Raw genomic sequence first — 72,089 nt, forward strand, 5'->3', positions numbered from 1 at the left:
ATGGACCACTTCCTGCTTCGTTGTCCCTTTAACACAGAGGTGTACAACAGGGTGGGCGCCTCCATTGGCTGGCCCCGGCTGGCCGGTCTCTCTTATGCGGAATGGGCCTATGGAGCATTCGGGGACCTGGGTGGTCGGGACCGCTGCACCTTATTTCTAGTTAGCGCAGTGGTTAGGTATCACACGTGGAACGCACGGTGCTTAGTATCGACGCAGCGGAAAATCCTCCCAGTGGACGATGTGTTTAGGACCATACTCCGTGACCTGGTGAAGGTGCGTTCTCTGGAGTATGAGAGACTGGGTACACGGAGGGCCGCTCTCCTCTGGAGGGGCTTTTCTTTTAGTGTGCCCTAGTCTGGTCTTCTCCTCTCCTGGTGGGGGGCTGCTGCTGACACCATAGATTTTTGTTTTATTGATCAGTAGACAGTGATGTAGGGCTGCAGGCGCCGAACTTGGGCTTTGTCAGTTGTGGTTATTGTATTGTTTGTTTCTGTATATATTGTGTATATGGGTTTGGGTGGAGGTGTTAGGTTGGGTGGAGGGAAAAGGGGGGAGGTGGGTTCATCTTGTGGGACACTGGTTATTTGGGTGAAAAACTGGCACTGCCTGATCTGGCCTATGGACGATGGACTGAGGCATGAGGCGCAGGAGCAGCTCTCAGGTCAGTGCCGGGGAGGGACTGGTGGGCTCGAGTGTGGGGGGTTTTGTTTTGTCTTGTATATATTTGTATAGTTAGCATTTATTTTATTTATTAAAAAAAAAAAAAAAAAAAGAATGTATATATTAGTTTGTATATAATTTGTCGGTTATTGTTTATTATATTGTTATTTTTTAGTTTGGTAACCGGACCAGATGTCACAGTGTAGGTAGTTATTATTGTGTATATATGTATAATATGTGTGTGAGGAGAGAGGGAGCGGCTGGACCAGCAGAATAGTGAGTGCAGCTCTGGAGTATAATACAGGAGGTAACTCAGGATCAGTAATGTAATGTATGTACACAGTGACTGCACCAGCAGAATAGTGAGTGCAGCTCTGGAGTATAATACAGGAGGTAACTCAGGATCAGTAATGTAATGTATGTATACAGTGACTGCACCAGCAGAATAGTGAGTGCAGCTCTGGAGTATAATACAGGATGTAACTCAGGATCAGTAATGTAATGTATGTACACAGTGACTGCACCAGCAGAATAGTGAGCGCAGCTCTGGGGTATAATACAGGATATAACTCAGGATCAGTAATGTAATGTATGTACACAGTGACTGCATCAGCAGAATAGTGAGTGCAGCTCTGGAGTATAATACAGGATGTTTCTCAGGATCAGTAATGTAATGTATGTACACAGTGACTGTGACGCGCCCCCTGGGCCATATTCTTTTAGGGGAATACCCGGAGCCGGATCAGATGGGGGTTGTAGTCTCCGAGTGGCTGTGACCCGGTCCGTGCCCAGGGTGTCAAGCTCAGAGTATGTGGCAGTCCTACAGATGTTACAAAGTTCTTTATGTCGACTACGCCACCCGTTGGATTGCGGTCACTACGGCCGCCGCTGCAGCAGGGTCCGCTGAGGCTGATGATGTTGGTGCAGCTTTAGATGGTATAACCCCCAACGGGAGGGGTATGGCCTCAGGGGGTCAGGTGCAGAGGATGGGGGTTGTGGTGGTGCAGCGTAGATATAATTAAAGACAGAGTCGGGTTGTGCAGTTCAGGGTGTTTACTTACTGCAGATGTTCCGGTCACTCCGGCCTTCAGTGACCACCCGAGCCGTGCTGCGTCCACCAGGTCCTGGATTCAGCCAACCCCCAAGCAAGTCCGGAGCGTGTCCCTGAGCCCTCCTTCTTGTCCTTTCTTCTGGCCGTCCCCACCAGGGATCCACCTAGGTCCAGCTCCCTCGGGCCTTCTGTTGGGAGACCCTTGGCCTTGGGTTCCCTGACCCTACACGTGGTTTGCCTTCAGGGTGGATGTGGTGGGTGGCCGTGGCAGATCCTGCCCACGGCCTCCGGTCTCTGGCTGAGGTATGCTTTAGCCCCCACCAGTTTGGGATCCGGTACCCTATTGCCAACTCTTCACCCTGGGGTTGTACTTGGGTTCTCAGAGTTCCTTTCTGTCTCCCCCTCTGGGTCTTTCTCGCTCCTCTCTCACTCTCTCTGGGCCTGGGGCTGCTCTGCTCCTCTTCCTCTGGCTTCTCACAGACTGACTGACCCTGATCTTAGATGGTGCCCACCTTAAATACTCCCTCTATGTGTGAGCTCAGGTGACCAGCACCCAATGAGCTCCTAACTTTACCCAGGCTGCTCCCCCTATCTGCCCCTACACTACTGGGATGTACCACCCCCCTCCCACTCCAGCCAGGAACAGACTCGGTCGTACCTGCACATTTCTAAGTGGGAGTACCGTTGGTCTGCTCCTCGGAAATGGGATGTGTGTAGTGCATGCAGCTTTCTGAGCTCAGTTCCACACTCCATCCTTACCCGGGAGTCGAATATCACACCTCTGGCTGAGGTGCAATACCCCTGTAGCAGCCGAATCCTCAGGGTGCTACATTCCCCCCTGGTAAATCACAGCACGTCCTCGGGCTGTAAGATATAAAACACCAAACATACAATTTTTTTTTTCATATAAACATAATAAAACATATAAAACGACATATATTAGCAGCATCATTAAACTTTTCATATAAAACATTCTCGTAGTCGTTTCTTGCTTCTAACTCCTCCTCCGGACACTGTGCAACGTGTGCCCGGGAAAAGTGCAACAGTTTCTCTAGAAAATTGGTCTTCCTATAAAACCGGTAGGGGGCGCTTTAGGAAGCGCAACTATTTACAAGGAGATATGGCCGCTCTCAGTCCTCGGCCAGGTATTTAGGAAGGGGATGACCGCTCTCAGTCCTCGGTCAGTGGGATTAAGGGAAATACGGGTAACAGTTCAATTTGCTGGTCCCAACGGGGACTATAATAGCAGCAGTAACAGTTCACTGTGCCCCGACGGGCAACTATATACAGCTTCTACTCCGCTGTACTCAACGACGACGTCCTCCTGCTCTTTCTTTGTGGTTACCTTTAACTTCAGACCCGTCCGGGTCCTCTTGCTCCTCCTCACACCGCAGCTCCTCCTCCGTCAGGCGATGTACATGGAGGGCGTAGGGTCCTTTGGCACACTTGTGCCGGGTGAAGGTGACCTCGTCCCCTATATACAGGTCACGTCCTCTGTGTCCCTCCGGTAGGTGGGACTCAACGTCTCTTCTTGTCACGAAGACGTCGCCTGGGGTGCGGTGATCTCGGATGAAGCCCCACCCGTGCTGCATATTGAACTTGATCACAGTCCCGGTGGAAGGGGGACCATGAGCTGCACGGGGACTCCTCCTGGCCCGGCTCTTCTGCTCCGCGCTCCTTATCTGGGCTTGTTGTTCCCGGACCCGCCTCTCTCTCCGCTCCCTCTCAAAGACCTCGAGCTGCTGCCGGCAGCACTCTGCACGCTCCGCTGCGGCTGCCCGGGTCTCCTGAGTGAACCCCATGAGGTCTTCTCCAGTGGGGTCCCACTCAAACTGCGCTTCTGCTAGCGGGGGCGAGATCCTCTTTACGGGCTTTGGAGCCGGGATCAGGGGTTCATCTAGGGGTCTCCCTTTCCGGAGTCGGGGATGGTGAAACTCCGGTGGCCATATAAAGGGCTGCCCATCCGGGCACGTATGTTGGGCGAACAGATCTTCTCCCAGATGCGGCACTCTTGGTTTTATGGGCGCGGTGGTGGTGGCGCCCGGGTTGCCCAGGCCTTGCGGCCAGGCCTGGGGCACCTGGAAAGTGAAGGGCACCGTAAGGACGGCGGCGCCCTGTGTTACTTGGCCCTGCGACCAGGCCGGTGGCTCCGCGGAGGTAGGGGGCGCTGTTGGTATTGCGGCGCCCGGGGGTACTAGGCCTTGCGACCAGGCTGGTGGTACTTCCTGCTTGGTCACGCTCGGGGTCGAGGCGTGTGACGTCACAGGGGTCGCGGCTGCGGCTTCCGGTTGAGGCCTAGTCTGTGGCGGTGACGTTGCGGTTACGGGCACGGCAGGGGGTACTTCGGGCTCTGCGACGGGGAGCTGGGGCAGGTACGCGGTTTCCCGGTTTGGGGTAGAGACGTCCCCTTTACCTGCCTCCTTTCGTTCGGCTCCCTTCTCGGCGCCGTCTCCGGCCTTCAGTCCTCCTGCGCCATCCTCAGAGGCGGTCTGTCTCCTCGTCTCGGGTGGCGTGCTCCGCTGACGAGTTCTTGTCTGCTGGGCCATCTCTCGGCTCCACTCCGCCAACGTCTCTCGCTGCACCCGGGCCATCCTCCGTGCGAGGCCCTCCAGCGCGGTCTGTGCACACTCCCGATCTCGGGGGAGCTGTGCCAAGACCTCCACTAAGCCTAGTGGGGTCGTTGCTTCTAGCAGGCTCCTGACCAACGGGTCGGTGCTGCTCTGCTCTCCTTCCGTTGTCTCCAGCAGGCTCCTGGCCAGCGGGCCGGTGCTGCTCTGCTCTTCTCCCATCTCCGGGTAAGCTTCTTCTGGACTCAGCTCTAGGCTTCTTGTCTCCGGGTGCGCTCTCTCCAGACTGCTCCAGGCGACACCCATCTTTGCTCTCTTGTTCTCAGTCCTCCCACTTCGAGGGCGGTCCCGGGGCCACTTGGTGATTGTCAGCTCCAGGGGCAGTTCTTTCACGCTGACAGACACCTCTAGCATCACAGTCTCTGTTGGTGGGGGCGGTTTCCACTTTTGGCGCCATTTTCGGTCCTGGCCCACGATGGGAGGCGGCCTCTCACCACCCTCTGGCACGCCCATAATGGCGTCCGCTCTTCCAAGGCGGGAAACCTTTGGAAATGGCGGGAATCGCTTCCCAGTGGCGGGAAACTCTGCAAATGGCGGGAAAAAGCTGTTAATGGCGGACAACCGGCGGGAATCGATCTGTGATGAGGTCCGATGGCGGGGACCCTCCGGAACCGGCAGGAGACTTCTTTTTGAGGTAAACTTGTTCTTTTCTTCAGGCACGCAGTACCCGGGTGTTGCGGGCACGTAATCCTGCCGACTACGCCAAAGTTGACGCGCCCCCTGGGCCATATTCTTTTAGGGGAATACCCGGAGCCGGATCAGATGGGGGTTGTAGTCTCCGAGTGGCTGTGACCCGGTCCGTGCCCAGGGTGTCAAGCTCAGAGTATGTGGCAGTCCTACAGATGTTACAAAGTTCTTTATGTCGACTACGCCACCCGTTGGATTGCGGTCACTACGGCCGCCGCAGCAGCAGGGTCCGCTGAGGCTGATGATGTTGGTGCAGCTTTAGATGGTATAACCCCCAACGGGAGGGGTATGGCCTCAGGGGGTCAGGTGCAGAGGATGGGGGTTGTGGTGGTGCAGCGTAGATATAATTAAAGACAGAGTCGGGTTGTGCAGTTCAGGGTGTTTACTTACTGCAGATGTTCCGGTCACTCCGGCCTTCAGTGACCACCCGAGCCGTGCTGCGTCCACCAGGTCCTGGATTCAGCCAACCCCCAAGCAAGTCCGGAGCGTGTCCCTGAGCCCTCCTTCTTGTCCTTTCTTCTGGCCGTCCCCACCAGGGATCCACCTAGGTCCAGCTCCCTCGGGCCTTCTGTTGGGAGACCCTTGGCCTTGGGTTCCCTGACCCTACACGTGGTTTGCCTTCAGGGTGGATGTGGTGGGTGGCCGTGGCAGATCCTGCCCACGGCCTCCGGTCTCTGGCTGAGGTATGCTTTAGCCCCCACCAGTTTGGGATCCGGTACCCTATTGCCAACTCTTCACCCTGGGGTTGTACTTGGGTTCTCAGAGTTCCTTTCTGTCTCCCCCTCTGGGTCTTTCTCGCTCCTCTCTCACTCTCTCTGGGCCTGGGGCTGCTCTGCTCCTCTTCCTCTGGCTTCTCACAGACTGACTGACCCTGATCTTAGATGGTGCCCACCTTAAATACTCCCTCTATGTGTGAGCTCAGGTGACCAGCACCCAATGAGCTCCTAACTTTACCCAGGCTGCTCCCCCTATCTGCCCCTACACTACTGGGATGTACCACCCCCCTCCCACTCCAGCCAGGAACAGACTCGGTCGTACCTGCACATTTCTAAGTGGGAGTACCGTTGGTCTGCTCCTCGGAAATGGGATGTGTGTAGTGCATGCAGCTTTCTGAGCTCAGTTCCACACTCCATCCTTACCCGGGAGTGGAATATCACACCTCTGGCTGAGGTGCAATACCCCTGTAGCAGCCGAATCCTCAGGGTGCTACAACTGCACCAGCAGAATAGTGAGTGCAGCTCTGGAGTATAATACAGGATGTAACTCAGGATCAGTAATGTAATGTATGTACACAGTGACTGCACCAGCAGAATAGTGAGTGCAGCTCTGGAGTATAATACAGGATGTAACTCAGGATCAGTAATGTAATGTATGTACACTGTGACTGCACCAGCAGAATAGTGAGAGCAGCTCTGGAGTATAATACAGGATGTAACTCAGGATCAGTAATGTAATGTATGTACACAGTGACTGCACCAGCAGAATAGTGAGTGCAGCTCTGGAGTATAATACAGGATGTAACTCAGGATCAGTAATGTAATGTATGTATACAGTGACTGCACCAGCAGAATAGTGAGAGCAGCTCTGGAGTATAATACAGGATGTAACTCAGGATCAGTAATGTAATGTATGTACACAGTGACTGCATCAGCAGAATAGTGAGTGCAGCTCTGGAGTATAATACAGGATGTTTCTCAGGATCAGTAATGTAATGTATGTACACAGTGTCTGCACCAGCAGAATAGTGAGTGCAGCTCTGGAGTATAATACAGGATGTAACTCAGGATCAGTAATGTAATGTATGTACACAGTGACTGCACCAGCAGAATAGTGAGTGCAGCTCTGGAGTATAATACAGGATGTAACTCAGGATCAGTAATGTAATGTATGTACACAGTGACTGCACCAGCAGAATAGTGAGTGCAGCTCTGGAGTATAATACAGGATGTAACTCAGGATCAGTAATGTAATGTATGTACACAGTGACTGCACCAGCAGAATAGTGAGTGCAGCTCTGGAGTATAATACAGGATGTAACTCAGGATCAGTAATGTAATGTATGTACACAGTGACTGCACCAGCAGAATAGTGAGTGCAGCTCTGGAGTATAATACAGGATGTAACTCAGGATCAGTAATGTAATGTATGTACACAGTGACTGCACCAGCAGAATAGTGAGTGCAGCTCTGGAGTATAATACAGGATGTAACTCAGGATCAGTAATGTAATGTATGTACACAGTGACTGCACCAGCAGAATAGTGAGTGCAGCTCTGGAGTATAATACAGGATGTAACTCAGGGTCATTAATGTAATGTATGTACACAGTGACTGCACCAGCAGAATAGTGAGTGCAGCTCTGGAGTATAATACAGGATGTAACTCAGGATCAGTAATGTAATGTATGTACACAGTGACTGCACCAGCAGAATAGTGAGTGCAGCTCTGGAGTATAATACAGGATGTAACTCAGGGTCATTAATGTAATGTATGTACACAGTGACTGCACCAGCAGAATAGTGAGTGCAGCTCTGGAGTATAATACAGGATGTAACTCAGGATCAGTAATGTAATGTATGTACACAGTGACTGCACCAGCAGAATAGTGAGCGCAGCTCTGGGGTATAATACAGGAGGTAACTCAGGATCAGTAATGTAATGTATGTACACAGTGACTGCACCAGCAGAATAGTGAGCGCAGCTCTGGGGTATAATACAGGAGGTAACTCAGGATCAGTAATGTAATGTATGTACACAGTGACTGCACCAGCAGAATAGTGAGGGCAGCTCTGGAGTATAATACAGGATGTAACTCAGGATCTGGATAGTTTGTGTATTTTTTCCATAATCCGGTCATACACAGGTTATAGCATTGTAATTTTTATAAATCCGCTGGGGGTTTGTTGGGGGAATACGTTGATAAATCTTCCGCTCACAGATCTTTGCCGTTCTCTTATATCTGACCCTTGACTGTGTGTAATCAGTAGAACAGACAGAGAATCACCACTATATTCGATAATGGAGCTGGTTTCTCGCTGGTCTCGGCTCCTGGTCTCTCTCCGACTTCTATACATCCAGACAACTTATAACAGAAATGATGAAACAATGTATCATCCTCCAGGATCAATATCTGCAGCAGCCGCTCCTCGCTCTCCTTCAGCCGTAGTGACCTCGGCTTCATTACTGAGATAATAGCTCAGAGTCAAGGCCCCAATACAATGGGCAAAACCCATGAATTCATGTTCACACTTTGTATGATAGATACAAAACAGACAGGATCCAATCATGGCAGTCAAAAAAATGTAACAAGATCCATCATACAGCAAATGATTCATTAAGAAACTAAGGTTTTTCCCAGCACAGAGATTTCCAGTAATATTGTATCAGATCAATGATCAGACCATCAGCGATCAGTAAAATAAGTTGTAATTCTGGGAATACCTCTTTAAGAAGAGATAGGGATTCCACCGCTATGATCGGAGAGTGAGTAAAGCATCACCCCTTTATCAAAGCACTGCCCAATCTAGACTTTCCCGAAAAGATGGAGTTGACCCCTGTAAAGTTCCGGGGTCCTTAGATTGTGCATAAATGAACTGTCAGGCATCCTCATTCCAGTCTCACTTTAAGGGAAGAGTTAGACGGCCGTATAACTCGGACGAGGATCGCAACGCAATGCTCAGACTAAAATGCATGCCGTGACGCTCAGGTCGGGAGAGCCGCTGGCCAGTCCTAGCATTGTGCTGTGACCCTCCTCCGAGTTATGACGTCTGACTCTTCCCTAAAGCTGATGGTCTTGGCTTTAAAAACAAGCCCTAGATGACGGCTCAGGCTTAAATCCGGGCTGAGATACAGTCCCGCTCAGGGTTATCGGCCCCATGAAGTGTAAGGACAGAATGCGGAATCTCCTGAAATAAATGAATCCAGTGAAACAGTTTCTTGTATAGAGACTGGTGGTAAATACAAAAGAGCAAATGATAAACCATAATTTATAACAAAAACAATGGGAAAATCCTAAAGTTGCTTTGTCACTGGTAAATCACATAAGAGATTCTCATGTGATTAATTGTCGGTGCCCATGTGACATGAATTAGCCAATGAATGATGACTTCAGTGTTTTAAGAAGCCACATGGTAGGCCCTGTTCCTTTGTCATAATGGTGAAGACAAAGGAGCTGTCTGAGGACATCAGAACTGCTATTAGCAAACACAAGACTTCCAAAAGTTATAAGGCCACCTCCAAAGACCTTGGTATCCCAGTTTCAACACTGCACGATGTTATTAAGAAGTTTGCCAAGAATGGAACCGTCAAGAACCTCCCTGTACGTGGAGGAAAATTTACAAGAGATGTCTTCAAAGGTTGGTGCGAATGGTGGAAAAAACACCACGTCAAACATCCAGAGACCTGGAGGCCAACCTGGAACAGTCTGGGGTCATGGTTTCAACAAGTACCATATGCCGCACACTAAACCAAGCAGAGCTTTATGGGTGAAGGCCAAGGAAGAAACCATTGCTGGAGAAAAGACATAAAAATGAACGACTGATCTTTGCCAAAGAGTACCTTGACAAACCACAATCCTGCTGGGAAAATGTTCTGTAGACAGATGAAACAAAAATAGAGCTTTTTGGCAATGCAAAGCAACAGTTTGTTTACAGACGGCGCAATGAAGCTTATAAGGAAAAGAACACCTTACCAACAGTTAAGCATGATGGAGGATCCATAATGCTGTGGGGTTGCTTTGCTGCACCTGGTACTGGAGGCCCTGACCGTATCACAGGAATCATGAAATCAGAGAATTATCAAGAGATTTTACAGCGAAATGTCCTGTAAGAAAACTTGGTTTGAGTCGAAGATCATAGGTCCTCAAGCAAGACAATGACCCAAAGCACACATCCAAAAGTACACAGGAATGGTTGAAAAAGAAAAAAATGGACTGTTTTAAAATGGCCAGCAATGAGTCCTGACCTCAATCCCATTGGAAATCTTTGGGGTGAAATCTGCCATTGGGAAAAAGAACCTGCAAACATTCAAGAGCTCGAACAAACTGCAAAGGATGATGGGAGAAAACTCCAGCCGAGAAGAGCAAGAAGCTTATAGATGGCTACAAGAAACGTCTGGAGGCCGTCAGCAATGCCAAAGGATGTGCAACCAAGTATTAATTAGGGGGGCAACCAAGGATTAATTAGGAGGGCAACCAAGGATTAATTAGGGGGGCAACCAAGGATTAATTAGGAGGGCAACCAAGGATTAATTAGGGGGGCAACCAAGGATTAATTAGGGTATGTGCAAACGATGCATCCTGTCAGCGCTTTGAACGCAGTACACTTTATACTTGATGCTGCGGCCAAAGCGCTGCACGCAGGAGAATCCGCATGTGTTCATTGCACCATTCACCGCACCCTATACATTGCACTGGTAGAATTTTCTCTTGCGGTCACCAGCGTCTCCGCCAGAGAAATTAACATGATGGGTTCTGTGAAAGACGCGACGCATGTCCATCTCCGCGGGTGAGCCGCAGGTGCATGGAAACGCATAGTGGGCATGGGATTTGTACTGATCCCATCCTCTATGCTGTAACATCTGGCTGCTGAGGATTGCACACAGTGCAAGTGCACGGCGTCCAATCCGCAGCGTTTACTGACCATGTGCATGCACCATTAGGGGGTCTTTATTGCTGCACATGCTGGTTATTCTGTTTCTTCTTTGAAATTGCAACATGGAAGTTGGAAAACAATGTTTTATTGTTGTATTACTTTGGACACTAATTAAAAAATCCTGAGGATATAACTTTGGTACATTTCCATTTATTTCTGAAGATATTGTACAGTCTATGAAAAAAAAATGAAGGGGTGCCCATAATGGTGAGCAGCACTGTACAGCCTGACAACCTTGGCCCTGCCCAGGACGTTTCTCACACATTCTTGCAGGAGGGCAACTCAGTAGCCAAGGATGTGTGAGAAATGTCTTGGCTACTTTTTTTAACTTTTGGGTTTAGTATTTAGTACTTTCCTCTTTGCCCCTACAGACAGGTAGCGTGAGAGCGGCTCGTGTGTCACCAGGGGCCACATAGTAGGACATTGAGGGCTGTAGTCCGGGAATAGACCCCAATGGTGGGAGCATTGGTGCGTGAGGCCTGAGGCAGCTGGACCCTTACCCCAGGGGGCCCATAGCCCACCCATGATAGTAAGTGGCCAGAGCAATGCTGCATCTACACATAGGAAGGTGATTGGGGGCTAATTAGGGCCCCAGGAGAGAATTCTGCACAGGGGCCCAGACATCCAATCTACGGCTCTGACCAGACACATTTCAGATTGTGAGCTCCTGCTCTGGATGTGGGTGCGGACCCCTATAGATCTCAGGTACTATACAGGGCACGGCTCCTGGCGGCCGCGCGCTAGATTGTGAGCTCCTGCTCTGGATGTGGGTGCGGACCCCTATAGATCTCAGGTATTATACAGGGCACGGCTCCTGGCGGCCGCGCGCTAGATTGTGAGCTCCTGCTCTGGATGTGGGTGCGGACCCCTATAGATCTCAGGTACTATTCAGGGCACGGCTCCTGGCGGCCGCGCACTAGATTGTGAGCTCCTGCTCTGGATGTGGGTGCGGACCCCTATAGATCTCAGGTATTATACAGGGCGCAGCTCCTGGCGGCCGCGCGCTAGATTGTGAGCTCCTGCTCTGGATGTGGGTGCGGACCCCTATAGATCTCAGGTACTCTACAGGGCGCGGCTCCTGGCGGCCGCGCGCTAGATTGTGAGCTCCTGCTCTGGATGTGGGTGCGGACCCCTATAGATCTCAGGTATTATACAGGACACGGCTCCTGGCGGCCGCGCGCTAGATTGTGAGCTCCTGCTCTGGATGTGGGTGCGGACCCCTATAGATCTCAGGTATTATACAGGGCGCAGCTCCTGGCGGCCGCGCGCTAGATTGTGAGCTCCTGCTCTGGATGTGGGTGCGGACCCCTATAGATCTCAGGTACTCTACAGGGCGCGGCTCCTGGCGGCCGCGCGCTAGATTGTGAGCTCCTGCTCTGGATGTGGGTGCGGACCCCTATAGATCTCAGGTATTATACAGGGCACGGCTCCTGGCGGCCGCGCGCTAGATTGTGAGCTCCTGCTCTGGATGTGGGTGCGGACCCCTATAGATCTCAGGTATTATACAGGGCACGGCTCCTGGCGGCCGCGCGCTAGATTGTGAGCTCCTGCTCTGGATGTGGGTGCGGACCCCTATAGATCTCAGGTATTATACAGGGCACGGCTCCTGGCGGCCGCGCGCTAGATTGTGAGCTCCTGCTCTGGATGTGGGTGCGGACCCCTATAGATCTCAGGTATTATACAGGGCACGGCTCCTGGCGGCCGCGCGCTAGATTGTGAGCTCCTGCTCTGGATGTGGGTGCGGACCCCTATAGATCTCAGGTATTATACAGGGCGCGGCTCCTGGCGGCCGCGCGCTAGATTGTGAGCTCCTGCTCTGGATGTGGGTGCGGACCCCTATAGATCTCAGGTATTATACAGGGCGCGGCTCCTGGCGGCCGCGCGCTAGATTGTGAGCTCCTGCTCTGGATGTGGGTGCGGACCCCTATAGATCTCAGGTATTATACAGGGCGCGGCTCCTGGCGGCCGCGCGCTAGATTGTGAGCTCCTGCTCTGGATGTGGGTGCGGACCCCTATAGATCTCAGGTACTATACAGGGCACGGCTCCTGGCGGCCGCGCGCTCTGGTTCTTATCCTCAGGGATTTGGCTCCTGGGTCTGTACGAGGAGCGGTCACTCTAAGGCTATGTTCCCACACGTTGTATTTTGCTGCAGATTTTTATGCAAATTTTCAGCTGCGTTTTGCAGCCCCAGAAAAGTCTATGAGAAACCAGAATCCTCTCTTCACACATCATGGGTTTTTTTTTTTTGCTGCGTATTTTGTGCCTTGGTTGGGTTTTTGGAAAATAGAGCGCGTCACTTCTTTCTGTGTTTTTTTTCACCCATAGGAAGTAATGGGTGGTGAAAAAAAACCCCGAAAAAAACGCAGCAAGAAACGCAGGTAAACTTTTCAGCATTTTTTTCAGCGTTTTTTGATGGCAAAATAGAATGGGGTTCTTTTTCTTCACAGAACTTTATGTACATGCATAAATAGAGACAGAAGGAAAGTGAAATAAACGCTGAAAAAAACGCTGCAAAACCTGCAGATGGACGCAGCTGATTTCCTGCCAGAGATCAGTTTTGCTGCAGATTTCTGACTGAAAAAAAAACCCACAACATGTGGGAACATGGCCTAAGTCTATGTGATAAGGGGTCCTGGTGGTGGAGGACACAGCGGACCTGGTACCGGGGTCAGTACCGGGGTCAGTACCGGGAGCAGAGGCTGCAATCCTCCACCATGGGCTGACACAATGACGCGTGAGGACACTTCTCAGCCTCCTCGGTGTATGGATGTAATTCATGGGCGCTCTGCAGAGATGGAGCCACACTGACACCGGGAAGGCGCAGCGGACGGGGGGTCATTTCCTAGGCAGCTGCCCGTGAAATCACACAGAGAAAGATGCTGCCCGCAGGGATCGGATCATCGGAGGCCGCACGCCAATGACACTTGCTTTTATGCCGTCCTCAGAAAGAGATTTAGGATTTGATTCACTGTAATGCGGCCTCGGCAGCACAGGTAATTGTCTGCCCTCCCTGCAGGATCAGAGAAAATGCTGCATCCACCTGCTGGTGTCACAGCCCAGGCCACAACCAGGTAATTGTCTGCCCTCCCTGAAGAATCAGAAGAGATACTGCATCCACCTGCTGGTGTCACAGCCCGGGCCACATCCAGGTAATTGTCTGCCCTCCCTGCAGAATCAGAGGAGATGCTGCATCCACCTGCTGGCACCATAGACCGGGCCACATCCAGGTAATTGTCTACCCTCCCTGCAGAATCAGAGGAGATGCTGCATCCACCTGCTGGCACCATAGACCGGGCCACATCCAGGTAATTGTCTGCCCTCCCTGCAGAATCAGAGGAGATGCTGCTTCCACCTGCTGGCACCATAGACCGGGCCACATCCAGGTAATTGTCTGCCCTCCCTGCAGAATCAGAAGAGATGCTGCATCCACCTGCTGGCACCATAGACCGGGCCACATCCAGGTAATTGTCTGCCCTCCCTGCAGAATCAGAGGAGATGCTGCTTCCACCTGCTGGCACCATAGACCGGGCCACATCCAGGTAATTGTCTGCCCTCCCTGCAGAATCAGAGGAGATGCTGCATCCACCTGCTGGCACCATAGACCGGGCCACATCCAGGTAATTGTCTGCCCTCCCTGCAGAATCAAAGGAGATGCTGCATCCACCTGCTGGCACCATAGACCGGGCCACATCCAGGTAATTGTCTGCCCTCCCTGCAGAATCAGAGGAGATGCTGCATCCACCTGCTGGCACCATAGACCGGGCCACATCCAGGTAATTGTCTGCCCTCCCTGCAGATTCAGAGGAGATGCTGCATCCACCTGCTGGCACCATAGACCGGGCCACATCCAGGTAATTGTCTGCCCTCTCTGCAGAATCAGAGGAGATGCTGCATCCACCTGCTGGCACCATAGACCGGGCCACATCCAGGTAATTGTCTACCCTCCCTGCAGAATCAGAGGAGATGCTGCATCCACCTGCTGGCACCATAGACCGGGCCACATCCAGGTAATTGTCTGCCCTCCCTGCAGAATCAGAGGAGATGCTGCATCCACCTGCTGGCACCATAGACCGGGCCACATCCAGGTAATTGTCTGCCCTCCCTGCAGAATCAGAGGAGATGCTGCTTCCACCTGCTGGCACCATAGACCGGGCCACATCCAGGTAATTGTCTGCCCTCCCTGCAGAATCAGAGGAGATGCTGCATCCACCTGCTGGCACCATAGACCGGGCCACATCCAGGTAATTGTCTGCCCTCCCTGCAGAATCAGAGGAGATGCTGCATCCACCTGCTGGCACCATAGACCGGGCCACATCCAGGTAATTGTCTGCCCTCCCTGCAGAATCAGAGGAGATGCTGCATCCACCTGCTGGCACCATAGACCGGGCCACATCCAGGTAATTGTCTGCCCTCCCTGCAGAATCAGAGGAGATGCTGCATTCACCTGCTGGCACCATAGACCGGGCCACATCCAGGTAATTGTCTACCCTCCCTGCAGAATCAGAGGAGATGCTGCATCCACCTGCTGGCACCATAGACCGGGCCACATCCAGGTAATTGTCTGCCCTCCCTGCAGAATCAGAGGAGATGCTGCATCCACCTGCTGGCACCATAGACCGGGCCACATCCAGGTAATTGTCTGCCCTCCCTGCAGAATCAGAGGAGATGCTGCATCCACCTGCTGGCACTAGGGATTTTGGACAGATTTACATCTCAGGGGTCTGGAAAAGGTGAATAAAGCCACATGTGGAATCAGTGATGGCACCTGGACCTGGAGGGACTCAGCTTTCCTGGATACAGATACAATTATGAAATAGCTAAACAGAAGACAGCAAGATAAGGACTGAACTGTCCAGGATTTTTGACATATTGATGACTTATCCTTAAGATATGGAAACAATATCAGATCAGAGGGGGGTCGGACACCCGCACACCCCTAATCATCGGCAGTGATTGAGTGTGAACAGCTCGAAACACTGTATAGTGGCCGTTCCAAGGTCCAAGATCAGATGCTATAGAAGTGAATGTAATCTGAGCTGCAGTACTGAGAACGGCCACTACACGGAGTACAGAGCTGTGAGGAGCTGCAGTACTGAGAACGGCCACTACACGGTGTACGTAGCTGTGAGGAGCTGCAGTACTGAGAACGGCCACTACACGGTGTACGTAGCTGTGAGGAGCTGCAGTACTGAGAACGGCCACTACACGGTGTATGGAGCTGTGAGGAGCTGCAGTACTGAGAACGTCCACTACACGGTGTACAGAGCTGTGAGGAGCTGCAGTACCGAGAATGGCCACTACACGGTGTATGGAGCTGTGAGGAGCTGCAGTACTGAGAACGTCCACTACACGGTGTACAGAGCTGTGAGGAGCTGCAGTACCGAGAATGGCCACTACACGGTGTATGGAGCTGTGAGGAGCTGCAGTACTGAGAACATCCACTACATGGTGTACGGAGCTGTGAGGAGCTGCAGTACTGAGAACATCCACTACATGGTGTATGGAGCTGTGAGGAGCTGCAGTACTGAGAACGGCCACTACATGGTGTATGGAGCTGTGAGGAGCTGCAGTACCGAGAATGGCCACTACACGGTGTATGGAGCTGTGAGGAGCTGCAGTACTGAGAATGGCCACTACACGGAGTACAGAGCTGTGAGGAGCTGCAGTACTGAGAACGTCCACTACACGGTGTATGGAGCTGTGAGGAACTGCAGTACTGAGAGCGGCCACTAAATGGTGTATGGAGCTGTGAGGAGCTGCAGTACTGAGAACGGCCACTACACGGAGTACAGAGCTGTGAGGAGCTGCAGTACTGAGAACGTCCACTACATGGAGTATAGAGCTGTGAGGAGCTGCAGTACCGAGAACGTCCACTACATGGTGTACGGAGCTGTGAGGAGCTGCAGTATTCAGAACGGCCACTACATGGTGTATGCAGCTGTGAGGAGCTGCAGTACTGAGAATGGCCACTACACGGTGTACGTAGCTGTGAGGAGCTGCAGTACTGAGAACGTCCACTACATGGTGTATGGAGCTGTGAGGAGCAGCAGTACTGAGAACGGCCACTACACTGTATATGGAGCTGTGAGGAGCTGCAGTACTGAGAACGGCCACTACACGATGTACAGAGCTGTGAGGAGCTGCAGTACTGAGAACGGCCACTACACGGTGTACAGAGCTGTGAGGAGCTGCAGTACTGAGAACATCCACTACACGGTGTATGGAGCTGTGAGGAGCTGCAGTACTGAGAACGGCCACTACATGGTGTACGGAGCTGTGAGGAGCTGCAGTACTGAGAACGGCCACTACATGGTGTACGGAGCTGTGAGGAGCTGCAGTATTCAGAACGGCCACTACATGGTGTATGCAGCTGTGAGGAGCTGCAGTACTGAGAACGGCCACTACATGGTGTATGCAGCTGTGAGGAGTTGCAGTACTGAGAACGGCCACTACACGGTGTACGGAGCTGTGAGGAGCTGCAGTACTGAGAACGGCCACTGCACAGTGTACAGAGCTGTGAGGAGCTGCAGTACCGAGAATGGCCGCTACACGGAGGACAGAGCTGTGAGGAGCTGCAGTACCGAGAATGGCCACTACACGGTGTATGGAGCTGTGAGGAGCTGCAGTACTGAGAACGTCCACTACACGGAGTACAGAGCTGTGAGGAGCTGCAGTACCGAGAATGGCCGCTACACGGTGTATGGAGCTGTGAGGAGCTGCAGTACTGAGAATGGCCACTACACGGTGTACAGAGCTGTGAGGAGCTGCAGTACTGAGAATGGCCACTACACGGAGTACAGAGCTGTGAGGAGCAGCAGTACTGAGAACGGCCATTACACAGTGTACAGAGCTGTGAGGAGCTGCAGTACCGAGAACGTCCACTACATGGAGTACAGAGCTGTGAGGAGCTGCTGTACCGAGAATGTCCACTACACGGTGTACAGAGTTGTGAAGAGCTGCAGTACTGAGAACGGCCACTACACGGTGTATGGAGCTGTGAGGAGCTGCAGTGCCGAGAATGGCAGCTACACGGTGTATGGAGCTGTGAGGAGCTGCAGTACTGAGAACGGCCACTACACGGTGTATGGAGCTGTGAGGAGCTGCAGTACTGAGAACGACCACTACACGGAGTACAGAGTTGTGAAGAGCTGCAGTACTGAGAACGGCCACTACACGGTGTACATAGCTGTGAGGAGCTGCAGTACTGAGAACGGCCACTACACGGTGTATGGAGCTGTGAGGAGCTGCAGTGCCGAGAATGGCAGCTACATGGTGTATGGAGCTGTGAGGAGCTGCAGTACTGAGAACGGCCACTACACGGTGTATGGAGCTGTGAGGATCTGCAGTACTGAGAACGGCCACTACACGGAGTACAGAGTTGTGAAGAGCTGCAGTACTGAGAACGGCCACTACACGGTGTACAGAGCTGTGAGGAGCTGCAGTACTGAGAACGGCCACTACACGGAGTACAGAGTTGTGAAGAGCTGCAGTACTGAGAACGTCCACTACATGGTGTACGGAGCTGTGAGGAGCTGCAGTACTGAGAACGGCCACTACACGGAGTACAGAGCTGTAAGGAGCTGCAGTACTGAGAACGGCCACTACACGGTGTACGGAGCTGTGAGGAGCTGGAGTACTGAGAACGGCCACTACACTGTGTATGGAGCTGTGAGGAGCAGCAGTACTGAGAACGACCACTACACGGTGTACAGAGCTGTGAGGAGCAGCAGTACTGAGAACGGCCACTACACGGTGTATGGAGCTGTGAGGAGCTGCAGTACTGAGAACGGCCACTACACGGTGTACAGAGCTGTGAGGAGCTGCAGTACTGAGAACGGCCACTACACGGTGTACGGAGCTGAGGAGCTGCAGTACTGAGAACGGCCACTACACGGTGTACGGAGCTGAGGAGCTGCAGTACTGAGAACGGCCACTACACGGTGTACGGAGCTGTGCGGAGCTGCAATACTGAGAACGGCCACTACACGGTGTACGGAGCTGAGGAGCTGCAGTACTGAGAATGGCCACTACACGGTGTACAGAGCTGTGAGGAGCTGCAGTACTGAGAATGGCCACTACACGGAGTACAGAGCTGTGAGGAGCAGCAGTACTGAGAACGGCCATTACACGGTGTACAGAGCTGTGAGGAGCTGCAGTACCGAGAACGTCCACTACATGGAGTACAGAGCTGTGAGGAGCTGCTGTACCGAGAATGTCCACTACACGGTGTACAGAGTTGTAAAGAGCTGCAGTACTGAGAACGGCCACTACACGGTGTATGGAGCTGTGAGGAGCTGCAGTGCCGAGAATGGCAGCTACACGGTGTATGGAGCTGAGAGGAGCTGCAGTACTGAGAACGGCCACTACACGGTGTATGGAGCTGTGAGGAGCTGCAGTACTGAGAACGACCACTACACGGAGTACAGAGTTGTGAAGAGCTGCAGTACTGAGAACGGCCACTACACGGTGTACATAGCTGTGAGGAGCTGCAGTACTGAGAACGGCCACTACACGGTGTATGGAGCTGTGAGGAGCTGCAGTGCCGAGAATGGCAGCTACATGGTGTATGGAGCTGTGAGGAGCTGCAGTACTGAGAACGGCCACTACACGGTGTATGGAGCTGTGAGGATCTGCAGTACTGAGAACGGCCACTACACGGAGTACAGAGTTGTGAAGAGCTGCAGTACTGAGAACGGCCACTACACGGTGTACAGAGCTGTGAGGAGCTGCAGTACTGAGAACGGCCACTACACGGAGTACAGAGTTGTGAAGAGCTGCAGTACTGAGAACGTCCACTACATGGTGTACGGAGCTGTGAGGAGCTGCAGTACTGAGAACGGCCACTACACGGAGTACAGAGCTGTAAGGAGCTGCAGTACTGAGAACGGCCACTACACGGTGTACGGAGCTGTGAGGAGCTGGAGTACTGAGAACGGCCACTACACTGTGTATGGAGCTGTGAGGAGCAGCAGTACTGAGAACGACCACTACACGGTGTACAGAGCTGTGAGGAGCAGCAGTACTGAGAACGGCCACTACACGGTGTATGGAGCTGTGAGGAGCTGCAGTACTGAGAACGGCCACTACACGGTGTACAGAGCTGTGAGGAGCTGCAGTACTGAGAACGGCCACTACACGGTGTACGGAGCTGAGGAGCTGCAGTACTGAGAACGGCCACTACACGGTGTACGGAGCTGAGGAGCTGCAGTACTGAGAACGGCCACTACACGGTGTACGGAGCTGTGCGGAGCTGCAATACTGAGAACGGCCACTACACGGTGTACAGAGCTGTGAGGAGCTGCAGTACTGAGAACGGCCACTATACGGTGTATGGAGCTGTGAGGAGCTGCAGTACTGAGAACGGCCACTGCACGGTGTACAGAGCTGTGAGGAGCTGCAGTACCGAGAGCGACCACTACACTGTGTACGGAGCTGTGAGGAGCTGCAGTACTGAGAACGTCCACTACATGGTGTATGAAGCTATGAGGAGCTGCAGTACTGAGAACGGCCACTTCATGGTGTATGGAGCTGTAAGGAGCTGCAGTACTGAGAATGTCCACTACATGGTGTATGGAGCTATGAGGAGCTGCAGTACTGAGAACGGCCACAGCATGGTGTATGGAGCTATGAGGAGCTGCAGTACTGAGAACGGCCACTACATGGTGTATGGAGCTGTAAGGAGCTGCAGTACTGAGAATGTCCACTACATGGTGTATGGAGCTATGAGAAGCTGCAGTACTGAGAACGGCCACAGCATGGTGTACGGAGCTGTGAGGAGCTGCAGTACTGAGAACAGCCACTACACTGTGTATGGAGCTGTGAGGGGCTGTAGTACTGAGAACGGAAACTACATGGTGTACGGAGCTCTGAGGAGCTGCTGTACTGAGAACGGCCAATACACGGTGTACAGAGTTGTGAGGAGCTGCAGTACTGAGAACGGCCACTACATGGTGTATGGAGCTGTAAGGAGCTGCAGTACTGAGAATGTCCACTACATGGTGTATGGAGCTAAGAGAAGCTGCAGTACTGAGAACGGCCACAGCATGGTGTACGGAGCTGTGAGGAGCTGCAGTACTGAGAACAGCCACTACACTGTGTATGGAGCTGTGAGGGGCTGTAGTACTGAGAACGGAAACTACATGGTGTACGGGGCTCTGAGGAGCTGCTGTACTGAGAACGGCCACTACACGGTGTATTGAGTTGTGAGGAGCTGCAGTACTGAGAACGGCCACTACATAGTGTTGGAGCTGTGAGGAGCTGCAGTACTGAGAACGGCCACTGCACGATGTATGGAGCTGTGAGTAGCTGCAGTACTGAGAACGGCCACTGCACGGTGTACAGAGCTGTGAGGAGCTGCAGTACCGAGAACGACCACTACACGGTGTACGGAGCTGTAAGGAGCTGCAGTACTGAGAACGTCCACTACATGGTGTATGGAGCTATGAGGATCTGCAGTACTGAGAACGGCCACTTCATGGTGTATGGAGCTGTGAGGAGCTACAGTACCGAGAACGACCACTACACGGTGTACCGAGCTGTAAGGATCTGCAGTACTGAGAACTTCCACTACATGGTGTATGGAGCTATGAGGAGTACAGTACTGAGAACGGCCACTACATGGTGTATGGAGCTGTAAGGAGCTGCAGTACTGAGAACGTCCACTACATGGTGTATGGTGCTGTGAGGAGCTGCAGTACTGAGAACGGCCACTACACCGTGTACGGAGCTGTGAGGAGCTGCATTATTCAGAACGGCCACTACATGGTGTATACAGCTGTGAGGAGCTGCAGTACTGAGAACGGCCACTACACAGAGTACAGAGTTGTGAAGAGCTGCAGTACTGAGAATGTCCACTACATGGTGCATGGAGCTGTGAGGAGCTGCAGTACTGAGAACGTCCACTACATGGTGTGTGGTGCTGTGAGGAGCTGCTGTACTGAGAACGGCCACTACATGGTGTATGGAGCTGTGAGGAGCTGCAGTATTCAGAACGGCCACTACATGGTGTATACAGCTGTGAGGAGCTGCAGTACTGAGAACGGCCACTACACGGTGTACAGAGCTGTGAGGAGCTGCAGTACCGAGAACGGCCACTACACGGTGTACGGAGCTGTAAGGAGATGCAGTACTGAGAACGTCCACTACATGGTGTATGGAGCTATGAGGAGCTGCAGTACTGAGAACGGCCACTACATGGTGTATGGAGCTGTGAGGAGCTGCAGTACTGAGAACGGCCACTACACGGTGTACGGAGCTGTGAAGAGCTGCAGTACTGAGAACGGCCACTACACGGTGTACGGAGCTGTGAGGAGCTGCAGTACTGAGAACAGCCACTGCACGGATTATGGAGCTATGAGGAGCTGCAGTACTGAGAATGGCCACTACACTGTGTATGGAGCTGTGAGGGGCTGTAGTACTGAGAACGTCCACTACACGGTGTACAGAGCTGTGTGGAGGTGCAGTACTGAGAACGGCCACTACATGGTTACGGAGCTCTGAGGAGCTGCAGTACTGAGAACGGCCACTACACGGTGTATGTGTTATGTTCTGCTACCAGAGCTAAGGAAAGAGAGGAGATCTGTCCCTACAATAGAACTCAGCTGAATCCCTACGATGTAACAGGGGACCTGATCCTGCGATCAGACCTGCTAAAGTCCTAAGCTAGTCTGTACGAAGACCTATAGATGTGGGGAGGGAATCCCTACAAGTACTAAGGACTGGGAGGAATATGGGACACCTCCTAACAGAAATAGTAGCAGACAGACGAACAAACAAAATATATAGAACATAGAGGTCAGTAGACCAAGCAAACTAACAGAGCAAGACACAGAGCACAGGCTAGCTAGAAAGTAGATATACAATGAAGTCCAGCAAAGCCAGAAGGGCGGAGCAGGATTAAATAGGCCAACAAGGTCATGTGACCAGCAAAGGAAAAAAAACCTAACAGCAAGGTTCTAACAGTACCCCCCCTTCTAAGAGGATCCTCCGGATCCCCTAGGACCAGGCTTATCAGGAAATCTCCTGTGAAACGCTCTGATAAGTCTGGACGCGGAAACATCATCTGACCTCACCCAAGAGTTATCCTCGGGTCCGAAACCTTTCCAGGCCACAAGATACTGCAAACTACCTCTATACCGTCTAGAGTCAAGGATGCGAGAAATTTCATATTCCCCGTCCTCCACCACCGGAGGAACAGAGGCAGAGGCGTCACCATCCGACACAACAGCTTTTTTTAACAGAGAGACATGAAAGACCGGATTAATTCTCCAGGAGGTAGGAACCTCCAACCTAACAGCAGATTGGTTGACAACCTGAAGCACCTTAAAGGGCCCTACAAACTTGGGACCCAATTTCTTAGAAGGAATCCTCAACCGCAGATTCCTAGAGGACAACCAAACCATGTCACCAACAGCGAACAAAACCTCCTGTCGTTTCCTATCAAAGTAGTCTTTAGATTTTCTGTTGGCCTCCTGAAGATTACCACGCACATCCGTCCAAACTCTTTCCAAATCACCGGAAAAATTCTCCTCCTCAGGCACGGCAGATCCCAACTTGGAGAACGACCCAAACGACGGATGTCTCCCAGAACAACAAAAAAAAGGCGAACAACCAGCAGAAGAAGATGTATGATTGTTCAGAGCAAATTCGGCAAGTGGCAGAAACTCAGACCACCCCTCTTGATTGTCTGCCACAAAACAACGCAAGAACTGCTCAACATCCTGGTTTTTCCTTTCTGTCTGGCCATTAGATTCAGGATGATATCCGGACGAAAACGACAAATGAATTCCCAACCTGTCACAAAAGGCACGCCAAAAACGAGCCACGAACTGAGGACCCCTATCAGAAACAATGTCAGTAGGAACGCCATGAAGTCTGACAATTTCCTTGACAAAGGCCTTAGCGAGAGTTTTAGCGCAGGGCAGTTTGACGAAGGGAACCAAGTGACACATCTTGCTAAAACGGTCCACGACCACCCAGATGACAGTAAAACCCTCAGAGGGGGGAAGGTCAGTTATAAAGTCCATAGCCAAATGTGTCCAAGGAGCACTGGGGACCTCCAAAGGACAAAGCAACCCCGCAGCAGGAGTATGTGAGGACTTAGATCTAGCACATACAGTACATTGGCGCACCCACTTAATGACTTCCTTCTGCCATCCAGGCCACCAAAAACTGCGACCCACCAGTCTCTTGGTCTCAGAGATTCCGGGATGACCTGCTAACCGAGATTCGTGACACTCAACAAACAAATCTCTCCTAAAGGTCCCAGGCACAAACAACCTCCCATGAGGAGTGTTAGAAGGGGCATTCTCCTGAGCTTTAAGAATCTCATCTTCCAAAACGGAGTCTAAAGCAGCTATCACAACATCTTCTTGTAAAATGTTTTCCTCTTTCTCAGCACCGACTATGGGAGAAAAACTGCGAGACAAGGCATCCGCCTTAACATTCTTAGTACCAGGGATGTAAGTAACGGAGAAATTAAACCGCGAGAAAAACAGTGCCCACCTAGCCTGACGGGCATTCAGGCGCTTGGCAGCATCAAGATATATCAGATTTTTATGATCCGTAAGAACCTGAACGGGAAATTCCGCACCTTCCAAGAAGTGGCGCCAGTGTTCAAATGCGAGTTTAATAGCCAATAATTCCCGATTACCAATATCGTAATTCAATTCAGTCTCCGAAAATTTTTTTGAAAAAAAGGCACAGGGATGTAATCCATCCCCGTTATCCTGAGACAATACTGCGCCAACCCCCACAGAGGAAGCATCAACCTCAACCAAAAACGGCTTAGTCACATCAGGCTGCATAAGGATGGGAGCAGAGGTGAACCTCTCCTTGAGATACACAAAAGCTTCAATGGCCTCAGAAGACCACTGAACCGCATCAGCACCTTTCCTGGTGAGATCAGTCAGAGGTTTGACAATACTAGAAAAATTTTTTATGAATTTTCTATAGTAATTGGCGAAACCCAAAAACCTCTGTATCGATTTCAAACCAATAGGCCTAGGCCATTCCTGCACAGCCTGAACCTTAACCGGATCCATCTCAAAACCTTTGCTGGAGATAATGTAGCCCAAAAAACTAATTCTCTGTACAGCGAACTCACATTTCTCCAGCTTAGCAAAAAGCGAATTGTCCATTAATAACTGTAATACCTCACGCACGCTCCGCCAATGAGACTCCAGATCCGGCGAATAAATCAAAATGTCATCCAAATACACAACCACATTTTTACCGATCAAAGGTCTAAGGATGTCATTAATCAGATTCTGAAAAAATGCAGGAGCATTAGTAAGACCAAAAGGCATAACCAGATTCTCAAAATGACCCACAGGAGTGTTAAAAGCAGTCTTCCATTCATCACCCTCCTTCATGCGCAACAGATTGTATGCCCCCTTAAGGTCAATTTTAGAGAACCACTTGGCCCCCAATAACTGGTTAAACAGATCAGGAATCAATGGCAGTGGGTAAGGATTGCGTACCGTAATTTTGTTAATCTCACGAAAATCCAGACAAGGACGTAAACCGCCGTCCTTTTTTTTTACAAAAAAAAATCCAACCGCCACAGGAGACTTAGAGGGCCTAATGTGACCGGCGGCCAAACTTGTCTGTATGTATTCCTCCAAAGCCTTCCTCTCAGGAATAGTAAGATTAAATAAACGACTTTTAGGAAGAGTCGCTCCAGGGACAAATTCAATAGAACAATCATAGTCTCTATGGGGAGGCAAAACCTGCGATTCCTTCTCAGAAAAAACTCTCCAAAAATCCTGAATAGGAACAGGCAATTCTCCCCTATCCAAAGCTGCAATACGCCCGTTACAACACTTGTCATAACATTTATGGCTCCAGGATTTAATTTCACTGGTAGACCAATCCAGTACAGGATTGTGAAATTTTAACCAGGGCAAACCCAATATTACTGGAGAAGGCAAGTTATTCAACACTACCAAATCCAATTTCTCATGGTGAACACCATTAATAGTGAGAGGAAATTCACTGACCTTGAGAGTAATATTCTTCAAAGGGGAGCCATCCACAGAAACCACAGCAATGGGGGATGATAAAGGTTCAGGTTTTAAATTGAGTTTTTCCACGAATCCCCCATCAATTACATTCAGTGTAGACCCGCAATCAACAAACACCCGAAATTCCATAAATTTTTCCTGAGCAATCGTGGAAGCAGCTAAAAATATACCCTTGGAATTTAAACAGGCAATACGGGCGTGACTGACCATTTTTTTTTCTTTCTTCATACGAAGCTCACAGCCTTTAATCAAATGACCAGATTTTCCGCAATAGAAGCACAAGCCTTCCGAAAAACGACGGTTTTTTTCTTGAGAGCGAGGTGCCACCGATCCAATCTCCATCGGTTCACCACTGTTAGTACACACATTATCATAACCAGAAACTGACATAGCAGAGGATTTGCTCTCATTAACCCTTGCACGCAGTCTCCTATCCACCCGTATAGCTAATTGCATAGCCTGTTGCAAATCTTCAGGTGTAGGATAAGCAATTAGCAGGTCTTTAACCCTTTCACTGAGCCCAGCAAGAAATAGACTTTTCAGAGCAGAATCGTTCCACCCTGTTTGAGTGGACCAACGACGAAAATGTGTACAATATTTTTCGACATTACCTGATCCTTGTTTTAAACGTCTCAACTCAGTCTCAGCTGATGCGACACGGTCAGGATCATCATATAATAGTCCCAAAGCAGAAAAAAAACTATCCACTGATCTGAAGCATGTATCACTAGGTTGCAAAGAAAAGGCCCACTCCTGAGGCTCTTTGCGCAAAAGTGACATTATGAACCCTACGCGCTGGGATTCATCCCCAGAGGACTTGGGTCTCAAACGAAAATACAATAAGCAAGCATTTTTGAATGAAAAAAATTCTCGATGTTCACCAAAAAATAAATCCGGCAAACATACCTTAGGCTCCAAGAAATGTGCTCCAGGACAGTTACTCACGTGCTGACGGAGCTCGGCCACCTCCAGAGAGAGTCCCTGCAGGCGATGAACCAAATCCTGAACCGACACCATGATGGAACAGAAAAATCTTTCCTTAGAGAATTTGCGGGCTGGACTTACTGTTATGTTCTGCTACCAGAGCTAAGGAAAGAGAGGAGATCTGTCCCTACAATAGAACTCAGCTGAATCCCTACGATGTAACAGGGGACCTGATCCTGCGATCAGACCTGCTAAAGTCCTAAGCTAGTCTGTACGAAGACCTATAGATGTGGGGAGGGAATCCCTACAAGTACTAAGGACTGGGAGGAATATGGGACACCTCCTAACAGAAATAGTAGCAGACAGACGAACAAACAAAATATATAGAACATAGAGGTCAGTAGACCAAGCAAACTAACAGAGCTAGATACAGAGCACAGGCTAGCTAGAAAGTAGATATACAATGAAGTCCAGCAAAGCCAGAAGGGCGGAGCAGGATTAAATAGGCCAACAAGGTCATGTGACCAGCAAAGGAAAAAAAACCTAACAGCAAGGTTCTAACAGTATGGAGTTGTGAGGAGCTGCAGTACTGAGAACGGCCACTACATGGTGTATGGAGCTGTGAGGAGCTGCAGTACTGAGAACGGCCACTACACGGTGTACGGAGCTGTGAGGAGCTGCAGTACTGAGAACGGCCACAACACGGTATACGGAGCTGTGAGGAGCTGCAGTACTGAGAACGACCACTACATGGTGTACAGAGCTGTGAGAAGCTGCAGTACTGAGAACGACCACTACATGGTGTACGTAGCTGTGAGGAGCTGCAGTACTGAGAACGGCCACTACACGGTGTATGGAGCTGTGAGGAGCAGCAGTACTGAGAACGTCCACTACACGGTGTACGGAGGTATAAGGAGCTGCAGTACTGAGAACCACCACTACATGGTGTACAGAGCTGTGTATGGAGCTGTGAGGAGCTGCAGTACTGAGAACGGCCAATACACGGAATACAGAGTTGTGAAGAGCTGCAGTACTGAGAATGGCCACTACACGGTGTACGTAGCTGTGAGGAGCTGCAGTACTGAGAACGGCCACTACACGGTGTATGGAGCTGTGAGGAGCTGCAGTACTGAGAACGGCCACTACACAGAGTACAGAGTTGTGAAGAGCTGCAGTACTGAGAATGTCCACTAAATGATGTGTGGTGCTGTGAGGAGCTGCAGTACTGAGAACGGCCACTACATGGTGTACGGAGCTGTGAGGAGCTGCAGTATTCAGAACGGCCACTACATGGTGTATACAGCTGTGAGGAGCTGCAGTACTGAGAACGGCCACTACACGGTGTACGGACCTGTGAGGAGCTGCAGTACTGAGAGCGGCCACTACACGGTGTACAGAGCTGTGAGGAGCTGCAGTACTGAGAACGACCACTACACGGTGTACGGAGCTGTGAGGAGCTGCAGTACTGAGAACGGCCACTACATGGTGTACGGAGGTGTAAGGAGCTTCAGTATTGAGAACAGCCACTACACGGTGTACAGAGCTGTGAGGAGCTGCAGTACCGAGAACGGCCACTACATGGTGTACGGAGCTGTGAGGAGCTGCAGTACTGAGAACGTCCACTACATGGTGTATGGAGCTATGAGAAGCTGCAGTACTGAGAATGGCCACTACACGGTGTATGGAGCTGTGAGAAGCTGCAGTACTGAGAACGGCCACTACATGGTGTACGGAGCTGTGAGGAGCTGCAGTATTCAGAACGGCCACTACACGGTGTATGGAGCTGTGAGGAGCTGCAGTACTGAGAACGGCCACTACACGGTGTACAGAGCTGTGAGGAGCTGCAGTACCGAGAACGTACACTACACGGTGTATGGAGCTGTGAGGAGCTGCAGTACTGAGAACGTCCACTACATGGTGTATGGAGCTATGAGGAGCTGCAGTACTGAGAACGGCCACTACATGGTGTATGGAGCTGTAAGGAGCTGCAGTACGGAGAATGTCCACTACATGGTGTATGGAGCCATGAGGAGCAGCAGTACTGAGAACAGCCACTACACGGTGTATGGAGCTGTGAGGAGCTGCAGTACTGAGAACGGCCACTACACGGTGTACGGAGCTGTGAGGAGCAGCAGTACTGAGAACAGCCACTGCACGGATTATGGAGCTATGAGGAGCTGCAGTACTGAGAATGGCCACAGCATGGTGTATGACGTTGTGAGGAGCAGCAGTACTGAGAACAGCCACTACACGGTGTATGGAGCTGTGAGGAGCTGCAGTACTGAGAACGGCCACTACACTGTGTACATAGCTGTGTATGGAGCTGTGAGGAGCTGTAGTACTGAGAACGGCCACTACACTGTGTATGGAGCTGTGAGAAGCTGCAGTACTGAGAACGGCCACTAAATTGTGTATGGAGCTGTGAGAAGCTGCAGTACTGAGAACGGCCACTACACGGTGTATTGAGCTGTGAAGAGCTGCAGTACTGAGAATGGCCACTACATGGTGTACGTAGCTGTGAGGAGCTGCAGTACTGAGAACGGCCACTACACTGTGTATGGAGCTGTGAGGAGCTGCAGTACTGAGAACGTCCACTACATGGTGTATGGAGCTATGAGGAGCTGCAGTACTGAGAACGGCCACTACATGGTGTATGGAGCTGTGAGGAGCTGCAGTAGTGAGAACGGCCACTACACAGTGTACGGAGCTGTGAGGAGCTGCAGTACTGAGAACGGCCACTACACGGTGTACGGATCTGTGAGGAGCTGCAGTACTGAGAATGGCCACTACACGGTGTATGGAGCTCTGAGGAGCTGCAGTACTGAGAACGGCCACTACACGGTGTATGGAGCTGTGAGGAGCTGCAGTACTGAGAACGTCCACTACATGGTGTATGGAGCTATGAGGAGCTGCAGTACTGAGAACAACCACTACACGGTGTATTGAGCTGTGAGGAGCTGCAGTATTCAGAACGGCCACTACACGGTGTATGGAGCTGTGAGAAGCTGTAGTTCTGAGAACGGCCACTACACGGTGTATTGAGCTGTCAGGAGCTGCAGTATTCAGAACGGCCACTACACGGTGTATGGAGCTGTGAGAAGCTGTAGTACTGAGAACGGCCACTACATGGTGTACGGGGCTGTGAGGAGCTGCAGTACTGAGAACGGCCACTACATGGTGTATGGAGCTATGAGGAGCTGCAGTACTGAGAACGGCCACTACACAGTGTACGGAGCTGTGAGGAGCTGCAGTACTGAGAACGGCCACTACACGGTGTACAGAGCTGTGAGGAGCTGCAGTACCGAGAACGGCCACTACACGGAGTACAGAGCTGTGAGGAGCTGCAGTACTGAGAACGGCCACTACACGGTGTACGGAGCTGTGAGGAGCTGCAATACTGAGAACGTCCACTACATGGTGTATGGAGCTATGAGGAGCTGCAGTACTGAGAACGGCCACTACATGGTGTATGGAGCTGTAAGGAGCTGCAGTACTGAGAATGTCCACTACATGGTGTATGGAGCTCTGAGGAGCTGCAGTACTGAGAACGGCCACTACACGGTGTATGGAGCTGTGAGGAGCTGCAGTACTGAGAACGTCCACTACATGGTGTATGGAGCTATGAGGAGCTGCAGTACTGAGAACGGCCACTACATGGTGTACGGGGCTGTGAGGAGCTGCAGTACTGAGAACGGCCACTACATGGTGTATGGAGCTATGAGGAGCTGCAGTACTGAGAACGGCCACTACACAGTGTACGGAGCTGTGAGGAGCTGCAGTACTGAGAACGGCCACTACACGGTGTACAGAGCTGTGAGGAGCTGCAGTACCGAGAACGGCCACTACACGGAGTACAGAGCTGTGAGGAGCTGCAGTACTGAGAACGGCCACTACACGGTGTACGGAGCTGTGAGGAGCTGCAATACTGAGAACGTTCACTACATGGTGTATGGAGCTATGAGGAGCTGCAGTACTGAGAACGGCCACTACATGGTGTATGGAGCTGTAAGGAGCTGCAGTACTGAGAATGTCCACTACATGGTGTATGGAGCTATGAGGATCTGCAGTACTGAGAACGGCCACTACATGGTGTATGGAGCTGTGAGGAGCTGCAGTACTGAGAACGGCCACTACTCGGTGTACGGAGCTGTGAGGAGCTGCAGTCCTGAGAACAGCCAGTACACGGATTATGGAGCTATGAGGAGCTGCAGTACTGAGAATAGCCACTGCACGGATTATGGAGCTATGAGGAGCTGCAGTACTGAGAATGGCCACTACACTCTGTATGGAGCTGTGAGGGGCTGTAGTACTGAGAATGTCCACTACACGGTGTACAGAGCTGTGTGGAGGTGCAGTACTGAGAACGGCCACTACATGGTTACGGAGCTCTGAGGAGCTGCAGTACTGAGAACGGCCACTACACGGTGTATGGAGTTGTGAGGAGCTGCAGTACTGAGAACGGCCACTACATGGTGTATGGAGCTGTGAGGAGCTGCAGTACTGAGAACGGCCACTACACGGTGTACGGAGCTGTGAGGAGCTGCAGTACTGAGAACGGCCACAACACGGTGTACGGCGCTGTGAGGAGCAGCAGTACTGTGAACAGCCACTGCACGGATTATGGAGCTATGAGGAGCTGCAGTACTGAGAATGGCCACTACACGGTGTACGGAGGTATAAGGAGCTGCAGTACTGAGAACCACCACTACATGGTGTACAGAGCTGTGTATGGAGCTGTGAGGAGCTGCAGTACTGAGAACGGCCACTACACGGTGTACGTAGCTGTGAGGAGCTGCAGTATTGAGAACGGCCACTACACAGAGTACAGAGTTGTGAAGAGCTGCAGTACTGAGAATGTCCACTACATGGTGTGTGGTGCTGTGAGGAGCTGCAGTACTGAGAACGGCCACTACATGGTGTATACAGCTGTGAGGAGCTGCAGTACTGAGAACGGCCACTACACGGTGAACGGACCTGTGAGGAGTTGCAGTACTGAGAGCGGCCACTACACGGTGTACAGAGCTGTGAGGAGCTGCAGTACTGAGAACGACCACTACACGGTGTACGGAGCTGTGAGGAGCTGAAGTACTGAGAACGGCCACTACATGGTGTATGGAGCTGTGAGAAGCTGCAGTACTGAGAACGGCCACTACATGGTGTACGGAGCTGTGAGGAGCTGCAGTACTGAGAACGTCCACTACATGGTGTATGGAGCTATGAGAAGTTGCAGTCCTGAGAATGGCCACTACACGGTGTACGGAGCTGTGAGGAGCTGCAGTACTGAGAACGTCCACTACATGGTGTATGGAGCTGTGAGAAGCTGCAGTACTGAGAACGGCCACTACATGGTGTACGGAGCTGTGAGGAGCTGCAGTATTCAGAACGGCCACTACACGATGTATGGAGCTGTGAGGAGCTGCAGTACTGAGAACGGCCACTACACGGTGTACAGAGCTGTGAGGAGCTGCAGTACCGAGAACGGCCACTACACGGTGTATGGAGCTGTGAGGAGCTGCAGTACTGAGAACGTCCACTATAAGGTGTATGGAGCTATGAGGAGCTGCAGTACTGAGAACGGCCACTACATGGTGTATGGAGCTGTAAGGAGCTGCAGTACGGAGAATGTCCACTACATGGTGTATGGCGCCATGAGGAGCAGCAGTACTGAGAACAGCCACTACACGGTGTATGGAGCTGTGAGGAGCTGCAGTACTGAGAACGGCCACTACACGGTGTACGGAGCTGTGAGGAGCAGCAGTAGTGAGAACAGCCACTGCACGGATTATGGAGCTATGAGGAGCTGCAGTACTGAGAATGGCCACAGCATGGTGTATGAAGTTGTGAGGAGCAGCAGTACTGAGAACAGCTACTACACGGTGTATGGAGCTGTGAGGAGCTGCAGTACTGAGAACGGCCACTACACTGTGTATGGAGCTGTGAGGGGCTGTAGTACTGAGAACGTCCACTACACGATGTACAGAGCTGTGTGGAGGTGCAGTACTGAGAACGGCCACTACAGTGTGTATGGAGCTGTGAGGGGCTGTAGTACTGAGAACGTCCACTACACATTGTACAGAGCTGTGTGGAGGTGCTGTACTGAGAACGGCCACTACATGGTTACGGAGCTCTGAGGAGCTGCAGTACTGAGAACGGCCACTACACGGTGTATGGAGTTGTGAGGAGCTGCAGTCCTGAGAACGGCCACTACATGGTGTATGGAGCTGTGAGGAGCAGCAGTACTGAGAACAGCCACTACATGGATTATGGAGCTATGAGGAGCTGCAGTACTGAGAATGGCCACAGCATGGTGTACGGAGCTGTGAGGAGCTGCAGTACTGAGAACGGCCACTACACTGTGTATGGAGCTGTTGAGGGGCTGTAGTACTGAGAACGGCCACTGCACGGTGTACAGAGCTGTGTGGAGGTGCAGTACTGAGAACGGCCACTACATGGTTACGGAGCTCTGAGGAGCTGCAGTACTGAGAACGACCACTACACGGTGTATGGAGTTGTGAGGAGCTGCAGTTCTGAGAACGGCCACTACATGGTGTATGGAGCTGTGAGGAGCTGCAGTGCTGAGAACGGCCACTACACGGTGTACGGAGCTGTGAGGAGCTGCAGTACTGAGAACGGCCACTACACGGTGTACGGAGCTGTGAGGAGCTGCAGTACTGAGAACGACCACTACAAGGTGTTCAGAGCTGTGAGAAGCTGCAGTACTGAGAACGACCACTACATGGTGTACGTAGCTGTGAGGAGATGCAGTACTGAGAACGGCCACTACACGGTGTATGGAGCTGTGAGGAGCAGCAGTACTGAGAACGTCCACTACACTGTGTATGGAGGTATAAGGAGCTGCAGTACTGAGAACCACCACTACATGGTGTACATAGCTGTGTATGGAGCTGTGAGGAGCTGTAGTACTGAGAACGGCCACTACACTGTGTATGGAGCTGTGAGAAGCTGCAGTACTGAGAACGGCCACTACACTGTGTATGGAGCTGTGAGAAGCTGCAGTACTGAGAACGGCCACTACACTGTGTATGGAGCTGTGAGGAGATGCAGTACTGAGAACGTCCACTACATGGAGTACGGAGCTGTGAGGAGTTGCAGTACTGGGAACGGCCACTACACCGTGTACAGAGCTGTGAGGAGCTGCAGTAGTGAGAACGGCCACTACACGGTGTACGGAGCTGTGAGGAGCTGCAGTACTGAGAATGGCCACTACACGGTGTATGGAGCTGTGAGGAGCTGTAGTACTGAGAATGGCCACTACACGGTGTATGGAGCTCTGAGGAGCTGCAGTACTGAGAACGGCCACTACACGTGTACGTAGCTGTGAGGAGCTGCAGTACTGAGAAAGGCCACTACACGGAGTACAGAGTTGTGAAGAGCTGCAGTACTGAGAACGTCCACTACATGGTGTACGGAGCTGTGAGGAGCTGCAGTACTGAGAACGGCCACTACACGGTGTACGGAGCTGTAAGGAGCTGCAGTACTGAGAACGGCCACTACACGGTGTATGGAGTTGTGAGGAGCTGCAGTACTGAGAACGACCACTAAATGTTGTACAGAGCTGTGAGGAGCTGCAATACTGAGAACGGCCATTACACGGTGTACAGAGCTGTGAGGAGCAGCAGTACTGAGAACGGCCACTACACGGTGTATGGAGCTGTGAGGAGCTGCAGTACTGAGAACGGCCACTACAAGGTGTACAGAGCTGTGAGGAGCTGCAGTACTGAGAACGGCCACTACACGGTGTATGGAGCTGTGAGAAGCTGCAGTACTGAGAACGACCACTACATGGTGTACGGAGCTGAGGAGCTGCAGTACTGAGAACGGCCACTACATGGTGTACGGAGCTGTGAGGAGCTGCAATACTGAGAACGGCCACTACACGGTGTACAGAGCTGTGAGGAGCTGCAGTACTGAGAACGGCCACTACACGGTGTACGGAGCTGTGAGGAGCTGCAGTACCGAGAACGGCCACTACACGGTGTACGGAGCTGTGACGAGCTGCAGTACTGAGAACGTTCACTATATGGTGTACGGAGCTGTGAGGAGCTGCAGTACTGAGAACGGCCACTACACGGTGTATGGAGCTGTGAGAAGCTGCAGTACTGAGAACGTCCACTACATGGTGTATGGAGCTATGAGGAGCTGCAGTACTGAGAACGACCACTACACGGTGTATTGAGCTGTGAGGAGCTGCAGTATTCAGAACGGCCACTACACGGTGTATGGAGCTGTGAGAAGCTGTAGTACTGAGAACGGCCACTACACGGTGTATGGAGCTGTGAGGAGCTGCAGTACTGAGAACGGCCACTACACGGTGTATTGAGCTGTGAGGAGCTGCAGTATTCAGAACGGCCACTACACGGTGTATGGAGCTGTGAGAAGCTGTAGTACTGAGAACGGCCACTACACGGTGTATGGAGCTGTGAGGAGCACCAGTACTGAGAACGTCCACTACACTGTGTATGGAGGTATAAGGAGCTGCAGTACTGAGAACCACCACTACATGGTGTACAGAGCTGTGTATGGAGCTGTGAGGAGCTGCAGTACTGAGAACGACCACTACATGGTGTACATAGCTGTGTATGGAGCTGTGAGGAGCTGTAGTACTGAGAACGGCCACTACACTGTGTATGGAGCTGTGAGAAGCTGCAGTACTGAGAACGGCCACTACACTGTGTATGGAGCTGTGAGAAGCTGCAGTACTGAGAACGGCCACTACACTGTGTATGGAGCTGTGAGGAGCTGCAGTACTGAGAACGTCCACTACATGGAGTACGGAGCTGTGAGGAGCTGCAGTACTGGGAACGGCCACTACATGGTGTATGGAGCTATGAGGAGCTGCAGTACTGAGAACGACCACTACACGGTGTATTGAGCTGTGAGGAGCTGCAGTATTCAGAACGGCCACTACACGGTGTATGGAGCTGTGAGAAGCTGTAGTACTGAGAACGGCCACTACACGGTGTATGGAGCTGTGAGGAGCTGCAGTACTGAGAACGGCCACTACACGGTGTATTGAGCTGTGAGGAGCTGCAGTATTCAGAACGGCCACTACACGGTGTATGGAGCTGTGAGAAGCTGTAGTACTGAGAACGGCCACTACACGGTGTATGGAGCTGTGAAGAGCAGCAGTACTGAGAACGTCCACTACACTGTGTATGGAGGTATAAGGAGCTGCAGTACTGAGAACCACCACTACATGGTGTACAGAGCTGTGTATGGAGCTGTGAGGAGCTGCAGTACTGAGAACGACCACTACATGGTGTACATAGCTGTGTATGGAGCTGTGAGGAGCTGTAGTACTGAGAACGGCCACTACACTGTGTATGGAGCTGTGAGAAGTTGCAGTACTGAGAACGGCCACTACACTGTGTATGGAGCTGTGAGAAGCTGCAGTACTGAGAACGGCCACTACACTGTGTATGGAGCTGTGAGGAGCTGCAGTACTGAGAACGTCCACTACATGGAGTACGGAGCTGTGAGGAGCTGCAGTACTGGGTACGGCCACTACACCGTGTACAGAGCTGTGAGGAGCTGCAGTAGTGAGAACGGCCACTACACGGTGTACGGAGCTGTGAGGAGCTGCAGTACTGAGAATGGCCACTACACGGTGTATGGAGCTGTGAGGAGCTGTAGTACTGAAAATGGCCACTACACGGTGTATGGAGCTCTGAGGAGCTGCAGTACTGAGAACAGCCACTACACGGTGTACGGAGCTGTGAGGAGCTGCAGTACTGAGAATGGCCACTACACGGTGTATGGAGCTCTGAGGAGCTGCAGTACTGAGAACGGCCACTACACGGTGTACGGAGCTGTGAGGAGCTGCAGTACTGAGAACGTCCACTACATGGTGTATGAAGCTGTGAGAAGCTGCAGTACTGAGAACGGCCACTACATGGTGTATGGAGCTGTGAGGAGCTGCAGTATTCAGAACGGCCACTACACGGTGTATGGAGCTGTGAGGAGCTGCAGTACTGAGAACGTCCACTACATGGTGTATGGAGCTATGAGGAGCTGCAGTACTGAGAACGACCACTACACGGTGTATTGAGCTGTGAGGAGCTGCAGTATTCAGAACGGCCACTACACGGTGTATGGATCTGTGAGAAGCTGTAGTACTGAGAATGGCCACTACACGGTGTATGGAGCTGTGAGGAGCTGCAGTACTGAGAACGGCCACTACACGGTGTATTGAGCTGTGAGGAGCTGCAGTATTCAGAACGGCCACTACACGGTGTATGGAGCTGTGAGAAGCTGTAGTACTGAGAACGGCCACTACATGGTGTACGGGGCTGTGAGGAGCTGCAGTACTGAGAACGGCCACTACATGGTGTATGGAGCTATGAGGAGCTGCAGTACTGAGAACGGCCACTACACAGTGTACGGAGCTGTGAGGAGCTGCAGTACTGAGAACGGCCACTACACGGTGTACAGAGCTGTGAGGAGCTGCAGTACCGAGAACGGCCACTACACGGAGTACAGAGCTGTGAGGAGCTGCAGTACTGAGAACGACCACTGCACGGTGTACGGAGCTGTGAGGAGCTGCAATACTGAGAACGTCCACTACATGGTGTATGGAGCTATGAGGAGCTGCAGTACTGAGAACGGCCACTACATGGTGTATGGAGCTGTAAGGAGCTGCAGTACTGAGAATGTCCACTACATGGTGTATGGAGCTATGAGGATCTGCAGTACTGAGAACGGCCACTACATGGTGTATGGAGCTGTGAGGAGCTGCAGTACTGAGAACGGCCACTACTCGGTGTACGGAGCTGTGAGGAGCAGCAGTCCTGAGAACAGCCAGTACACGGATTATGGAGCTATGAGGAGCTGCAGTACTGAGAACAGCCACTGCACGGATTATGGAGCTATGAGGAGCTGCAGTACTGAGAATGGCCACTACACTGTGTATGGAGCTGTGAGGGGCTGTAGTACTGAGAACGTCCACTACACGGTGTACAGAGCTGTGTGGAGGTGCAGTACTGAGAACGGCCACTACATGGTTACGGAGCTCTGAGGAGCTGCAGTACTGAGAACGGCCACTACACGGTGTATGGAGTTGTGAGGAGCTGCAGTGCTGAGAACGGCCACTACATGGTGTATGGAGCTGTGAGGAGCTGCAGTACTGAGAACGGCCACTACATGGTGTATGGAGCTGTGAGGAGCTTCAGTACTGAGAACGGCCACTACACTGTGTACGGAGCTGTGAGGAGCTGCAGTACTGAGAACGGCCACAACCCGGTATACGGAGCTGTGAGGAGCTGCAGTACTGAGAACGACCACTACATGGTGTACAGAGCTGTGAGAAGCTGCAGTACTGAGAACGACCACTACATGGTGTACGTAGCTGTGAGGAGCTGCAGTACTGAGAACGGCCACTACACGGTGTATGGAGCTGTGAGGAGCAGCAGTACTGAGAACGTCCACTACACGGTGTACGGAGGTATAAGGAGCTGCAGTACTGAGAACCACCACTACATGGTGTACAGAGCTGTGTATGGAGCTGTGAGGAGCTGCAGTACTGAGAACGGCCACTACACGGAATACAGAGTTGTGAAGAGCTGCAGTACTGAGAACGGCCACTACACGGTGTACGTAGCTGTGAGGAGCTGCAGTATTGAGAACGGCCACTACACGGTGTATGGAGCTGTGAGGAGCTGCAGTACTGAGAACGGCCACTACACAGAGTACAGAGTTGTGAAGAGCTGCAGTTCTGAGAATGTCCACTACATGGTGTGTGGTGCTGTGAGGAGCTGCAGTACTGAGAACGGCCACTACATGGTGTACGGAGCTGTGAGGAGCTGCAGTATTCAGAACGGCCACTACATGGTGTATACAGCTGTGAGGAGCTGCAGTACTGAGAACGGCCACTACACGGTGTACGGACCTGTTAGGAGCTGCAGTACTGAGAGCGGCCACTACACGGTGTACAGAGCTGTGAGGAGCTGCAGTACTGAGAACGACCACTACACGGTGTACAGAGCTGTGAGGAGCTGCAGTACTGAGAACGACCACTACACGGTGTACAGAGCTGTGAGGAGCTGAAGTACTGAGAACGGCCACTCCATGGTGTATACAGCTGTGAGGAGCTGCAGTACTGAGAACGGCCACTACACGGTGTACAGAGCTGTGCGGAGCTGCAGTACTGAGAACGACCACTACATGGTGTATACAGCTGTGAGGAGCTGCAGTACTGAGAACGGCCACTACACGGTGTACAGAGCTGTGAGGAGCTGCAGTACCGAGAACGGCCACTACATGGTGTATACAGCTGTGAGGAGCTGCAGTACTGAGAACGGCCACTACACGGTGTACAGAGCTGTGCGGAGCTGCAGTACTGAGAACGACCACTACACGGTGTACGGAGCTGTGAGGAGCTGAAGTACTGAGAACGGCCACTACATGGTGTTCGGAGGTGTAAGGAGCTTCAGTATTGAGAACAGCCACTACACGGTGTACAGAGCTGTGAGGAGCTGCAGTACCGAGAACGGCCACTACATGGTGTACGGAGCTGTGAGGAGCTGCAGTACTGAGAACGTCCACTACATGGTGTATGGAGCTATGAGAAGCTGCAGTACTGAGAATGGCCACTACACGGTGTACGGAGCTGTGAGGAGCTGCAGTACTGAGAACGGCCACTACACGGTGTACGGAGCTGTGAGGAGCAGCAGTACTGAGAACAGCCACTGCACGGATTATGGAGCTATGAGGAGATGCAGTACTGAGAATGGCCACAGCATGGTGTATGAAGTTGTGAGGAGCAGCAGTACTGAGAACAGCCACTACACGGTGCATGGAGCTGTGAGGAGCTGCAGTACTGAGAACGGCCACTACACTGTGTATGGAGCTGTGAGGGGCTGTAGTACTGAGAACGTCCACTACACGGTGTACAGAGCTGTGTGGAGGTGCTGTACTGAGAACGGCCACTACATGGTTACGGAGCTCTGAGGAGCTGCAGTACTGAGAACGGCCACTACACGGTGTATGGAGTTGTGAGGCGCTGCAGTACTGAGAACGGCCACTACATGGTGTATGGAGCTGTGAGGAGCAGCAGTACTGAGAACAGCCACTACATGGATTATGGAGCTATGAGGAGCTGCAGTACTGAGAATGGCCACAGCATGGTGTACGGAGCTGTGAGGAGCTGCAGTACTGAGAACGGCCACTACACGGAATACAGAGTTTTGAAGAGCTGCAGTACTGAGAACGGCCACTACACGGTGTACGTAGCTGTGAGGAGCTGCAGTATTGAGAACGGCCACTACACGGTGTATGGAGCTGTGAGGAGCTGCAGTACTGAGAACGGCCACTACACAGAGTACAGAGTTGTGAAGAGCTGCAGTTCTGAGAATGTCCACTACATGGTGTGTGGTGCTGTGAGGAGCTGCAGTACTGAGAACGGCCACTACATGGTGTACGGAGCTGTGAGGAGCTGCAGTACTGAGAGCGGCCACTACACGGTGTACAGAGCTGTGAGGAGCTGCAGTACTGAGAACGGCCACTACACGGTGTACGGACCTGTGAGGAGCTGCAGTACTGAGAGCGGCCACTACACGGTGTACAGAGCTGTGAGGAGCTGCAGTACTGAGAACGACCACTACACGGTGTACGGAGCTGTGAGGAGCTGAAGTACTGAGAACGGCCACTACATGGTGTACGGAGGTGTAAGGAGCTTCAGTATTGAGAACAGCCACTACACGGTGTACAGAGCTGTGAGGAGCTGCAGTACCGAGAACGGCCACTACATGGTGTACGGAGCTGTGAGGAGCTGCAGTACTGAGAACGTCCACTACATGGTGTATGGAGCTGTGAGAAGCTGCAGTACTGAGAACGGCCACTACATGGTGTACGGAGCTGTGAGGAGCTGCAGTATTCAGAACGGCCACTACACGGTGTATGGAGCTGTGAGGAGCTGCAGTACTGAGAACGGCCACTACACGGTGTACAGAGCTGTGAGGAGCTGCAGTACCGAGAACGGCCACTACACGGTGTATGGAGCTGTGAGGAGCTGCAGTACTGAGAACGTCCACTACATGGTGTATGGAGCTATGAGGAGCTGCAGTACTGAGAACGGCCACTACATGGTGTATGGAGCTGTAAGGAGCTGCAGTACGGAGAATGTCCACTACATGGTGTATGGAGCCATGAGGAGCAGCAGTACTGAGAACAGCCACTACACGGTGTATGGAGCTGTGAGGAGCTGCAGTACTGAGAACGGCCACTACACGGTGTACGGAGCTGTGAGGAGCAGCAGTACTGAGAACAGCCACTGCACGGATTATGGAGCTATGAGGAGCTGCAGTACTGAGAATGGCCACAGCATGGTGTATGAAGTTGTGAGGAGCAGCAGTACTGAGAACAGCCACTACACGGTGTATGGAGATGTGAGGAGCTGCAGTACTGAGAACGGCCACTACACTGTGTATGGAGCTGTGAGGGGCTGTAGTACTGAGAACGTCCACTACACGGTGTACAGAGCTGTGTGGAGGTGTAGTACTGAGAACAGCCACTACATGGATTATGGAGCTATGAGGAGCTGCAGTACTGAGAACGGCCACTACATGGTTACGGAGCTCTGAGGAGCTGCAGTACTGAGAACGGCCACTACACGGTGTATGGAGTTGTGAGGAGCTGCAGTTCTGAGAACGGCCACTACATGGTGTATGGAGCTGTGAGGAGCTGCAGTGCTGAGAACGGCCACTACACGGTGTACGGAGCTGTGAGGAGCTGCAGTACTGAGAACGGCCACTACACGGTGTACGGAGCTGTGAGGAGCTGCAGTACTGAGAACGACCACTACAAGGTGTACAGAGCTGTGAGAAGCTGCAGTACTGAGAACGACCACTACATGGTGTACGTAGCTGTGAGGAGATGCAGTACTGAGAACGGCCACTACACGGTGTATGGAGCTGTGAGGAGCAGCAGTACTGAGAACGTCCACTACACTGTGCATGGAGGTATAAGGAGCTGCAGTACTGAGAACCACCACTACATGGTGTACAGAGCTGTGTATGGAGCTGTGAGGAGCTGCAGTACTGAGAACGACCACTACATGGTGTACATAGCTGTGTATGGAGCTGTGAGGAGCTGTATTACTGAGAACGGCCACTACACTGTGTATGGAGCTGTGAGAAGCTGCAGTACTGAGAACGGCCACTACACTGTGTATGGAGCTGTGAGAAGCTGCAGTACTGAGAACGGCCACTACACTGTGTATGGAGCTGTGAGGAGCTGCAGTACTGAGAACGTCCACTACATGGAGTACGGAGCTGTGAGGAGCTGCAGTACTGGGAACGGCCACTACACCGTGTACAGAGCTGTGAGGAGCTGCAGTAGTGAGAACGGCCACTACACGGTGTACGGAGCTGTGAGGAGCTGCAGTACTGAGAATGGCCACTACACGGTGTATGGAGCTGTGAGGAGCTGTAGTACTGAGAATGGCCACTACACGGTGTATGGAGCTCTGAGGAGCTGCAGTACTGAGAACGGCCACTACACGGTGTACGGAGCTGTGAGGAGCTGCAGTACTGAGAATGGCCACTACACGGTGTATGGAGCTCTGAGGAGCTGCAGTACTGAGAACGGCCACTACACGGTGTATGGAGCTGTGAGGAGCTGCAGTACTGAGAACGTCCACTACATGGTGTATGGAGCTATGAGGAGCTGCAGTACTGAGAACGACCACTACACGGTGTATTGAGCTGTGAGGAGCTGCAGTATTCAGAACGGCCACTACACGGTGTATGGAGCTGTGAGGGGCTGTAGTACTGAGAACGTCCACTACACGGCGTACAGAGCTGTGTGGAGGTGCAGTACTGAGAACGGCCACTACACTGTGTATGGAGCTGTGAGGGGCTGTAGTACTGAGAACGTCCACTACACATTGTACAGAGCTGTGTGGAGGTGCTGTACTGAGAACGGCCACTACATGGTTACGGAGCTCTGAGGAGCTGCAGTACTGAGAACGGCCACTACACGGTGTATGGAGTTGTGAGGAGCTGCAGTACTGAGAACGGCCACTACATGGTGTATGGAGCTGTGAGGAGCAGCAGTACTGAGAATAGCCACTACATGGATTATGGAGCTATGAGGAGCTGCAGTACTGAGAATGGCCACAGCATGGTGTACGGAGCTGTGAGGAGCTGCAGTACTGAGAACGGCCACTACACTGTGTATGGAGCTGTTGAGGGGCTGTAGTACTGAGAACGGCCACTACACGGTGTACAGAGCTGTGTGGAGGTGCAGTACTGAGAACGGCCACTACATGGTTACGGAGCTCTGAGGAGCTGCAGTACTGAGAACGGCCACTACACGGTGTATGGATTTGTGAGGAGCTGCAGTTCTGAGAACGGCCACTACATGGTGTATGGAGCTGTGAGGAGCTGCAGTGCTGAGAACGGCCACTACACGGTGTACGGAGCTGTGAGGAGCTGCAGTACTGAGAACGGCCACTACACGGTGTACGGAGCTGTGAGGAGCTGCAGTACTGAGAACGACCACTACAAGGTGTACAGAGCTGTGAGAAGCTGCAGTACTGAGAACGACCACTACATGGTGTACGTAGCTGTGAGGAGATGCAGTACTGAGAACGGCCACTACACGGTGTATGGAGCTGTGAGGAGCAGCAGTACTGAGAACGTCCACTACACTGTGCATGGAGGTATAAGGAGCTGCAGTACTGAGAACCACCACTACATGGTGTACAGAGCTGTGTATGGAGCTGTGAGGAGCTGCAGTACTGAGAACGACCACTACATGGTGTACATAGCTGTGTATGGAGCTGTGAGGAGCTGTATTACTGAGAACGGCCACTACACTGTGTATGGAGCTGTGAGAAGCTGCAGTACTGAGAACGGCCACTACACTGTGTATGGAGCTGTGAGAAGCTGCAGTACTGAGAACGGCCACTACACTGTGTATGGAGCTGTGAGGAGCTGCAGTACTGAGAACGTCCACTACATGGAGTACGGAGCTGTGAGGAGCTGCAGTACTGGGAACGGCCACTACACCGTGTACAGAGCTGTGAGGAGCTGCAGTAGTGAGAACGGCCACTACACGGTGTACGGAGCTGTGAGGAGCTGCAGTACTGAGAATGGCCACTACACGGTGTATGGAGCTGTGAGGAGCTGTAGTACTGAGAATGGCCACTACACGGTGTATGGAGCTCTGAGGAGCTGCAGTACTGAGAACGGCCACTACACGGTGTACGGAGCTGTGAGGAGCTGCAGTACTGAGAATGGCCACTACACGGTGTATGGAGCTCTGAGGAGCTGCAGTACTGAGAACGGCCACTACACGGTGTATGGAGCTGTGAGGAGCTGCAGTACTGAGAACGTCCACTTCATGGTGTATGGAGCTATGAGGAGCTGCAGTACTGAGAACGACCACTACACGGTGTATTGAGCTGTGAGGAGCTGCAGTATTCAGAACGGCCACTACACGGTGTATAGAACTGTGAGAAGCTGTAGTACTGAGAACGGCCACTACACGGTGTATGGAGCTGTGAGGAGCTGCAGTACTGAGAACGGCCACTACACGGTGTATTGAGCTGTGAGGAGCTGCAGTATTCAGAACGGCCACTACACGGTGTATGGAGCTGTGAGAAGCTGTAGTACTGAGAACCGCCACTACATGGTGTACGGGGCTGTGAGGAGCTGCAGTACTGAGAACGGCCACTACACAGTGTACGGAGCTGTGAGGAGCTGCAGTACTGAGAACGGACACTACACGGTGTACAGAGCTGTGAGGAGCTGCAGTACCGAGAACGGCCACTACACGGAGTACAGAGCTGTGAGGAGCTGCAGTACTGAGAACGGCCACTACACGGTGTACGGAGCTGTGAGGAGCTGCAATACTGAGAACGTCCACTACATGGTGTATGGAGCTATGAGGAGCTGCAGTACTGAGAACGGCCACTACATGGTGTATGGAGCTGTAAGGAGCTGCAGTACTGAGAATGTCCACTACATGGTGTATGGAGCTATGAGGATCTGCAGTACTGAGAACGGCCACTACATGGTGTATGGAGCTGTGAGGAGCTGCAGTACTGAGAACGGCCACTACTCGGTGTACGGAGCTGTGAGGAGCAGCAGTCCTGAGAACAGCCAGTACACGGATTATGGAGCTATGAGGAGCTGCAGTACTGAGAATGGCCACAGCATGGTGTACGGAGCTGTGAGGAGCAGCAGTACTGAGAACGGCCACTACACGGTGTATGGAGCTGTGAGGAGCAGCAGTACTGAGAACAGCCACTACATGGTGTACAGAGCTGTGTATGGAGCTGTGAGGAGCTGCAGTACTGAGAACGGCCACTACACGGATTATGGAGCTATGAGGAGCTGCAGTACTGAGAACGTCCACTACACGGTGTACGTAGCTGTGAGAAGCAATACTGAGAACGGCCACTACACGGTGTACGGAGCTGTGAGGAGCTGCAATACTGAGAACAGCCACTACACGGTGTATGGAGCTGTGAGGAGCTGCAGTACTGAGAATGGCCACTACACGGTGTACGGAGCTGTGAGGAGCTGCAGTACTGAGAACAGCCACTACATGGTGTACGGAGCTGTGAGGAGCAGCAGTACTGAGAACGACCACTACACGGTGTACGGAGCTGTGAGGAGCTGCAGTACTGAGAACGGCCACTACATGGTGTACGGAGCTGTGAGGAGCTGCAGTACTGAGAACAGCCACTACACTGTATATGGAGCTATGAGGAGCTGCAGTACTGAGAACAGCCACTACACTGTGTATGGAGCTGTGAGGAGCTGCAGTACTGAGAACGTCCACTACACGGTTTACAGAGCTGTGAGAAGCTGCAGTACATATCCTTCTGCTGCCCTCCATTACTCTACCCTCTTTTGAGGTGCACTGCGTGCGCATCTACTCCCCCTCCAACCTCCAACTGGCTGTCATCTACCGCCCCCCAGCATCAACCACCACTTTCTATGACCACTTCACCAGTTGACTCCTTCATTTCCTTTTCGCTGACATCCCCACTATCCTCATGGGCGACTTCAACATCCCCATTGACACTTCCCTCTCAGCTGCCTCTAAGCTCCTATCCCTCACTTCCTCCTTCGGCCTCGCTCAATGGTCTTCAGCAGCCATTCACAAAGATGGCCACACACTGGACCTCATCTTCACCCGCCTCTGTTCCCTATATAACCTCTCTAACTCACCTCTCCCTCTCTCTGACCACAACCTACTCACATTCTCTCCCCTCTCCTCTCCAGGGCAACAATCCCCACTCCACAATCTTGCAGACCCTCGCAGAAATCTCATACACCTTGACCTACACTCATTCTCTGAATCCCTCCTCCCTCTTACAGACATAAGCTCCTTGCGTGATGCTGCTGCCGCATTATATAACACCACAATAGCTTCAGCTCTCAATTCGGTCGCCCCCCTCACACATACCAAAGCTCGCACAATCAACAGACAACCCTGGCACACCAACCTGACTAAAGAACTGCGACCGGCCTCCAGGGTTGCGGAGCGGAGATGGAAAAGATCCCACTCCAATGAGCACTTCATCGCAAACAATCCCTCACTGCCTTCAAGTCTACACTCACTGCAGCAAAACACACATACTTTGCATCTGTCATATCCTCCCTGTCTCACAACCCCAAACAACTATTCAACACCTTCAATTCTCTCCTTCATCCCCCAGTGCCTCCTCCCTCTCCTCTTATTTCAGCCGAAGACTTTGCCTCATTCTTCAAGCTGAAGATTGACACCATCAGACAAAGCTTTTGCCTAAAGCCCCTACAGCCCCTCCCCACACATACTCAACCCTCCTCCTCCAAAACCACCTTCTCCACCATTACAGAAGATCAACTTTCCTCTTTACTCTCCAATTCACACCTCACCACCTGTAAACTTGACCCAATCCCGTCCCACCTCACCCCAAACCTTACCACTATCTTCATCCCACCCCTAACCCACCTCTTCAACCTGTCACTAACAACCGGTGTCTTCCCCTCATGCTTCAAACAAGCCTCAATCACACCAATCTTCAAAAAGCCCTCCCTTGACCCATCCTCTCTGACTAGCTATCGCCCCATATCACTCCTCCCCTATGCCTCAAAACTATGGAACAACACGTCCATTCTGAGCTGTCCTCCCACCTCTCCTCCTGCTCCCTCTTTGACCGCCTACAATCTGGTTTCCGACCATATACACAGTTATATGAAAAAGTTTGGGCACCCCTATTAATCTTAAGCTTAAAGTTTTCTAAAAATTGGTGTTTTTGCAGCAGCTATTTCAGTTTGATCTATGTAATAACTGTTGGACACAGTAATGTTTCTGCCTTGAAATGAGGTTTATTGTACTAACAGAAAATGTGCAATCTGCATTCAAACAAAATTTGACAGGTGCATAAGTATGGGCACCCTTATCATTTTCTTGTTTTAAATACTCCTACCTACTTTTTACTGACTTACTAAAGCACTTTTTTTGGTTTTGTAACCTCATTGAGCTTTGAACTTCATAGCCAGGTGTATGCAATCACGAGAAAAGCTACTTAAAGTGGCCACTTGCAAGTTGTTCCCTGTTTGAATCTCCTCTGAAGAGTGGCATCATGGGCTCCTCAAAACAACTGTCAAATGATCTAAAAACAAAGATTATTCAACATAGTTGTTCAGGGGAAGGATACAAAAAGCAGTCTCAGAGATTTAACCTGTCAGTTTCCACTGTGAGGAACATAGTAAGGAAATGGAAGAACACAGGGACAGTTCTTGTTAAGGCCAGAAGTGGCAGGCCAAGAAAAACATCAGAAAGGCAGAGAAGAAGAATGGTGAGATCAGTCAAGGACAATCCTCAGACCACCTCCAGAGAGCTGCAGCATCAACTTGCTGCAGATGGTGTCACTGTGCATCGGTCAACTATACAACGCACTTTGCACAAGGAGAAGCTGTATGGGAGAGTGATGCGAAAGAAGCCGTTTCTGCAAGCACGCCACAAACAGAGTCGGTTGAGGTATGCAAAAGCACATTTGGAGAAGCCAATTTCTCTTTGGAAGAAGGTCCTGTGGACTGATGAAACCAAGATTGAGTTGTTTGGTCATACAGAAAGGAGTTATGCATGGCGGCAAAAAAACACAGCATTCCAAGAAACACACTTGCTACCCACAGTAAAATTTGGTGGAGGTTCCATCATGCTTTGGGGCTGTGTGGCCAATGCCGGCACCGGGAATCTTGTTAAAGTTGAGGGACGCATGGATTCCACTCAGTATCAGCAGATTCTTGACAATAATGTTCAAGAATCATTGATAAAGTTGAAGTTACGCAGGGGATGGATCTTTCAGCAAGACAATGATTCAAAACACCGCTCCAAATCTACTCAGGCATTCATGCAGAGGAACAATTACAATGTTCTGGAATGGCCATCCCAGTCCCCAGACCTGAATATCATTGAACATCTGTGGGATCATTTGAAGAGGGCTGTCCATGCTCGGCGACCATCAAACTTAACTGAACTGGAATTGTTTTGTAAAGAGGAATGGTCAAAAATACCTTCATCCAGGATCCAGGAACTCATTAAAAGCTACAGGAAGCGACTAGAGGCAAAAGGAGGATCTACTAACTATTAATGTCACTTTTCTGGTGAGGTGCCCATACTTATGCACCTGTCAAATTTTGTTTGAATGCAGATTGCACATTTTCTGTTAGTGCAATAAACCTCATTTCAAGGCAGAAACATTACTGTGTCCAACAGTTATTACATAGATCAAACTGAAATAGCTGCTGCAAAAACACCAATTTATATAAAACATTAAGCTTAAGATTAATAGGGGTGCCCAAACTTTTTCATATAACTGTACCTAACAGACTGGACATTCAGCGTCTCCCACTCACACACCACCTCTTCATCTCACCCCCTATCTGTCTGTGTCCCCCAAGGTTCAGTTCTAGGACCCCTGCTCTTCTCCATCTACACCTTCGGCCTGGGACAGCTCATAGAGTCTCACGGCTTTCAGTATCACCTCTATGCTGATGACACACAGATAATAATAATAATTTTTATTTCTATAGCGCCAACATATTCCGCAGCACTTTACAGTTAAGCGGGGACATGTACAGACAATAAATTCAATACAAGGTGAGACAGTTTAACAGTTACATTAGGAGCGAGGGTCCGGCTGCTCGCTGCTTACATTCTACAAGGAAATGGGGGGACACAGTAGGTGAAAGGTGCTTGTTATTTCAGGTCTGGCAATTATAATAAGTCGGGATTTTCATATAAAGCTGCAGGATCCGGTCATCAGCCTGTATGTTCAAGTGCAATACTCAATTACCGAGTGCAGTTATCTTGTGCATGGAGGGTGTAGAAACAGATGAACAGTAGGGAGCAGATTCTGAATTGTATTTAGGAGGGGACAGGGGAAGGTTAGGTTACTGAGTAGTTGAGGTGGTCGGCTTGTTTAAAGAAATAGGTTTTTAAAGCGCGCTTGAAGACGTGGGGGCTAGGCATCAATCGTATCGCCTGGGGTAGAGCATTCCAGAGAACTGGCGCAGCACAAGTGAAGTCTTGGAAACGGAGGTGCGAGGTTCGGATTATGGGGGATTTTAGTCTTAGGTCATTTGTGGAACGGAGGGCACGTGTAGGATGATAGACTGAGATGAGAGAGGAGATATAAGGTGGTGCAGAACTGTGGAGAGTTTTGTGGGTGAGAGCAATGAGTTTATATTGGACCCTGTATAAATGGGTAACCAGTGTAATGACTGGCACAAGGTGGAGGCATCAGTGAAGCGGCTGGACAGAAATACGACCCTGGCTGCCGCATTCAGGACAGATTGGAGAGGGGAAATTTTGGTAAAAGGGAGACCGATCAGAAGAGAGTTGCAGTAGTCCAGACGAGAGTGAATAAGAGCGACAGTAAGAGTTTTAGCAGTTTCCAAAGTGAGAAAAGATCGGATTCTGGATATGTTTTTAAGATGCAGGTGACAAGAGCGAGTGAGTGATCGAATATAGGGAGTAAAGGAAAGGTTAGTGTCGAATATGACCCCAAGGCAGCGGGCGTGCTGCTGAGAGTTATGGTTGACCCCTCCAAGGTAATTTCGATGTTAGGTAGAGTTACGTTAGTAGAGGGGGGAAACACAAGAAGTTCAGTTTTGGAGAGATTCAGTTTAAGATAGAGGGACTACATGATGTTAGAGACAGCTGACAAACAATCCTTGAGATCTACCTCTCTGGACCCGATATCTCCTCCTTACTAACCAAAATCCCACAATGTCTGTCCACTATCTCATCCTTCTTCTCTGCTAGATTTCTAAAACTTAGCATGGATAAAACCGAATTCATCATCTTTCCGCCATCTCATTCACCCCCCCCCCCCCAAATGACCTATCTATCAACGTCAATGGCTGTCCACTCTCCCCAGTCCCGCTAGATTGCTGCCTTGGGGTAACCCTGGACTCTGATCTCTCCTTCACCACATATCCAAGCCCTTTCCACTTCCTGCCGACTCCAACTCAAAAATATCTCCTGGATCCGCACATTCCTCAACCACGAATCTGCAAAAACACTAGTGCATGCCCTCATCATCTCCCGCCTCGACTACTGCAACCTCCTGATCTGTGGCCTCCCCTCTAACACTCTCGCAACCCTCCAATCTATCCTAAACTCTGCTGCCCGACTAATCCACCTGTCCCCCCGCTATTCCCTGGCCTCTCCTCTCTGTCAATCCCTTCACCGGCTCCCCATTGCTCAGAGACTCCAGTTCAAAACCCTAACCCTGGCATACAAAGCCATCCACAACCTGTCTCCCCCATATATCTCTGACCTAGTCTCCTGTTACATACCTGCACGCAACCTCCGATCCTCACAAGATCTCCTTCTCTACTCCCCTCTTATCTCCTCTTCCCACAATCGCATACAAGATTTCTCCCGTGCTTCCCCCCTACTCTGGAATTCTCTACCCCAACACATCAGACTCTCGCCTACTGTGGAAACCTTTAAAAGGAAGCTGAAGGCCCACCTCTTCCGACAAGCCTACAACCTGCAGTAACCACCGCTCCACCATACCGCTGCACGACCAGCTCTACCCTCACCTACTGTATCCTCACCCATCCCTTGTAGACTGTGAGCCCTCGCGGGCAGGGTCCTCGCTCCACCATACCGCTGCACGGCCAGCTCTACCCTCACCTACTGTATCCTCACCCATCCCTTGTAGACTGTGACCCCTCACGGGCAGGGTCCTCGCTCCACCATAAAGCTGCATGACCAGCTCTACCCTCACCTACTGTATCCTCACCCATCCCCTGTAGACTGTGAGCCCTCGCGGGCAGGGTCCTCGCTCCACAATACCGCTGCACGACCAGCTCTATCCTCACCTACTGTATCCTCACCCATCCCCTGTAGACTGTGAGCCCTCGTGGGCAGGGACCTCGCTCCACCATACCGCTCCACGACCAGCTCTACCCTCACCTCCTGTATCCTCACCCATCCCTTGTAGACTGTGAGCCCTCGCGGGCAGGGTCCTCGCTCCACCATACCGCTGCACGACCAGCTCTATCCTCACCTACTGTATCCTCACCCATCCCTCATAGACTGTGAGCCCTCGTGGGCAGGGACCTCGCTCCACCATACCGCTGTACGACCAGCTCTACCCTCACCTACTGTATCCTCACCCATCCCCTGTAGACTGTGAGCCCTCGCGGGCAGGGTCCTCGCTCCACCATACCTCTGCACGACCAGCTCTACCCTCACCTACTGTATCCTCACCCGTCCCTCGTAGACTGTGAGCCCTCGGGGGCAGGGACCTCGCTCCACCATACCGCTGCACGACCAGCTCTACCCTCACCTACTGTATCCTCACCCATCCCCTGTAGACTGTGAGCCCTCGCGGGCAGGGTCCTCGCTCCACAATACCGCTGCACGACCAGCTCTATCCTCACCTACTGTATCCTCACCCATCCCCTGTAGACTGTGAGCCCTCGCGGGCAGGGTCCTCGCTCCACCATTCCGCTGCACGACCAGCCCTGCCCTCACCTACTGTATCCTCACCCATCCCCTGTAGACTGTGAGCCCTCGCGGGCAGGGTCCTCGCTCCACCATACCACTGTACGACCAGCTCTACCCTCACCTACTGTATCCTCACCCATCCCCTGAAGACTGTGAGCCCTCGCGGACAGGGTCCTCGCTCCACCATACCGCTGCACGACCAGCTCTACCCTCACCTACTGTATCCTCACCCATTCCCCGTAGACTGTGAGCCCTCGCGGGCAGGGTCCTCGCTCCACCATACCACTGTACGACCAGCTCTACCCTCACCTACTGTATCCTCACCCATCCCCTGTAGATTGTGAGCCCTCGCGGGCAGGGTCCTCGCTCCACCATACCGCTGTACGACCAGCTCTACCCTCACCTACTGTATCCTCACCCATCCCCTGTAGACTGTGAGCCCTCGTGGGCAGGGACCTCGCTCCACCATACCGCTCCATTACCAGCTCTACCCTCACCTCCTGTATCCTCACCCATCCCTTGTAGACTGTGAGCCCTCGCGGGCAGGGTCCTCGCTCCACCATACCGCTGCACGACCAGCTCTATCCTCACCTACTGTATCCTCACCCATCCCTCATAGACTGTGAGCCCTCGTGGGCAGGGACCTCGCTCCACCATACCGCTGTACGACCAGCTCTACCCTCACCTACTGTATCCTCACCCATCCCCTGTAGACTGTGAGCCCTCGCGGGCAGGGTCCTCGCTCCACCATACCGCTGCACGACCAGCTCTACCCTCACCTACTGTATCCTCACCCGTCCCTCGTAGACTGTGAGCCCTCGGGGGCAGGGACCTCGCTCCACCATACCGCTGCACGACCAGCTCTACCCTCACCTACTGTATCCTCACCCATCCCCTGTAGACTGTGAGCCCTCGCGGGCAGGGTCCTCGCTCCACCATACCGCTGCACGACCAGCTCTATCCTCACCTACTGTATCCTCACCCATCCCCTGTAGACTGTGAGCCCTCGCGGGCAGGGTCCTCGCTCCACCATTCCGCTGCACGACCAGCTCTGCCCTCACCTACTGTATCCTCACCCATCCCCTGTAGATTGTGAGCCCTCGCGGGCAGGGTCCTCGCTCCACCATACCACTGTACGACCAGCTCTACCCTCACCAACTGTATCCTCACCCATCCCCTGTAGATTGTGAGCCCTCGCGGGCAGGGTCCTCGCTCCACCATACCGCTGTACGACCAGCTCTACCCTCACCTACTGTATCCTCACCCATCCCTCGTAGACTGTGAGCCCTCGTGGGCAGGGACCTCGCTCCACCATACCGCTCCACGACCAGCTCTACCCTCACCTCCTGTATCCTCACCCATCCCTTGTAGACTGTGAGCCCTCGCGGGCAGGGTCCTCGCTCCACCATACCGCTGCACGACCAGCTCTATCCTCACCTACTGTATCCTCACCCATCCCTCATAGACTGTGAGCCCTCATGGGCAGGGACCTCGCTCTACCATACCGCTGCACGACCAGCTCTACCCTCACCTACTGTATCCTCACCCATCCCTCGTAGATTGTGAGCCCTCGCGGGCAGGGTCCTCGCTCCACCATACCGCTGTATGACCAGCTCTGCCCTCACCTACTGTATCCTCACCCATCCCCTGTAGATTGTGAGCCCTCGCGGGCAGGGTCCTCGCTCCACCATACCGCTGCACGACCAGCTCTACCCTCACCTACTGTATCCTCACCCATCCCTCGTAGACTGTGAGCCCTCGGGGGCAGGGACCTCGCTCCACCATACCGCTGCACGACCAGCTCTACCCTCACCTACTGTATCCTCACCCATCCCTCGTAGATTGTGAGCCCTCGCGGGCAGGGTCCTCGCTCCACCATACCGCTGCACGACCAGCTCTACCCTCACCTACTGTATCCTCACCCATCCCTCGTAGACTGTGAGCCCTCGGGGGCAGGGACCTCGCTCCACCATACCGCTGCACGACCAGCTCTACCCTCACCTACTGTATCCTCACCCATCCCCTGTAGATTGTGACCCCTCGTGGGCAGGGTCCACGCTCCACCATACCGCTGCACGACCAGCTCTACCCTCACCTACTGTATCCTCACCCATCCCTCGTAGATTGTGAGCCCTCGGGGGCAGGGACCTCGCTCCACCATACCGCTGCACGACCAGCTCTACCCTCACCTACTGTATCCTCACCCATCCCCTGTAGATTGTGACCCCTCGTGGGCAGGGTCCACGCTCCACCATACCGCTGTACGACCAGCTCTACCCTCACCTACTGTATCCTCACCCATCCCTCGTAGATTGTGAGCCCTCGGGGGCAGGGACCTCGCTCCACCATACCGCTGCACGACCAGCTCTACCCTCACCTACTGTATCCTCACCCATCCCCTGTAGATTGTGACCCCTCGTGGGCAGGGTCCTCGCTCCACCATACCGCTGCACGACCAGCTCTACCCTCACCTACTGTATCCTCACCCATCCCTCGTAGACTGTGAGCCCTCGGGGGCAGGGACCTCGCTCCACCATACCGCTGCACGACCAGCTCTACCCTCACCTACTGTATCCTCACCCATCCCTCGTAGATTGTGAGCCCTCGCGGACAGGGTCCTCGCTCCACCATACCGCTGCACGACCAGCTCTACCCTCACCTACTGTATCCTCACCCATCCCTCGTAGACTGTGATCCCTCGGGGGCAGGGACCTCGCTCCACCATACCGCTGCACGACCAGCTCTACCCTCACCTACTGTATCCTCACCCATCTCTCGTAGACTGTGATCCCTCGGGGGCAGGGACCTCGCTCCACCACACCGCTGTACGACCAGCTCTACCCTCACCTACTGTATCCTCACCCATCCCCTGTAGATTGTGAACCCTCGTGGGCAGGGTCCTTGCTCTTCCTGTACCAGTCGCTGTCACATTGTGTTCAAGATTATTGTGATTTTGCTACGTATACCCCTTTTTCACATGTAAAGTGCCATGGAATAAATGGCGCTATAATAATAAATAATAAATAATTTACTGGGCTGCCTGCTCTCATTTTGATAAAATCCCTGTTTTATCTGCTACAGATCTAGCAGTTGTCTAAATGCTGAGCCCTGTATAACCCCACCCACACCAATGATTGGCCTCTTTCTGTGCATAGCCCCTCCCACACCACTGATTGGCAGCTTTCTGTGTATAACTGCAGCTTTCTGTGTGTAACCCTGCCCACACCAGTGATTGACAGCTGTGTACAGCCCCTCCCACACCACTGATTGGCAGCTTTCTGTGTATAACCTGTAGCATCGGCGCCTCTGCCTCCTGCTGGGCAGAGACGCCGTTCCCCTCACTGCCGCGGTCCAGGTCCGGCATCCTCCCACTCCCCTGCTGCTGTGGGGCGCACCGCGCGCAGCTTCCCGGGCACTGTGCTTAGGGCGCGCGTGCGCTCCCTCCCTCTTAAAGTGGCCGCGCGCGCCGTCCTATAGAGTCCCCAGCCAATGGCCGGGGGACTTCCCCTTATAAGGCACCTCCTCCAATATTGAGGTGCCTGTGCAAGGTTGTTCCGTGTGCTAACACTTGCTCCAGCCCTCAGGTCCCGCTGCCTGTCAGTCCAGCCTGCCAGTCTGTCTATCAGTCCAGCCCGCCAGCCTGTCTAACAGTTCTGTCCTCCAGTCTGTCTACACTTGTGTCCACCAGCCTGCTTACCTGGAGCACCTGCCTGTTACCTGTCGTGCCCGCCAGCCTGCTTACCTGGAGCACCTGCCTGTTACCTGTCGTGCCCGCCAGCCTGCTTACCTGGAGCACCTGCCTGTTACCTGTTGTGCCCGCCAGCCTGCTTACCTGGAGCATCAGCCAGTTACCTGCCGTGCCCGCCAGCCTGCTTACCCGGATCACCTGTCTGTTACCTGTTGTGCCCGCCAGCCTGCCTACCTGGAGCACCTGCCTGTTACCTGTCGTGCCCACCAGCCTGCCTACCTAGAGCACCTGCCTGTTACCTGTCGTGCCCGCCAGCCTGCTTACCTGCCGCATCAGCCAGTTACCTGTCGTGCCCACCAGCCTGCTTACCTGGAGCACCTGCCTGTTACCTGTCGTGCCCGCCAGCCTGCTTACCTGGAGCATCAGCCAGTTACCTGCCGTGCCCGCCAGCCTTCTTACCCGGATCACCTGTTACCTGTTGTGCCCGCCAGCCTGCCTACCTGGAGCACCTGCCTGTTACCTGCCGTGACCGCCAGTCTGCCTACCTGGAGCACCTGCCTGTTACCTGTCGTGCCCGCCTACTTGCCTACCTGGAGCACCCGTCTGGCTATCTGCCGAACCAGCCTGCTTATCTACCCGGTCCACCCGTCTGCCTTCCTGCCGTGCTCATCCACTGTACAGGTTAGTTCCTGCCATCTGACCCGTGGGAGTCACCTGCTCTCACACAAGGTCGGTTCCAGAGTGGCACCTGGTCCACCTGCCCGGTCCCTCCCTGGTTCACGGAGTCAACCAAGCCGCCGTGTGACCCCGGTCGGGCCGAGTAGGCACTTAGTCACGCCCCTCTGGTCCCTCCTTGCACCGAAGCACAGAGGTTCCACCACCCGGACCTGTAACAGTTTGCACAGGCCATGGAACCCGGTGGCCCCCAGGCTCCTTCGCTCTCTGACCTGTACCAGGAGGTCTCACGTCAGAGATCCCAACAGGAAACTATCCTGTCCTATCTGTGGACTGTCAACTCCCGTCTGGACACGCTGTCCACCCCATCTGTGTCCGTCTCTAGCCGAGCGGCACCTCAACCTACTGGCGCTATGGCACTCGGCTCTGGACCCTGGCTCTCTGCGCCTCCACGTTTTGGTGGTGATCCCGTCTTATGTCGGGGCTTCTTAAATCAGTGCATGCTGCACTTTGAACTCCTGGCACATCAGTTCCCCTCCGACTGGGCCAAGGTGGCGTTCATCATGTCTCACCTCACCGGGGAGGCATTGGCATGGCTAAACCCTCTGTGGGAAAGAGGGGATCCCCTGGTGTCCGATCTTCTAGCTTTCCTCACTGCCTTCCAGAAGGTTTTCGATAAGCCCGGACGAAAATCTTCTACTGCCTCCTCACTTCTCCGTCTCCGCCAAGGGAATCTCACCATGGGCCAGTATGCCATACGTTTCCGAACCCTTGCATCTGAGCTTGCCTGGAACAACGAGGCCCTGGTGTCCACCTTCTGGGAGGGTCTTTGCCGAAGGATCAAGGATGAGCTAGCCGGTCGTGACATCCCTTCCACCCTGGACGACCTGGTATCATTAGCTACCCGGATTGACATCCGTTTTCTGGAATGTGCTAAGGAGACTTGACGCGCCCCCTGGGCCTGTGTTGTGCAGGGGAACCCGGAACTGGGCCTGTTGTAGAATGCTGGGGGTTGTAGTCTCCGTGTGGCGGTGACCCGGTCCGTGCCCAGGGTGGTCAAACCAGTGGCAGTCTTAATGTATAGCAAATGTCCGACTACGCCACCCGTGGATTGCGGTCAGTGGGGACCGCCGCTGCGCTGCCGACCGCTGAGGCTGATGTTGTTTGCGCAGCCGAGTATGGGATAACTCCCCATGGGAGAAGTATTGCCTCAGGGCAGCTAATGTGAGAGATGATGGGAGTGATGGTGTGAGGGTCCCAGTGCTAATGGTGCTGGTGCGGCAAGGAATCACAGAGACGTGAGGTGCAGTTCAGGGTCTTTACTGATGGTACAAGGCAGACCCTCCCGGGAGTACTGGCTAGTATAAGGGGCCTGGTCAGTCTGCGAGCAAGCAGGAGTTCCCCTGGCCAGGTGGAGTTGTAGGCCTCCCCGTTTATCTGCACTCTTCCTGGCTACCTTGCTGTCAGCGGTTACAAGTAGCCCACGTCCCTGAGTATACCGTGTGGTGCTCACCCGTATGGCTGGTGACTTGGGGCCTTCTGTTAGCCTCCGCTCCTGGATGGCGGCGCTGTTCCCTTCTTTGTGACTGAGCCTCCGGGCTTCTATGGCCAGAGGACCTGGAATCCCCTGCCGGTTGGTTTCTGCTGCTGGGTATATATCAGTCCCCACAGCCTCGGACTCCTGTGTCCGGTTTTAGTAACTTCAGCCAGGGCGAGCTATATCTCTGCTCACAGCCCCTGGCCTTCTGCCTCTGCTCCTACAGAGCTCCTGATGTATCTTTTCCTGTGTCTGCAGCTTCACTCTAGGCTCTGACTGCTCTGCTTGTTCTGCAGGCTCTGTCTCTGTCTAACCTAATCCCGCCCCAGACCCAGTTTATAAGGGCAGATTCCTCCCCTCCCAGGTCTGGGTGGACCGTGTTGCATGCTTAGGGCTTCCTGACCAGAGAAACCTCCCACTTGCTCTCAGATAAAATATCTCTATTACTGTGGCAACCAGACCCCTGGGGTGTCACAGACTACCCGGAGAGAAGATTTCCGCGTTTCACTCCTGTATTCCAAAAGCCAGCCTCGCAACCAGCAATTCCCAGGGCATGTTCGCCTGAGCCCATTCAAACTGACCAAACCAAGATGGTCAAGTCTCGCCAGGAGACACACCGAGCCGAGGGGAATTGCTTCTACTGTGGCAGTAAAGAGCATCTGATCCGTTCCTGTTCGGTGAAGCCTGGAAACTCCAGTGTCTAGGACCGCTCGGAGAGGTCGTCCTAGTCAAGAGTAAATCCTCTCCGTCCTTGACTCTGTCTGTTTCTATTTCCAGTGGTGAGACCCGCTTCTTCGAGATTGCCAATCTGGATTCCGGAGCCGCTGGGAATCTCATTCAACAGGCTGTTGTGGAGCGGTATCAGATTCCTACTGTACGTCTGGCGGAACCGTTGGCGGTTGCCTCCGTGGATGGGAGGCTTCTTCCAGAGACCATCTTGCTTGTCACAGAGTCTGTAACCCTTCAGGTGGGAATGCTGCACTCGGAGAAGATCTCCTTTCATGTGCTGTCCGGTCTCTCTCACCCCCTCTTGCTTGGTCTACCCTGGTTACAAAGACATGAGCCCGTCCTGAATTGGAGATCTGGTGAAGTGCTCCGTTGGGGTCAGGAATGCCATGAGTCCTGTCTGGTTCCGGTTCGCCCAGCTCGACCCCCGTCTACTCTGGCTAATCTACCTGGTCTGCCGGCACCCTAGTGGTCCTATGCGGAAGTCTTCGACAAAAAGGAAGCAGAGACACTACCACCTCATAGGTCGTATGATTGCTCCATCGACCTGGTACCTGGTGCTTCTCCTCCCCGCGGGCGTATCTACCCCTTGTCTCTGGCTGAGACCTGGGCCATGTCTGAGTACATAGAGGAGACTCTTGCTAGGGGATTTATTCAGAAATCCACCTCTCCGGCTGGAGCAGGATTCTTCTTCGTCAAGAAGAAAGACGGCTCCCTACGTCCCTGTATTGATTACAGGGGCCTTAACCAGATTACCACCAAAAATAAGTACCCCCTGCCTCTCATCTCTGAGCTGTTCGACCGCCTTAAAGGCGCGAAGATCCGGATCCGCCAGGGAGACTAGTGGAAGACGGCATTCAACACCCGGGACGGTCACTACGAATACCGCTTGATGCCCTTTGGTCTCTGTAATGCTCCAGCCGTCTTCCAGGAGCTGGTTAACAACATCTTCCGTGATCTTCTGTATTCTTGCGTGGTGGTGTACCTGGACGATATCTTGGTCTTCTCTCCGGATTTGCCCTCACACCGGAGGGATGTTCATCAGGTTCTGCTTAGGCTCTGGCAGAATCACCTATACGCTAAATTCGAGAAATGCCTCTTTGAGCAGACCTCTCTACCATTTCTGGGCTATATTATCTCCGAGACTGGTCAGCAGATGGATCCCGAGAAGGTCTCTGCCGTCTTAAAGTGGCCCTGACCGGAGGGGTTGAAGGCGATTCAGCGATTCCTGGGCTTCGCAAATTATTACCGCCTCTTCATTCCTCATTTCTCCTCCCGGACTGCTCCCATCTCCGCGCTCACCCGTAAAGGAGCAAATCCCAGGGAATGGACTTCCGAAGCGGAGGAGGCCTTCGTCTCCCTAAAACTAGCCTTCTCCTCCGCTCCTGTGCTACACCGTCCGGATTGCAATAAACAGTTCTTCCTGGAGGTTGATGCATCCTCCTCCGGAGCCGGAGCGGTGCTCACCCAGAAATCCTCGTCCGGGATAACGGTAACCTGCGGCTTCTTCTCCAAGGTCTTCTCCTCTTCTGAGCGCAACTACTCCATAGGAGATCATGAGCTGCTGGCCATCAAATTAGTGCTGGAGGAGTGGTGCTACTTGCTGGAGGGGGCTCTGCACCCGGTGGTCATCTTCACTGACCACAAAAACCTCGCTTATTTACAGAACGTCCAAAGACTAAATCCGCGCCAGGCCAGGTGGTCTCTATTCTTTGTCCGATTCTGCTTCACTCTGCATTACCGCCCAGCGGACAAGAACATTAAGGCTGACGCTCTATCCCGCTCATTCCTGTCTTCCGACCAAGAGGAGGAGCCTCTACATATCATTGACCCCTCCAAAGTAATGACTGTGGCTCAGTTTGACCTGTCTCATCTTCCACTCGGTAAGACCTTTGTACTTTGTAGTGGTTCCGGATCGTAAGAAGGTTCTACTCTGGGGCCATTCATCCAAACTAACCGGTCATGCTGGCCAGAGGAAGACCTTTCTGCTCATCGCCCGACATTACTGGTAGCCTTCCCTGCGCAAGGATGTTGCAGACTTTGTCGTGGCTTGTTCCTCCTGTGCCCGTAACAAGGTTCTCAGGCACCTTCCATCCGGCCGTCTTCTTCCTCTCCCCGTGCCTTCCGCTCCGTGGCAACACATTGCAATGGACTTCATTACGGATCTCCCTGTTTCTGCCGGTTGTACAGTCATTTGGGTGGTCGCTGACCGCTTTTCTAAAATGGCCCACTTCATCCCTCTGCCTGGTCTTCCGTCTGCATCTGTGCTGGCTAAGGACTTCATCCATCACATCTTTCGTCTTCACGGCCTACCCCTCCACATTGTGTCTGATCGCAGGGTTCAGTTCACTTCGTGCTTCTGGAGAGCTACAGTGGTGGCCAAAAGTATTGGCACCCCTGCAATTCTGTCAGATAATACTTTCTTCCTGAAAATGATTGCAATCACAGATTCTTTGGTCTTATTATCTTCATTTAATTTGTCTTCAATGAAAAAACACAAAAAGAATTGTCCTAAAGCCAAATTGGATATAATTCCACACCAAACCTAAAAAAGGGGGTGGACAAAAGTATTGGCACTGTTTGAAAAATCCTGTGCTGCTTCTGTAATTGGTGTAATTAACAGCACCTGTGACTTACCTGTGGCACCTAACAGGAGTTGGCAATAACTAAATCACACTTGCAGCCAGTTAACATGGATTAAAGTTGACTCAACCTCTGTCCTGTGTCCTTGTGTGACCACATTGAGCATGGAGAAAAGAAAGAAGACCAAAGAACTGTCTGAGGACTTGAGAAACCAAATTGTGAGGAAGCATGAGCAATCTCAAGGCTACAAGTCCATCTCCAAAGACCTGAATGTTCCTGTGTCTTCCGTGCACAGTGTCATCAAGAAGTGTAAAGCCCATGGCACTGTGGCTAACCTCCCTAGATGTGGGCGGAAAAGAAAAATTGACGAGAGATTTCAACGCAAGATTGTGCGGATGGTGGATAAAGAACCTCGACTAACATCCAAACAAGTTCAAGCTGCCCTGCAGTCCGAGGGTACAACAGTGTCAACCCGTACTATCCGTCGGCGTCTGAATGAAAAGGGACTGTATGGTAGGATACCCAGGAAGACCCCACTTCTTACCCCGAGACATAAAAAAGCCAGGCTGGAGTTTGCCAAAACTTACCTGAGAAAGCCTAAAACGTTTTGACAGAATGTTCTCCGGTCAGATGAGACAAAAGTAGAGCTTTTTGGGAAAAAGCATCAACATAGAGTGTACAGGAAAAAAAAAGAGGCATTCAAAGAAAAGAACACGGTCCCTACAGTCAAACATGGCGGAGGTTCCCTGATGTTTTGGGGTTCCTTTGCTGCCTCTGGCACTGGACTGCTTGACCGTGTGCATGGCATTATGAAGTTTGAAGACTACCAACAAATTTTGCAGCATAATGTAGGGCCAAGTGTGAGAAAGCTGGGTCTCCCTCAGAGGTCATGGGTCTTCCAGCAGGACAATGACCCAAAACACACTTCCAAAAGCACTATAAAATGGTTAGAGAGAAAGCACTGGAGTCTTCTAAGGTGGCCAGCAATGAGTCCAGACCTGAATCCCATAGAACACCTGTGGAGAGATCTCAAAATGGCAGTTTGGAGAAGGCACCCTTCAAATATCAGGGACCTGGAGCAGTTTGCCAAAGAAGAATGGTCTACAATTCCAGCAGAGCATTGTAAGAAACTCATTGATGGTTACCGGAAGCGGTTGTTCACAGTTATTTTGGCTAAAGGTTGTGCAACCAAGCATTAGGCTGAGGGTGCCAATACTTTTGTCTGGCCCATTTTTGGAGTTTTGTGTGAAATGATCAATGATTTGATTTTTGCTTCATTCTCTTTTGTGTTTTTTCCTTGCAAGCAAATTAAATGAAGATAATAAGACCAAAGAATTTGTGATTGCAATCATTTTCAGGAAGAAACTGAGTATTATCTGACAGAATTGCAGGGGTGCCAATACTTTTGGGCACCACTGTATGTGTAAGCTGCTGGATGTCTCCTCTGCCTATCATCCTCAGTCCAATGGTCACGTGGAACGTATCAACCAGGTCCTTACCAGCTTTCTTCGGCTCTTTGTCACTGCTCACCATAGTGATTGGGTTGAGCTCCTGCCCTGGGCCGAGTTTTCCTATAACAACCATGAGAGCGAGTCTTCTTCTAAATCCCCTTTCTTTGTGGTCTACGGTCAACACCCCCGCATTCCGTTTCCCGTCTCCTCTTCAGTGGACAACCCTGCCGCGGAGTCTCTGGTCAGAGAATTTTCAGCTATTTGGGAAGACACTAGATCTGCACTTCTTCTGTCCTCCGAGCGGATGAAGCGTTATGCTGATAAGAGACGTCTGGATCCGCCTCAATTCCGTCCAGGAGACAAGGTCTGGCTCTCCTCCAAACATGTTCATCTCAAGATACCTTCCTATAAGTTGGGTCCGCGGTTCATCGGTCCGTTCATGGTTCTGAACCAAATCAATCCCGTGGCTTACAAGCTGAAACTCCCGTTCATGTATCCCTCCTCAAGCCAGTTGTCCTTAATTCTTTCTCTGACGATCCAGGTACCGCTCCAGCTCCAGTCTCCGCTGAGGACGTCTTTGAGCTAGAAAACATTTTGGCCACCAAGAGGGTAAGAGGAAAGACTTTCTTTCTGGTGGATTGGAAGGGGTTTGGTCCTGAGGAGAGGTCTTGGGAACCCAGGGAGAACATTCATACCCCTCATCTTCTTAAAAAATTTCTTGCTGGCCTAAAAAAGAGGGGGCGTAAAGGGGGGGGGGGTATTGTAGCATCGGTGTCTCTGCCTCCTGCCGGGCAGAGATGCCGTTCCCCTCATCGCCGCGGTCCAGGTCCGGCGACCTCCCGCTCCCCAGCTGTTGTGGTGCGCAATGCGCACAGCTTCCCGGGCACTGTGCTTAGGGCGCGCGCTCCCTCCCTCTTAAAGGGGCCACGCGCGCCGTCCTATAGAGTCCCCAGCCAATGGCCAGAGGACTTCACCTATATAAGGCACCTCCTCCAATATGGAGGTGCCTGTGCAAGGTTGTTGTTCCATGTGCTAACACTTGCTCCAGCCCTCAGGTCCCGCTGCCTGTCAGTCCTGCCAGTCTGTCTATCAGTCCAGCCCGCCAGCCTGTCTAACAGTTCTGTCCTCCAGTCTGTCTACAGTTGTGTCCGCCAGCCTGCTTACCTGGAGCATCAGCCAGTTACCTGCCGTGCCCGCCTGCTTGCCTACCCGGACCACCCGTCTGCCTGCCTGCCGTTCTCATCCGCTGTACCGGTCAGTTCCTGCCATCTGACCCGTGGGAGTCACCTGCTCTCATACAAGGTCGGTCCCAGAGTAGCACCTGGTCCCTCTGCCCGGTCCCTCTCTGGTTTACGGAGTCGACTAAGCCGCCGTGTGACCCCAGTCGGGCCGAGTAGGCACTTAGTCACGCTCCTCTGGTCCCTCCTTGCACTGCAGCACAGAGGTTCCACCACCCGGACCCGTAACATAACCCTGCCCACACTTGTGATTGGCAGCTTTCTGTGTATAACCCCGCCCACACTAGTGATTGGCAGCTTTCTGTGTATAACCCCGCCCACACTATTGATTGGCAGCTTTGTGTATAACCCCGCCCACACTAGTGATTGGCAGCTTTGTGTATAACCCCGCCCACACCACTGATTGGCAGCTCTCTGTGTATAGCCCTGCCCCCACCACTGATTGGCAGCTTTCTGCCTATGCACAGTGTTCTGCCAATCAGTGATGAGGGCGGGGGTTACTACATGGCAGCAGGTTTACCAGTCCTCTAGTGAATCTCCTGCTGATAAAACTGCAGCAAGCAGACCAGTAAGTGACACATCCCTGGAATCAGGGTCTCTGCCCCCACATTCTGCTGCTCTCAGATTAGCTGGTGACAGATTCCCTTTAACAAGAGACCCCGGAATGTTAAATCCTTTTGGCGTCATTGGTCCTCCAGTCTGGGGTGGTCTCATCCATTCAGCCCCTTTAAGAAGAGCTGGTAATGATGAAGTAAGGACCCCGCAGGTGACCCCCATGCTCTTCCCGTCAGGGATACATTTTGCTGTGCTGCACTAATTACAATGATTCCGCTAATTACGGGTGAGACAATGCGCGTTATTTCTCCGCGGCCGCGTCCATCGTCGCCGCTAGTTATTGATGGATTCTATAGGAGAATGAATGTGAAGTATGGATCCCGCATCCGATATATGAAGAGTGGGATCTATAGCGGACGCCTCGTGGCTAATGTGAGCCGACACGGCCTCTGTCTAGTATTACGTGCGGGGGGAGGGGATTGTGCGGAGGCGCGGCCAATAAGAGGGAGCTGTGCAGTTCCGCAGATGATTGCAGGTGACAGCTCTGCGGTGGCGTCCGGTGGGAGTCGTTGTGATAACATACATCAGAAATATGCACTCAGCCATAATAATGCAGGTCTGCGGGCAGATGTGGCTCCATGTGGCGTCACACCGGGCCCAGTCCTGGGCGTAATGCACCGCGGTCATGTGACAACCTTATATCGGTGTTTTCCCCCGCTGTGACCCAATGTAGAATCAGTAGTAATCCCCCAACTATGGGGCAGAGCCACAGTCACCTCCCAGGCTGCCGGGGTGCCGATACTTTGGGTGGGGTGACCCTTTACTAATGGTCACCTCCCAGGCTGCCGGGGTGCCGATACTTTGGGTGGGGTGCCCCTTTACTAATGGTCACCTCCCAGGCTGCCGGGGTGCCGATACTTTGGGTGCGGTGCCCCTTTACTAATGGTCACTTCCCAGGCTGCCGGGGTGCCGATACTTTGGGTGGGGTGCCCCTTTACTAATGGTCACCTCCCAGGCTGCCGGGGTGCCGATACTTTGGGTGGGGTGCCCCTTTACTAATGGTCACCGCTGTCTTGCTCCGCTCACGTCTTTAATATTCCAGTGCTGTGATTACGTCTCAGCGATGGACGTTCCACGGATCGGCCCCGAGTTATATCTGACTAATCCGCAGTAGCCGCACACATTGGCACAGTTGCCCCCTCCATAGTTTTTCAGATCCCGCAGCGTCCTGACAGTAAATAGGACTACGAGGCCGGAGCGACCTTTATCCGCCTGACCGCCAGCGACTAATATGTCAGTAATACAGGAAGCAGTGTGAGCAGGCGGTAAACGCTGATCTGAGCCGCGCGGTCCGGAGAGCGGTGGCCGCTAGAAACAAAATGTCACATCACGCACCGCAACGATACGGACAAAATATAGCAGAATGCAAAATCCACCAGCAAAAAAAACAAGAAGACGTCATTTCTTCATCGCTTTATTCAGATCAGTCAGGACGGGATTGACAATAGGCTGGAGAATAAGTGGCACTAATGAAAAACAGCCTTAGAATCAATATTCTAATTCACATGAATATATAAAAAGAGCTTGTGAGAGAGGCAGAGTCTCTCCGAAGCAAAGATGGTCGGAGGTTCAACAAAAAGGGAACAACTGTGTCTAAAAATTGTGGAACAATTCCAGAAAAAAGTTCCTCAACATAAAATCTTCAGCATTTAATATCATCAGGAGACTCAGAGATTCTGGGGAAATCTATGTGCAGAAGGGACAATCAATATTGGATGCCCGTTATCTCCCAGCCCTCAGGCCGCATTGTACTAAATCCCGGAATGATGCAGTCGTACAAATCAGTTCACGGGCTCAGGAAAACTTCTAGAAATCATCGTCTGTCATCACAGGTCTCCGTACAAGCCAAAAGTGCTAGTGAAAGGTCCATCATGTAAAGAAGAAGCCTTATATCCGCACAATCCAGAAACACCGCCATCGTCTCTGACCCCCAACATCATTTATAATGGAAGGAGGCAAAATGGAAAATTGTTCTGTGGTCGGATGAAGCAAAATGTGAAATTCTTTATGGAAACCCTGGACGTCATTTCCTGCAGACTCAGAGGGAGGGGGCATAATCCAGCCTATCATCAAGGAGAGGGACCATTCAGTTTGTTATCAATGAGAGGAACCATCCAGCTTGTATCAAGTAGAAGGACCATCCAGCTTGTTATCGAGGAGAAAGAAGGATAATCCAGCTTGTTATCGAAGAGAGGCACCATTTTATGTTGAGGAGAGGGATCAACCAGCTTGTTAGCAAGGAAAGAGACCATCCAGTTTGTTATCGAGGAGAGGGACCGTCCAGCTTGTTATCAAGGAGAGGGACCATCCAGCTTGTTATCCAGAGAGACCTTCCAGGTTTTTATCAAAGAGAGGGACCATAAAGCTTGTTATCAAGAAGAGGGACTACCCAGCTTGTTGTCAAGGAGAGGGGCCATCCAGCTTGTTATCGAGGAGAGGGACCATCCAGCTTGTTATCGAGGAGCGGGACCATCCAGCTTGTTATCGAGGAGAGGGACCATCCAGCTTGTTATCGAGAGAGATCTTCCAGCTTGTTATCGAGAGAGACCTTCCAGCTTGTTATTGAGGAGAGGGACCCATCTAGCTTGCTATCAAGGAGAGAAACTGTCCAGATTGTTATCGATGAAAGGGACCATCCAGCTTGTTATCGATGAGAGGGACCATCCAGCTTGTATCAAGAAGAAGGACCATCCAGCTTGTTATCGAGGAGAAAGATTATCCAGCTTGTTATCGAGAAGAGCCATCTTATATTAAGGAGAGGGATCACCCAGCTTGTTAGCAAGGAGAGGGACCATCCAACTTGTTATCGAGGAGCGGGACCATCCAGCTTGTTATCGAGGAGAGGGACCATCCAGCTTGTTATCGAGATCTTCCAGCTTGTTATCGAGAGAGACCTTCCAGCTTGTTATCGAGGAGAGGGATCCATCTAGCTTGCTATCAAGGAGAGAAACTGTCCAGATTGTTATCGATGAAAGGGACCATCCAGCTTGTTATCGATGAGAGGGATTATCCAGCTTGTTATGGAGGAGAGGGGCCATCTTATATTGAGGAGAGGGATCATCCAGCTTGTTATCGAGGAGAGCGATCATCCAGCTTGTTATCGAGGACAGAGATCGTCCAGCTTGTTATCAAGGAGAGGGATCATCCAGCTTGTTATCGAGGAGAGGGACCGTCCAGCTTGTTATCGATGAGAGGCACCATCCAGCTTGTAATCAAGGAGAGGGACCATGCAGCTTGTTATAAATGAAAGGGACTGTCCAGCTTGTTATTGAGGAGAGGGACCGTCCAGCTTGTTATCAGGGCACAGTTCACATCTCTGATGTATGGGGGGCATTAGTGCCTATGACAGGGGCAGTGCACACATGAGAGGCGCCATCAACGCTGTGCAGTAAATAGAGGTGAAAATAAAAACATCTGCTCCATCCAAACAACGTCTGTTTCAGGGAAGACCTTGTATATTTCAGCAGGACAATGATAAACCACATAGCCCCCTCATGACATCCATATGTTATGCAGTTTTTTTTGTTGCATTTTGTTGAATGCTGATTAAAGCCATATTGCTTCCATGCGGGACCATACGTAACGCAGAACCGCAGGGACGTCATTAGTCGCAGTGCTGTGGATTGTAAATCCAGTAATCCCAAATATCTGACCCCATTGTTCTCAGATTAGCAGGGACGATATTGGGTGATATCTTACTAATACGGTAAATCCATCTTGTGTTATGATGGCGTATGATATTTCAACGCAGTAGATTTTTTTTTTTTTATCGTGTTACTCCGCAATGTATATATATATTTATGTGTTGACAATAAAATGGCGACTAATGATCATTTCCCGCACACTCGCTTTTTCGCGATAGGTTCAAGGCATTTTCTCCTGTTTGTATCCGGTTGAGCGAAGATGCAGCGGGGGATGTGACAGGCCTCCCATTTATTTGCAGGAGGTTTTTTCGCCTTCTTGCTCGTTTCTCTCCCTCCGGGAAGGACGATTTGTGTCTGGGAACGTGCACAAAGATTTCCATCCTTATCTTATTAATTACCCCGGCGAGGCTGCTCCACACGGGCACACACGCCTCAGACCTCACTCACAGGCGCATCCAGGCGCTCAGGAGATCATCAGCAGTCAGGAGGGGACATCCCAAAATAGCTGCGCATTAATATCAGGGACAATGCGCCCGGAATAGCGCAGAAGACGTCTGTGCAATCTCTCAATCTGCCGCTGTCAGGGGCGCAGCTCGATAACCATGCCCAGGATGCCCTACAAAGAGACACCGAAAACATCATGTCTGACCAGGTACCACCAACACAAAGCAACGTAAGACCAAGCGCCACCCACAGATATACATACGGCTGGATGGACCATGCAGGTACAGAACCTATGGCAAAGAACATGGCACAGCAGCCATAGAAGAGGACATGGCACAGCAGCCACAGGAGAGGACATGGCACAGCAGCCATAGAAGAGGACATGGCACAGCAGCCATAGAAGAGGACATGGCACAGCAGCCACAGAAGAGGACATGGCACAGCAGCCACAGAAGAGGACATGGCACAGCAGCCATAGAAGAGGACATGGCACAGCAGCCACAGGAGAGGACATGGCACAGCAGCCACAGGAGAGGACATGGCACAGCAGCCATAGAAGAGGACATGGCACAGCAGCCATAGAAGAGGACATGGCACAGCAGTCATAGAAGAGGACATGGCACAGCAGCCACAGGAGAGGACATGGCACAGCAGCCTTAGAAGAGGACATGGCACAGCAGCCATAGAAGAGGACATGGCACAGCAGCCATAGAAGAGGACATGACACAGCAGCCATAGAAGAGGACATGGCACAGCAGCCACAGAAGAGGACATGGCACAGCAGCCATAGAAGAGGACATGGCACAGCAGCCACAGAAGAGGACATGGCACAGCAGCCATAGAAGAGGACATGGCACAGCAGCCACAGAAGAGAACATGGCACAGCAGCCACAGAAGAGAACATGGCACAGCAGCCATAGAAGAGGACATGGCACAGCAGTCATAGAAGAGGACATGGCACAGCAGCCATAGAAGAGGACATGGCACATCAGTCATAGAAGAGGACATGGCACAGCAGCCACAGGAGAGAACATGGCACAGCAGCCACAGAAGAGGACATGACACAACAGTCATAGGAGAAGACATTGCACAGCAGCCATAGAAGAGGACATGGCACAGCAGCCATAGAAGAGGACATGGCACAGCAGCCATAGAAGAGGACATGGCACAGCAGCCATAGAAGAGGACATGGCACAGCAGCCATAGAAGAGGACATGGCACAGCAGCCACAGAGGAGGACATGGCACAGCAGCCATAGAAGAGAACATGGCACAGCAGCCACAAAAGAGAACATGGCACAGCAGCCATAGAAGAGGACATGGCACAGCAGCCATAGAAGAGGACATGGCACAGCAGTCATAGAAGAGGACATGGCACAGCAGCCATAGAAGAGGACATGGCATAGCAGCCACAGGAGAGAACATGGCACAGCAGCCACAGAAGAGGACATGACACAACAGTCATAGGAGAAGACATGGCACAGCAGCCATAGAAGAGGACATGGCACAGCAGCCACAGAAGAGAACATGGCACAGCAGCCACAGAAGAGAACATGGCACAGGAGCCATAGAAGAGGACATGGCACAGCAGCCATAGAAGAGGACATGGCACAGCAGCCATAGAAGAGGACATGGCACAGCAGTCATAGAAGAGGACATGGCACAGCAGCCATAGAAGAGGACATGGCACAGCAGCCACAGGAGAGAACATGCCACAGCAGCCATAGAAGAGGACATGGCACAGCAGCCATAGAAGAGGACATGGCACAGCAGCCATAGAAGAGGACATGGCACAGCAGCCATAGAAGAGGACATGGCACAGCAGCCATAGAAGAGGACATGGCACAGCAGCCATAGAAGAGGACATGGCACAGCAGCCACAGAAGAGGACATGGCACAGCAGCCATAGAAGAGGACATGGCACAGCAGCCACAGAAGAGGACATGGCACAGCAGCCACAGAAGAGGACATGGCACAGCAGCCATAGAAGAGGACATGGCACAGCAGCCATAGAAGAGGACATGGCACAGCAGTCATAGAAGAGGACATGGCACAGCAGCCATAGAAGAGGACATGGCACAGCAGCCACAGGAGAGAACATGCCACAGCAGCCATAGAAGAGGACATGGCACAGCAGCCACAGAAGAGGACATGGCACAGCAGCCACAGAAGAGGACATGGCACAGCAGCCATAGAAGAGGACATGGCACAGCAGCCATAGAAGAGGACATGGCACAGCAGCCATAGAAGAGGACATGGCACAGCAGCCATAGAAGAGGACATGGCACAGCAGCCATAGAAGAGGACATGGCACAGCAGCCATAGAAGAGGACATGGCACAGCAGCCACAGAAGAGGACATGGCACAGCAGCCATAGAAGAGGACATGGCACAGCAGCCACAGAAGAGGACATGGCACAGCAGCCACAGAAGAGGACATGGCACAGCAGCCACAGAAGAGAACATGGCACAGCAGCCACAAAAGAGAACATGGCACAGCAGCCATAGAAGAGGACATGGCACAGCAGCCACAGGTGAGGACTTGGCACAGCAGCCATAAAAGAGGACATGGCACAGCAGCCATAGAAGAGGACATGGCACAGCAGCCATAGAAGAGGACATGGCACAGCAGCCATAGAAGAGGACATGGCACAGCAGCCATAGAAGAGGACATGGCACAGCAGCCATAGAAGAGGACATGGCACAGCAGCCACAGAAGAGGACATGGCACAGCAGCCACAGAAGAGGACATGGCACAGCCGCCATAGAAGAGGACATGGCACAGCAGCCATAGAAGAGGACATGGCACAGCAGCCATAGAAGAGGACATGGCACAGCAGCCACAGGAGAGGACATGGCACAGAAGCCACAGGAGAGGACATGGCACAGCAGCAATAGAAGAGGACATGGCACAGCAGCCATAGAAGAGGACATGGCACAGCAGCCACAGGAAAGGACATGGCACAGCAGCCATAGAAGAGAACATGGCACAGCAGCCATAGAAGAGGACATGGCACAGCAGCCATAGAAGAGGACATGGCACAGCAGCCATAGAAGAGAACATGGCACAGCAGCCATAGAAGAGGACATGGCACAGAAGCCATAGAAGAGGACATGGCACAGCAGCCATAGAAGAGAACATGGCACAGCAGCCATAGAAGAGAACATGGCACAGCAGCCATAGAAGAGGACATGGCACAGCAGTCATAGAAAAGGACATGGCACAGCAGCCATAGAAGAGGACATGGCACAGCAGCCATATAAGAGGACATGGCACAGCAGCCATAGAAAAGGACATGGCACAGCAGCCAAAGGATAGGACATGGCACAGCATTCACAGGTGAGGACTTGGCACAGCAGCCACAGGAGAGGACATGGCACAGCAGCCATAGAAGAGGACATGGCACAGCAGCCACAGAAGAGGACATGGCACAGCAGCCATAGAAGAGGACATGGCACAGCAGCCACGGGAGAGAACATGGCACAGCAGCCACAGGAGAGGACATGGCACAGCAGCCACAGGAGAGGACATGGCACAGAAGCCATAGAAGAGGACATGGCACAGCAGCCACAGGAGAGGACATGGCACAGCAGCCATAGAAGAGGACATGGCACAGCAGCCATAGAAGAGGACATGGCACAGCAGCCATAGAAGAGGACATGGCACACAATGGCAGACACAGCTGTATTCCTCTAGTATTTTTCACACAGGAGCACATTGATCTCTACGGGGATCTGATTACTCAATGCATAGAGAATATCACACCCTTCATTTCACAGAACCTCCTGTTATGGCACCGTTTTCTATGACATCTATGTACCCCCCCCCCAAAAAAAAATACCAATATAATGCCACGTCCACTCCTGCTCTCCCCTAAGACCT

Source organism: Phyllobates terribilis, unplaced genomic scaffold, assembly GCF_046119375.1.
Source record: "Phyllobates terribilis strain yellow unplaced genomic scaffold, ASM4611937v1 Scaffold_8__6_contigs__length_399053987, whole genome shotgun sequence".
NCBI lineage: Eukaryota > Metazoa > Chordata > Amphibia > Anura > Dendrobatidae > Phyllobates > Phyllobates terribilis.